General features: G+C 40.6%; 1 protein-coding gene across 1 annotated transcript; it reads left to right on the top strand.

The window, feature by feature from the left end:
• The first annotated feature begins 2,618 nt into the window (after positions 1-2,618).
• LOC124277380 lies at positions 2,619-22,631 on the top strand. Its single transcript, XM_046713051.1, has 7 exons — positions 2,619-2,680; positions 14,761-14,838; positions 15,162-15,702; positions 18,860-18,943; positions 21,459-21,644; positions 22,314-22,445; positions 22,579-22,631. Exons 3-7 carry the CDS (start codon positions 15,195-15,197, stop codon positions 22,629-22,631), a joined length of 963 nt encoding a protein of 320 aa, XP_046569007.1. The 5' UTR covers positions 2,619-2,680; positions 14,761-14,838; positions 15,162-15,194.
• The last annotated feature ends 33,371 nt before the right edge of the window (positions 22,632-56,002 follow it).

Here is a 56,002-nt window from a genome sequence, read left to right on the forward strand (position 1 = left end):
AACGCTTTAACCATAGGGCTACCCCACCACCCCGAAACAAAAAATCGCGATGATTAAATTATGAAGACAGTTGCATGTTTGGGTATTACTTTTACAGAGCAACCAAGCCATTCTGGTGATAAAAAATATTACTTACATTGTTACAATTGTTTGTTTGCAATAAATAACTTGAGTTCTGAGATGGTTTACAACCGACTCTGGATTTATTTAGTAGCATTGAGCATTCGTGACCAACTCGTGTTATTCCGGGACAAGCCGAATAGCGGGTTACGGAAAGGGGCGAGTGGTGACGAATGTGGTATTGAGCAGTCCGTTGATTACCGGCATGAACTGAAGGAAGACAAAGCCATCAACATACCCCGAAAGTTATCTGATCTTGAAGGACATATATTATAATAATAATAAGACGGCTTGTCCGCCGACTGGAAGCATGCTCTGGCTCTAACGTACAGCACAACGGACATTATTTCCTCGGATAACCCGAGATGTGAGGCCCTACAAAGTTAACAGTCATATGACTTATCCCACCGGGTACCCAATAACTGCTGGTTGAACTGAGGCAATTTTGACAAACAGACGTGCCCAAGGTGAGGCAACACGTGTCATATGTGCTTCGTTGTGGGGCAGGGCTGAAGTCGTAGAAACTCCAGACACGGTCACCCATCCAAGGACTCTCCGTGAAAAAGGTTGCTTAACAATGTGACCTGGGTCCTATGCGCAATGCCACGCATCACCGCCTAGACATGTGCATGGAGGGTGGCCTTTCGTTTGTCAACCCGAGTTATGCTGGCTAGTCCTACTATTAGTTACACAGTGTTTTGAGAGGGTGTACGTATAGGTTAATCACCCTTACAAGGTAGTTATTTAAATAACTACCGTAGTGAGGGTGATTAAATGGCTTACGCCACGAGGGCATACTTATTTACTACGCGTGTAAAGTACTAGGCATGATGAAGATTATCAAAATAAGTACAATTTTATGTGTGTTTTTAAATAGAAATAATTGCCCTAGGTCAGTTAATCAGTTATGCTAATAAAACACTTCAAAGAACAATAGACATTACTTTCCCTGGTGGTTTAAGGGACTGTAAGACCCTTGTAAATTCCATATTTCCTGAGGCGCACCCGATCCCGTTGTATTAATCGCCTCTTACGACAAGCATGGAGCGAAGACCAATCCTAACCCAGATCATTACGGGTTCGGCTGGAGGTGGTCGAAGGAGCATTGACTTGGTTGGCACATGTCGTCGGATCCCTAATGCGTAGATGTTCATACTGTTGATCACTGGATTGTGTGGTCCAGACTCGATTATTTCCAGACCGCCGCCATAGAACTGGAAAATTGCTGAGTGCGGCGTTAAACTATACCAATACATTCAGCTATCGAATGCTTTCCATAAGCCTAGCGGGAACGAATAGTGGGCAAGCCCACATGAATGTCATCTATTTCAAATTGTGCTATTAATCACTGGATCGTCTGGTCCAGACTCGATTATTTACAGGCTGCCGCCCATAGCTGGAATACTGGCTCTGAACAGGATAATCTACAACATATATAGTCTCCTGCTCTAAACAGGGATAATCTACAACATATATAGTCTCAAACAGGGATAATCTACAACATATATAGTCTCAAACAGGGATAATCTACAACATATATAGTCTCCTGCTCTAAACAGGATAATCTACAACATATATAGTCTCCTGTTCTAAAACAGGGATAATCTACAACATATAGTCTCCCTGCTCTAAACAGGATAATCTACAACATATATATAGTCTCCCCTGCTCTAAACAGGGATAATCTACAACATATATAGTCTCCTGCTCTCTAAACATGGATAATCTACAACATATATATAGTCTCCTGCTCTAAACAGGGATAATCTACAACATATATAGTCTCCCTGCTATAAACAATAAACAATATAACCTCAGCATGAAACACGCACCGATGTAGGTTTTAAGAAATGGCGCGTTATTATATAAAAATCGATTTTCGTCCAATAATCATGTTACTTTGTTTTTCGACATGCCAGGAAAGTCCTTTTGAAGTATTGGCTTGTCTCTGCGCAATATAAGGTCTGGTCCAAGGTGACGACAAAACCAGCAAAATACAATGACGTTCAAGAAGATATACGCTATTCCATTTTATTCGGCTTTTCGGAATAACACTATACCACGAGTTGGTCACGAATGGAACCGGAATAACACGAGTTGGTCACGAATGATGGCCATTCGTAACTACTCGCCTCTTTCCGTGACCTACCTGCCGGAATGACCCGAGTAGTTACGAATGGAATGATGACGTGTTAAAATAACCAATGGAATTCATTATTTACATACACTGCGGGACGTGGCTATAAATAGCTCTGGTATTTCCATTTTCAAGGTTTCTGTAAATAGTTGTAGATTATCCCTGGTAATAAGCGAGCCTGTAAATCAATATTGAATATGGCGATAAAAACTCGAGGCATCCATGTGATGGGATTAGACTTGAGACGGGAAGTAAACTCGTTTTTTGCGTTAGATCTTCCAGACATTGAAATCGAAAGTGAAAGTAGGATGGCAGACGACCTTTGGGCCGGGAGTGTCGCTGTCAACCGCCCTTAGCAACAGACGACAACAGCACTTCGACACATCCTGAAGATTTTCAACGTATTTCGTGAAGTCTTGTACCGTGAGTAGGTTCACTAACGTGTGTAATCAACTGGTAATGTTTACAATGGATTTGGAATCTGTATGGCGAAGATTATTGGCTAGTGACCGAGCTGAGACTGAGAAGTGGCAGACAGAAAACTTTGAAATGTTCTGTAATGTCGGTTGAAGACAACCCCGCCCAGGGTCGCCTCCCAACGAACGAACAACATTTGAATCCCATTTCTGGTGTCCTTTTCAGGAAATGAAACTCGGCATACAGATTCTAGTTTCTATATTTGCAATAATGAAATATTACCGATCTAATTTCCACCGACCTCCTTTCTCAGGACATGAAACTGAACACGGAAACTAAATATGAGCAGCCATATTGAAAAATCTGTTGTAGTCATAACTAGGCCACTTTTGTTTAAACTGAAATAACATTTGGTATTTGTGTAGTTGCCAAAGGTACTTATTCAAGTTTTAAGTTCTGTTTTTGTTTTGGGTTGTTGTTTGTTTTGTTGTTTTGTGTGTTTTTTGCCCGTTTTTTGGGGGTTGTTGTTTGTTTGTTTTTGTTTTTTTTGGGGGTGTTCCGGCTAGAATGTATTATACCGGATACCTAGCAGGGTTAGGGTTAGGGTGACAGTCCTTGAGGCCTAAAATTCACACCTAATAAATCCCACAAGGCCTAATTACAGTTTGCCCACATGACATAATTAATAAGGTATTTGGGGGCGTGAGACAAGAGTTGGAGAGGCTGATCAGTGGACGGGGTCACTATGTTAGGTTAGTTTATTTAGTAATGAGACTTGTCTACTGTGAAAACATTAAGGTTTGATAGATGAAAGCACTTACCTACTGTTAATCTTAATAAGATTAGATCTATTATTGCTGGAGGAGTATTTACATGAAGTGGATATTAATCAGTTTCCTTCTCCAACCAACATGAGAAGGCTGAAACTTGCTATAGATTAGACATATTTGACTTTATGAAGCTCAGATCAAGCGTGAGCAGTCCAGGACCGAAGTGAGACTGACAAAAGAGAGGTCATACACATGAACCAGCAAGGAGACGCCGCTATGTAGCAAGTTGACCAGGGCTTGCTGTGAGCCAAGACCAGGCTAAACACTGGCACCATCATTGTCCTGTACTACACAGACTCAGTATCCCACTTTACTTGGTGTTTGGGAACAGTGAATAACAATAAACATAAACATATCACTTTGTCACCTGTGATAATATGCTAAATAATACAGATTTTGTGGTGATAACATAATACCTAATAATATGTTGTTATGATTCCTGTGGTCAGTCCACCTTATCCAATAAAACCAGTAATACAGAAATGATAAATCACTGTTAAAATAAACATTTCACAATCATATTTGATTTTGTTGTTTCTTATGATTCACCCTTCTGTGGTCAATAATGGACCAGTCCAGCAATAATCCATCGTAATCCCATAAAACCAGTGAGGCATGAAGTCCCACATAGCCTAATGAACTGTACCTACCTAATTGAATAATTTTAGGCCCTCGTGGGACAACACCGGGTTAAGTTAGGGTTAGGGTTATTTTCGTCTCAGTTATTTTATTTTTTTCACCTTTCCGCGCTCGCATCACGTGACCTAATTAACTATGGCAGGCAGGTATCTGGTATAATGCATGTGTACCTTTTTTTCTTATCTAAAGTAACAAATATCGATCATGATCATTGACCTTCATTGTTTTACTATAATGTCCATGCCCGTTCCAAATGCATTTTTGTCTCAGTAAACAGTATCTCTTCCAAAAATGTTTGAAGAAAATGAACGTTGACACACAGGGGGCTTGCTACATAAATAAAACTGGCACCAAGGCAGTGTTCATGAATGGTGTTTCAAAGTAACATAACATTGGGTCCTGTGAGTTTCAGATGTCTGTCTGACCCACTGAAAATTCACAGGACCCATAGAATAAAATTAAAACACATTTCAGATTTAACATTTCTTATAACTGGCATTGAAATTATTAAAAAAGCGAAAATTTATAAACAGCAAACAAGTGTGACGTGCTACATATGACAACTTCAATCAAGGTCATTGTGAAATATACAGTCGGGTTGTAGACTTCCACGGACCGTCGGGCTAATCTGACGGATTTGTTTGAGACGCTTATTCGCGTGAAAACTGCAATGTATACATGGTATATATTGTCACTTAGAACTATATCATCCTTTTATATAGAGCTTAAACCCTGTCAGTGAAAATATATACCCTGATGACAGTGTTTTGCGTTTCAAGCCCCAGTTGCAGGGCATTGGCAAGTATGTTTCACATTTCACAAAGAGACACAGGAACTACCTTGAAAAAATCAGTACAATCACAAGACAATGAAGTTGAAGCGTTAACTGAATGCTGATAACCATGTGAAAATTCAGAGCATCTCAAGGGAATTCAACAATGGCATACATACCATAACATTACCATTAAAAGGTTTCAATGTTTTTAAATCAACATTTGACGTCTTTATCCGACAAGTCTTTTTCTCTTGTCCGTTCACACAAAACGATACATTGTCGGGTTTTTTACCACCAGAAAAATTAGTTTGATGAATTTGTAAACTTTAGATAACTTAAGCCGACTCCTTTCACGGACAACTTTTTTTATCCTCAAAATTTGGTTCATCTCGGCGTACGTAAACTATATATGGGTCCAGGACAAATGAAACTGAACAGACTTGATGGTCATAACAAAATCTAAGAGACAACACTGACTGACTGAGTTTGGTTTTACATCACTTTTAGCAATATTCCAGCAATATCACAGCGGGGGACACAAGAATTGAGCTTCACACATTGTACCCATGTGGAGAATCGAACCCGGTCTTCAGCATGACGAAAGCAAATGCTGTAACCCCTAGGCTACCCCACCGCCCCTCCCTCGACCGTGACGTACATGGGGACTGGGTAACGGTCCACATTGGCACAGTTTCTTCAACCTAAACAGTGTGACATTACGAAGGGTGGCTTCACATCAGATGCCGTTATTTGAAAATGCCCCCAGCAGTTATTATCTGATTGTAGTAAAGTATCCCAGCTGGGTAGACTTTTTCGGATTTTCTTATACATGGATGTATCCGCTTTAGAAGTTTCACCGTTGACGTTTCAGGTTGTCTACTGATATGTTGTTTTAGGTGTTGGTTGTTGTTGGCGTTGAAGCCGTTATTTGAACTTACCCCTGGTATTATTTGTAGTGGTGACTATTGAGGGGGGAAACAACTACTTCGATAGCAATAGTCTATTGAGACCAACTTTTGCATTGCAATATGGTTTTTTTCTCCTTAAATTGTCTCATTTGAAGTCATTTCCCAAATGAATGTATAGTTTGTATAAAATAAATACAAGTTGAAGTAGTTTCAGTCTCTTTTAACTGACAAGACACCCAGATCAAGTAAACAGTTAAAACTTAAACCTATTGTTATTCACAATTTCAAACACAAGCGCTGTTTGCTGCCATGTTAGTTTAAGAAGTAACAGGGGCAGATAACTGTGAACGAATCTGGTACTTCTTGTATTTTGCTCTGCGAGTTTATCAGCGGAAGTCAATTACTAAAGTATCGATAGTCACACATATTATCGATGCATCGATAGTTTTTCGTTTCAACCATCGTAATTGCTATCAGAGACTCAAGTTTAACAATTGCAATCTATCGATAGTTTGATGTATCATTCCAGCACTAATTATTGTGAGATTGTAATAAAGTATTCCAGCAGTGTATGCTTTTCTGTTTTGATTTTCTGGATGGTATGATGACTGATCCTATTTGATCCTGTTTTTGTGTTTTCACCTCAATATATAATCATGTCATATAACAATCTTGAATGTGATGTCTATTGACCTATGATATTAAAAACACATTTGATTTATTTGAATCTGTCAACTAAATCAAACCTCACTTTGCCATTGCTGGAAAATTCTGAAAATTTACTTAGGTAAATACCAGTATACAGTTTTTAACTTTTTAGTGTACAGCAAATGCTTATATGTATTTCTTATGCAACAATGAAGTTCTGTTCGTATCCTTAAAACAGCGTTGACCCATTAGTTTTTTAGGAAATTAAATTTGCATGCAGTACAGCAACTAATACTCCCTTGCTGTAGCCAATGTTTCATGACATAAACCTACACGTTATATGTCATCATTCACTGGGTGGTCAGTTAATGATTTTATAACAAGTATAATTAGTGGTAGTCTGGTAGCACCACTCAGACTACCCAACAAAGGTTTCCATGTAGCATTTCTCATGTCTGGAGTATATACTCAACATGATAAATAAAGGTCTGATGTGGCAAATGTATTACATGTTATGTAATATGTGCATGGAAATGCAGCAAGAGTAATTATCAGCTGAGTTAAAAAAACAAGTATCGTTCAAAGGATTGACTGATAACATGCTGATTGATTAATAACATTTAACTTGCACAGCAGATTTGTCAAAAGGTAACTTACACTGAATACTGTCGTAAAGTGCCTGTGTAAAAAAACAATGTCCTTCCATCAAAGGATTAACCACCAATATGTTGATTGATTGCTCTTTGTTGTCTACCATATATGACCGTCTATAAGACGACCCCCAAACTTGACCCTTAAAATCAGTGTCAAAATGTTATGTTTCGTGCATAAGTCGATCCCCCGCGATGGGTCCTAATCGCGGCAAACACAGACCACAGACAACTGGCAGTTACCAATAATTATAACTTTGGTCCACATTACTCAAAGAATTCATTGTCATATATATTGTGTCTACTTACGGATCGAAACGAAGTATATTTTACATAAAAACTGTAAATAAAATTACACAATGCTAGGATATATTTCTTTGGGTTAAATAATAGTATTCTGTATTATATTTTACTGACGACTGCGTCAGAATTCATCCCGTTATATTATTGTGCATGTTTGAACTTGTTCGCCGGGAAACGTGCACAGCTGATTGCTATTTCCAGCTCAAATACACACGGTAATCTTAATTAATTTATAGAGCAAAAACTGTAACTAAAATTACACAATGCTAGGGTATATTTCTTTGGGTTAAATAATGGTGTTCTGTATTATATTTTACTGATGACTGCGTCAGAATTCGTCCCGTTATATTATTGTGCATGTTTGAACTTGTTCGCCGGGAAACGTGTGCACAGCTGATTGCTATTTCCGGCTTTGTGTACGAGACAAATACGCACGGTAATCTTAATCCCTGCAAATAATACAATGCCCAGCAAAAACAACTTATACTAGTAACTTAAAAGGTAAATAATCTTGTCTAGTGATGTTTAATAGCAAATTTGACGTCTCTACTGACAAAGTCGTCTTCTGTTGTTTGTTCACGCGAAGTGATACGATGTTGTTTTCTTACCCCTTGAAAAAAGTTTGACGAAAGCGTAACTCATGGATAAGACGACCCCCTTATACAGACTGCTTTTTTTGGTCCTCAAAATTCGGCTTATGGACGGTCATATACGTTACTTGCACTCATCATGTATCAACTACCAGTACAACAACCATAATCACCTGTCAGTAAATAAAGAGATGTTTAGAGTTCAGTTGAAAGTAACTAAATCAATGGTGGACATTGATAAAATAAGATTTAGCTGTCATATGTGCTATCTTGGGTGACCAATGAAGCTATACACCAATGGGGAAAACCTGAAACAGTCACATGACCAATTGAGAAACTGTCTCTAGTTAAAGTGGAATCTGTCTATTACGGACTGGCCTGGAACTGCCTCATTTGTCCGGATTGTAAAGTAGTTCGGATTAGACAACTTTCATCAGCTACCGTAGGCACTGCCACGATGAGTTACCTCCCTTCATTGTTAAGGACATGCAACAACTTGAATAGTTCTTTTTGTTTTTTATTTATACTTAGTAAATATGTTATTTTTCCTTATCCTGACTCATGATCTATGCTTGTCTCCCTTTCCTATGCGAATGGTAGTGGAACACTTGAATCCTTTGTAGTTCCCTAAAACAGACGTAAGAGTACACTCACCCACGAGTTACCACCCTTTTGCCCTTTTCCGCGCAGTCATGTGACCAGCCTCACTTGTCACTCTCTCCCTTTTTGCCCAAGCGAATGGTTGGGCGAGCACTGGAGTCCCGTATACGGCATTATATCCTTTTTATTTAGATCCTATTTATTAAAATTACGCTCGGTATGGTATTTGGCTATATTTAACTTGTATTATATGTAAACAAATTGAAGAAATTAATTGTATTTGTGACATATTTTCATTGTGATGTAACTTGTTTACATTTCATGAAATGTTGCAGTGTTTGCAGGCACAGGCTAGCCGTGGCTGATCCTTCCCATGCCCTTTGTGCATTAAGCGATGTTCTTCCACCTTGCGTTGTACATATTGCATTGGTTTATCAAATTTACAATTTAATCAATATTTGTCTTATATCTATAGACGTGCCATGGATCGGGTGAGGAAGTCATCACAAGTCACGGCTGATAAATCTGGAGATCAGCCTGCTAACCGTATGTTGCTTGCTACAGCAGAAATTCATAATACTAGTGCTATGTCGAGTACGTTGCAGGGGCAGTCGTCTGTTACAGGGTTGAAGAAGAGATCTGCTACGACGGAGTTGACACCAGTTCAAAGTAAGAAGAAGACTTTGTCTTCATCTACATCGCAGAGAACATCTGTAGCTAGATCGGAGTCTAAATCTACACGACCCAGTATGTCAACACGCCACACGTCTCCTGCAACTCATCAGCGTTCACTTAATGCTTCATCAACACTGCATCAGCTTCAGTCAGCACAGAACTTCAATCCAGGTGAATTCATGAGACAATTCACTAACCAAATGATGGCCATGTTGGAGCGTAGGTTCAAGGAAGAAGGCTCGACGACAGAACCTCTCATCTGCTGACAATGTTCGCAAACCCTCTGACCTGCGTGGAACCTGCTACACCTCTCAGATCTACATCGGAAGATTACGTTGGCGAATGTCTACATTCGCGAAGGTCATCTCAGTCTGATGACTCTGTCATCATGGAAGAAGATGGAAGGCTGGCGAAGGCTACCAACACTTCGAGATCTCCGCCTACGAACCCACAATGCTCGAGAACACCTAAGGATCAATCTCCAAGACCAAGCCACTCTAGATCGAGATCACACATCTCCCATGGGCGTTCGCGAGGACCAAGTTTTCAAAGGCAGTATTCGCGAGAGGAGTACTTCGTAGGGATGGATCCGCGAGACAGATGTTCGCTAAAAGATGCATCCGCGAGACAGGTTCGCGAAGAGATGATTCACCAGACAGAGGCTCATGAAGAGATGTATCATGACACAGAGGTTAGCAAAGGGATGAATCACATGACAGGCGTTAAGCAAAGGGAATTTAGAAATAGAAGTTCGCGAAAGGATGATTCTAGAGATGGAGGTTCGAAGGGATGACTCAAAGGATAGAGGTTCTTGAAAGCAAGGTTCGCAGAAGGGCGATTACGTGGAGGCATAGTTCTCACGGACCGAGATTTATCTGATGAACAAGGTGACTTCGTCTTCCCAGACTCAGAGGTTACAGCTTGGATAGCCAATGGATTGAAATTAGAGTCTCCTTTTAAGGATGTGGATGAAGTCTACACATATAAGATGTGCAACAACGACTTTGACTCGGTGACTATTCCTCGATTGAACCTATATCCAAGGTACCTTCTAACCTATGTACGGTTTTTTAGAAAACGACCAAGTTCAAGAATCAGCATCTGCCATCCTTTAATGTGAGGAAATTCCCATTACATCACATGGATTATAAAAGCCCCAAATCTAGATACTAACATGAAGTTAGTCAACAACTCTCGGAACAAGATATCCAAAGTGGATGATAAGAAGTTGGCCCAACTTGATACTGTGACAAGAAGATCGGCTTCTTCCGGCTTAGCCAGATCCAGAGCAATCAATGAGGCATTGATTAACAAGTTCCAGAACCCCCACTGGGAGGAGGATAGGATGATACTATCAGCTCTGCTCACTCAGAAGAAGGACCAGTACTTTATATCGGACCATCTGGCCTCTCGTCGGTAGAGTCTCACATTATTTACGGAGACAAGGTCTACTGGCATCTTGTTCGTGGTATGACAGATTTACCCAACTGCTGCTTAGAGCTCCGTGGGAGGCGCCTACTATCTTCGGAGGCGAGATAGATGATGCAGCTAAGGAAGCTACTCACAATACAAGGGAAGTCATGATGATTAAGTCTATAGATACTCTAGCCAACGTCATTCATCATACTTCATAGAAGTACAACAGCAAGTCGAAATATTCCGGCATCCAGAAGGCTAAGGAGAAGAAGTACTCCAGCTTCACAGGCGGGAAAAGTTCCTTTCTTCGCCCATCCGGAAACTACAGAGGGAACACAGGGAGAGGACGTACTCCCAGAGGATCCAGAGGAGCTCTACGTTGATATTGGGGTTCGGAATGACTGGAGTCTTCCACCCCCAGCTGTTCCTTTTAAAACCATCGACAGTGGACGTCTACAAAGGTACTGGGAAAATTGGGGAATAGTAGAGGATGAGTACTGCAAGAAGGATACAGATTGCAGCTCAAGGCCACACCGCCGTTAACTCTCAGACCGATGGTCTTCGATTACGCAGATTAGCAGGCAGACAAGTTGCAAGAAGCCATCAACTCACTTCTAATCAAGAATGCGGTGGAGAGAAAAGATCAACATCATCTCACGCCAGTCTTCTACTCCCCAATTTTCGTAGTACCCAAGAAGAATTCCAAAGAGAAATTCAGTTTGATTTACAACATGCACAAATTCAACAAGGACTATCTACTGAAACCAGACAGGTTCAGAATGATCCACCTATTCAACTACTCGTCCGTCCAGCAGATTACATGGCCAGCATAGACCTTCAGGATGCAAATCTGCACATCCCCATACATCCGGAATCAAGGAAATATCTACGATTCCTATTCAGAGGTCAGCACTTCCAATGGAACATTCTACCGTTTGGAATATCTTCGGCTCCGTGGCTATTCACGCGAATAACCAAGCCTATAGTCCTCGCAGTGCCTTTTACCTGGATGACGGCATACAGGTTCATCAAAGTGCCAGTCAACTCAGACTACAGCTGATGGCTGGTGAACCGAATGAAGTCAAGAGTTGGAACCAAAACAAGATCTTCAATTTCTGGGGATAAGATATATCACAACGCAGAATCATATTGTCGTCTCAGAAGATCGTTGGGTCAAGATACAAGCCATGATTTCCTCAAGCAGTCATGTCTCCATTAACACTACGAACATGGCAATGTCTACTCGGTCTACTAACCTCAGTACAGGACTTGACTCGCACAGGAATATTGCAACTACGTCCGCTGCAACATTTCCTGGCAAAACATCTGGACAGCGTCGACCCTATCTCACTACCAGACAACCTCAAGAGATACCTGCTTTGGTGGACCCACATGTCGAATGTCTGCGGAGGGACCTATTTACAAGAGCCGGCCTTCGACACACATCTCTACGTAGACTCATCGATACAAGCTGGGGTGCACATCTCATCAATCAAGTTGCATCAGGAAAGTGGTCCAAAACAGAGCATGGTCAAGCTCGCTGATCAACAGAATGCTGATGGTCCATACGGACAACTCTACAGTGGCATTCTCCATAAATCGGCAAGGATCTACAAGATCGCCAAGCCTACTTCAGCTCACTTCCAGTTGTTTGACATCACAGAGGAGGCAAACATCTGGATAAAGGCGTGTCATATACCAGGAGCCAAGAACGTACTAGCAGACGCTCTTTCCAGACCACTGCACCCATCACCTACGGAATGGATGCTGCATCCAGAAGCATTCCAGCTCATCATAAAGGAAATTGGATCCCCATGTATATACCTGTTTGCCAGGAGGTTCAACGAACAGCTACAGACATTTGTCTCACCAGTTCCAGATCCTCAAGCCTGGGCAACAGATGCACTGAGCATATCTTGGGAAGGACTAAACGCTTACGCGTTTCCACCCCCGATATTACTACCGAAAGTACTGTTGAAGATTAAACGGACGCAGACTCTACAACTGTCTTTGGTCGCACCTTACTGGCCAGCGAGAGCATGGTTCCTAGACCTAATAGAAGATCTCGTAAGTCCAACCCTCAAGTTACCAGAATGGCCGAACCTACTTAGAAATCCACACACCAAGCAAGTCCACAGGAACCGTATACTGTTCCAGGTACACATGTGGACCGTATCAAAACCTGTCTGAAGGAAAGAGGATACTCCACCAGAGCAGCAAAGGCAGTAACCTTAGCATTGCACAGATCCACTCGTAACTTGTATGACGACAAGTGGCAGAAGTTTGAGACATATGCAAGGCAGAAAGGCTTCACAGCTATTAAAGCTACTCATCCTCAAGTGGCGGAATATCTATGTCATCTTAGATATACTAGACATCTGAAAGGTTCGACATTATCCACATATCTGGCAGCCATCAGTACAGTTATCACTATGAAGTCAGGCATCAAGTCGACGAAAGTACCAGAATTACTTGTTCTGCTGCGATCTTTTAAACTGGAAGACCAGCAAGAGACATTCAGAGCACCGCCTGGGATCTGAATGTAATTCTGCATCATCTCATGAAGCTTATGCCTACAAACCTCTAGAACAGACTACCTTCAAGTTGCTTACACAGAAGACTCTGTTCCTGCTTGCCTTAGCCACGGCATTTCGAATGTCTCTGATACATGCACTGGACTTTGGACGAACTAGATTCGACACGGGGCACCATGCTGCAGTACATCTAGAACTCAGATGGGATTTATTGCCCAGAATCAGTTCCATCGCACCAGCGCTATCTCACGATCCTCGGACCAGAGGATGCGCAGGACTTATCCTTGTGTCCTGTCAGAGCCCTGAAGATATATCTTCAAAAGACTAAAACAAGGAGAAGAAAATTCAAAAGCCTATTCATCCCAAGTATCTACAGAGACATCAGTAGAAGTCTTAAGAACGACAATATCATTCTGGATGAGAGCCGTTACATTGAGAACCTACAAAGCAGCAGGACTAGAACCTCCAAGAGCTTCCAACCCACACGAAGTCAGACCACTGGCGTCAACACTAGCTCTGCATGGAAATTGCTCTATATCATCAATTATGGAGGGCTGCTTTTGGAAGTCGGATATGGTGTTTGCCAACCACTACCTCTGAGACATAGCCACCGAAGACATCTCCGGCATTCACCAGTTTGGGCCTTTCGTTGTAGCACAGCAACTAACGGTTCCACAAAGGCGTTGAGTTGGAAATTTCACCCTTTATCACGTGGACTTGTTGATAACTTTTACTAAGGAAAAGTATTAGTTTGAAAGTCCAGGAGCACAGTCTAGGCCAGACTAGCATGAGTGATTAAGACTGTACGGGTAAAGATCTTACCTGTACATTAAGGGGTCGCAACTCAATTATGATAAAGATCTTAACATAATCTATGGGTTGTTATAGATAACTAGTAAGAAAAAGATACTAGAATATCTGAAGCCATATGAATCTACAAGATTCAACTTGTCTGAGATGGAAGTAAGACAAGAAAGTGGTCCCCCGAGTTATAATGGAAGTTGGAAGAATACAGGATCTAGGAAATGCCGTTACGCAGTTCCCATGGGAGGGATACAGAACGTATCTAAGGACAGCTGATGAATCCAGGAAGTGGCTTGACCAACCACCAATCCGAAGGATTCTATAAGCAGAGATCATGAGTCAGGATAAGGAAAAATATGTAATTTTTCAAGTAAAATTGATATTTTATACTTATCCTGACTCATGAGGACAAGCCCTCCCAACCTCCCCGTTGGAAACACTTTGGATTTCACAGTAGGTCCAGGTTCATGGGCAGGAAATCAGGAGAGAGTGACAAGTAAGGCTGGTCACATGACTGTTTACGCGGGAAAAGGGAGGTAACTCGTGCGTGAGTGTACTTTTATGTCCGCTTTAGGGAACTACAAAGGATTCAAGTCTTCCACTACCATTCGCATAGAAGAGGGAGATAAGCAAAGATCATGAGTCAGGATAAGTATAAAATATCAATTTTACTTTAAAAATTACGTTATTTTTGTTTTTATTCATTTGTTGCAGCATTCAGCAGAATCATTCCACGTCATTTCATTTCGCCATGAAGTTCTTCGATGAGACAACAATATACACATAAGGCATGTGTGTGCATATGAATCACGTTGGTAATCTATAAAATGTCTAGACATTACAGTCATGTTATAAATTCACTGAAGCAGATCCTGTACTTTTTATAAAGTTCCAAAATGCGTAAAATATAATGATGAATTCATTCGGATTATAAGACAAAAATATAAAGATGTATTTGACTTCAGGGTTCTTTTCAGTCGTAACATTTTGTATCACTGGCAGATAAGGTTTAACTTCATATTGTGTTCATTTGTTATCATAATAATGAAAATGGAAATATTAATGAGTGACAAGTCTGTTTTATAGCATAATTAGATACTCCATTATTTTCACAGATAGTGCTTGTTGACAAAAGAAGCTAAGTTGTGATGGCCAGCCACGATAAGGACAGTGGACATCTGGTCTTGGCCACTTCCAGACGAAAGTCTGAAGACAACATGGCCACTTCCAGTGGGCAACCTGGAGGTCTGGTGGCCCCATCCAGTGAACAGCCTGAAGGTTGGTTGGCCCCATCCAGTAAGCAGCCTGAAGGTCGGGTGGCCCTTTCCAGTGGGCAGCCTGAAGTTCGGGTGGCCCCTTCTAGTGGGCGGCCTGAAGGTCGGGTGGCCCCATCCAGTGGGCGGCCTGAAGGTCGGGTGGCCCCATCCAGTGGGCAGCCTGAAGGTCACAAGGGCACATCAAGATTGAGAGGTGACTTGCCTGTTTCTGAAGTTGACATATCCAGTTCAGATGAGGAATACCTTACTGCAGAGGATGACTCTGGTAGCAGCAGAGTCAGTTCAGACGAGGAACATGAAGGTCGCTTGGTACTCGCAGGTTCAGCTGAGCATGAGGAGGTTCTTGAGCTGGAGAACCAAGCAATCACTCTGAGTACAGGTGGGTGTCATTGTTGGTTTGATGAACATTCTCGAAGTTGGGGAGTAAAATATTTTAACACAACTGTAAGGATGACAACTTCTTGTTTATTGCATAGAGGCTAGAGCAATGTTGCAATGTTGATTCATACACTGTAGCTAAAAGTGACTACAAACAGCCAAGACAGACAGCAAATCAGCCATCACAGATCACCAACAAAATTTCCTTATCCAGTTTAACTAAGTCGAAATCCTGTCTCCTATCCACTGAGAAATCAGGAATCCACGAAAAAAAAACTTTGAATGCTATTGAACTTTGCCATCACAAACCCTTGATTTACAGATACCCAGGATACTCATATATATATAAAGTTTGGTTTGAAGATCTGATTTATAAACTAGAAAAAATAGGGGTTTCAGGCTCTTTACTGAAATGGTTATTTGCAAGACAGAAAACAACAAGTTGTTATAAATGGATTTCAATCTCATTTCCTCAGTGTTAATGCAGGAATACCTCAAGGTTCCGTTTTAGGCCCATTATTATTCCTGATATAACGATTTAGTTGTTAACATTGATTTATTCGCTGATGACACATCCCTTTTTATTATTGTGTAATATAGATGTGGAAAATGAAATCCATTTTTTACTTGTATGTCCTTTGTATAAAGATTTGTGTACGAAATATATGGCTGAATATTATCTATGTAAGCCACCTACATTAGCATTTAAACTACTTTCATCAACTGACCAGCATGTAATAATAAAGCTGTCATACTATATCAATTATGCTCTTATTAAACGTAACAATCTGATAAAAAGTTTTGTAGGTCCATCGTATTTCACTACTTGTACATAATTTACTGCCTGTATCATGATTTGCTGTTTGAATCACTACCGTATATGACCGTCTATAAGCCGAACTTTGAGGACCAAAAAAAGCAGTCTGTAATTACTACTTATTGCACCATATGTATAATGTATATGTATAACTCCAATGTATATGGGCCGGAGGCCTTTTGTACAATAAACATCTTTGACTTTGATAACCCTGATGTTACTGCTACTTACCTCAATCATGACTTAGAACAAATTGTTAATTGGGCTAGAGATTGGAATGTCGTTTTCAATCCTAACAAAACCGAAAGCATATTATTTTCACACAAACAACCACCCAGTAGACTTCCTGATCTTCACATGAATAATATCAACATTAAAGTAGTTTCCCATCATAAACATCTTGGTTTAACATTGCAAAGCAACTGTAATTGGTACCAATCCATTCTATTACTTTATTGGGAATTGATTTGTAGATAGCTTCCGCAAATATGTACGTGTTCGGGAGAGGCATTTATATAAGCCCACTGAGCTTGTTTGCCATTCACCTTTCTTTCTCTTGAAATAAAATATGTTTAAAACATTACGAGACTCTATCATAGCACACTATCACCCTGTTTTAAGTACTTAATCCATCCTGTTTACTGGCTTCATTACTTTTTCTGTTTGTTGTCATTAATACCCACCTGGTCTCATCTAATTATGTCTGGTGTCCTCCGCCGTGATGTTGCTGGAATATTGCTAAAAGCGGTGTAAAACCAACTCAGTCAGTCAGTCATCTAATTATGTGCCACTTGTGATTAAATTACATGCTGTTGTTAATGTTAATCTGCCGTTTGTCAGAACATACTATGTATATATGTATACTTATGATCACTTGTTTGTAGTCACTTTCTGCCTAATAACAGTGTAACAATCGACATAGAAACACCACTGTAAGCAAACACAAGAAGTTGTCATCTATAAAGTTTTATGCTTCATTCTTGGTGTCACGTTGTACTGGGCCTCCATTTTGTCACCCTGATTTTGTTTATTTCAAATAAAATACTCCTAGGGGCATTATTCAAAATGTAATGCATAAACAAAAACTGAATTGTTTGAGGTATCTTATTTGTGTAATTACACGGAATTTTGGATCAAGCACCGATTCAAACAGTAATTTGAATTTCATTCAGATTGACATTTTTGTCATGGGAACTTAATCTTGATGTCTTTCTACCCTGTTTTTATTTACTTTACTTGTTCAAAGCTGTCAATATTGTGTTCCAATTTCAAATGGAAACATTTCTATTTTCACCAATTAATATTGATTGCCACAACGGCTTGTTTAAGTGAGAAATACAGGCTTTAATATCAAACTCTTCTTCACCGAAACTGACATATTGTTCAAATATTTGATGTTCTTAGCCTCTTTTTTACAAAGGAGTAATGATTTGATTTTAAAAATCTCAAAATGGTTGCAATATTGTCCGAAGTTCAATATATGAAATCACTTAAATATCCAAATGTCTACCACATGCCAAGTTTAACAGGATTTTCTTTCTCGAAAACATCCTCTTGTATATCTAAAGGCGGCTATTTAATCCCATTGTATCCATTCTGTTACAAATGTTATAAATACTGGACCCATTTGCAAACAAGGCTTTGTTTCTGATATGACATCACAGTTTCTTGCAGTACAAACTTCACACAAAATGCATCTTGGTAATGAGAAATTACAGAAAAAACTGCCCCATGTAAACTTAGGAGATCGTGATACCAGTGATTCAGATTTGGTTCCTATCATACTTACCAGTGATTCAGATTTGGTTTGTTTCATGCTCTGATATTTAATATATATCATTGTTTACCAGTGATTCAGATTTGGTTCCTAACTTCCTATTGTCCTTTCAGTTTGTACATGCTCTTATATTTAATACACATCATTGTTTAGATTGGTATATGCCTCCTTAAGGAAGGGCATTGAAATGACAAGGTTCTGGGCTGCCTTGTTTTCAGCTAATGCCAATCAAGCAGATGATTGTTGAGCAGCTCAACAACTTTCTCGCATACAAGTAGCTAGACCCTTTGATTTCACAGAGTGTAGTAGAATGTCTCTACTTCTTGAACTAAATGTGAAGAATCTTACCCTGATTCATGATGAACAAGTTTTGATCATCAACTATTGTTATCAGTTGGTAAGTTTTATAATCAAGAGAAGACCAGATCGATTGAGCTGGATCTTTAGAATGATGTTCATCAAACTCTTAAGCTCTGCAACAGTATTAAATAGTTTATTCAGTGTGGAAAGAAAACTCCATGGTTACCATGGTTACTGATGATTCCTCCTGTTTGGTGTTGACAGGTGAAAAGCGTTCAGGGAATGCCCAAGTTGCCAACACTCTCAACATCATCACTGGAGGGGCAGGACAAGGAACACTGGGGAGAGGTGAGTGTTGATGGAGGAAGGGTCAGGATCTTGTTCAAAACTATTTGGCGTTTACACACCTGTGACCCGAGAGAAAAGTTCACATACTGTGGAATTCTTTTGTGCAAATCGATCATGTGAAATTTTGCCATTTTCCTCACAAGCTAGGAGGTTTTCATTGCTTTCAAATCATTCACACTATGATGAACCCATCCAAATTGACATTCAGTTCTTAATGAATAATGTTGTGTATGGTTACCTAGGAACAAGTCTGAATGAAGACAGTTGTCACTCAAGCTGTTTATTTTCCTATACCGTAAATGACCGTCTATAAGACGACACCATGGATAAGACAACCCCCAAACTTGACCCTTAAAATCAGTGTCAAAATGGTATGTTTCGTGCATAAGTCGATCCCCCGCGATGGGGTCCTAATCGCGGCAAACACAGACCACAGACAACTGGCAGTTACCAATAATTATAACTTTGGTCCACATTATTCAAAGAATTCACAGTCTTATATATTGTGTCTACTCACGGATCGAAACGAAGTGTAGTTGACAGAAAATGCATAATATATTTTGCTTCTCTAAATATCATATTTATTGTAGCAACAAACTGGCTTGCTTATTTTACCCCATTCAACAATCACGACCTGATTACCGCCTCGTTTTCCATTGACTGCTAGTTTACAGTAACATCGGTAAAAATGTGTGAATTTAAATGGCTTCCGTATTTTACCCCATTCCATGTGCGTACAACTTTTGCTTACCACGTTCATGCGGGTCCTTATAACCTTAGTGATGATTTTATGTACAGTGAGACCTCGGATATCCGGACACATTCATTTTTACGTAAATCGTCCGGATAATTGAATATCCGGATATCTGGATTTTTGGATTTCATACACCTCAAGGAAAATCCAAAATGTTTATGATCATCAAGCGTTTATTGTACATGTATGGACATTCAAAAACAGCATCACAACAAAACAATTATACCTTTACAATTATTCAGTTTTGAAAAAGTCTTTCATTGAGGACTGCTTACACTGGGTGCCCCTCCTTTGCAACACGACGGACAACATTTTGTCCAGGTTTTCACGGTCGCCATTGTTCTCAAAGTAGCTGAGTAGGCCTTCGTACTATTATTAAAGCTTACTTTGGGATTTTGTTCTTCGTAAAGACATATCTCTTTCTTTTCCTTGGCTGTCACTGCGTAGCGCTTGCGTTTAGTAGGTTGACTAGCCATTTGTGATCAATTGAAAGACCGACTGACTTGAATATTGACGCACTGCACTTTTATTGCTTTGACTGAATAAACAACTTAACAGTTAGAACTCAATGGTTAACTCAGTGTCAGCTAGGCCTTCTAATCACCACCAATACCTTGATTATCATTAATCCGGATTAGCCGACCATGTCTCGTGTCAAAACACGTGGGACTCTCGCACTTCCCTTCACACGGTTAGCGGTAGATCAAAGCTTCGGTGCGGATAGGTGAGTCAATTTGGTGTTGATTTAGCCGGTTTGTTTGTAAAATGTACCGTCCGGAAACGGAAACCGAATATCCGTTATAGACAGTCACTTTTATAACGTAAGAGATTGGTTTTTACTAAAAATTGACCGGAAGGCGAGGTTTCCGGATATCTGGGGTCCGGGTATCCGAGGTCTCACTGTATTTTACATAAAAACTCTAATTAAAATTACATAATGCTAGGATATATTTCTTTGGGTTAAATAATAGTATTCTGTATTATATTTTACTGATGACTGCGTCAGAATTCATCCTGTTGTATTATTGTGCATGTTTGAACTTGTTCGCCGGGAAACGTGTGCACAGCTGATTGCTATTTCCGGCTCAAATACACACGGTAATCTTAATCCCTGCAAATAATACAATGCCCAGCAAAAACAACTTATAACTTAAAAGGTAAATAATCTTGTCTAGTGATGTTTAATTGCAAAATTTGACGTCTCTACTGACAAAGTCGTCTTCTGTTGTTTGTTCACGCGAAGTGATACGATGTTGTTTTCTTACCCCTTTAAAAAAGTTTGACAAAAGCGTAACCCATGGATAAGACGACCCCCTTCTATAGACTGCTTTTTTGGTCCTCAAAATTCGGCTTATAGACGGTCATATACGGTATTAAAAAAAAAATAGGTTCAAATGTTCCATTGATACTTAAATGTCATTTCCAATATTACGATGTTTCTTTTGTCGTTCAGTATATTAGTTATTTGATTTCCTTGAACAATTCATTTAGACATAAACAAACATTTTTGTACAATATATACGTTTCTTGCACTCATCATGTATTAACTACCAGTACAACAACCATAATCACCTGTCAGTAAATAAAGAGATGTTTAGTGTTCAGTTGAAAGTACTGTGGCAGCGTTCTAGATGATGTTGTTATCTCTCAAACCTAAAGACTAAAAGGTTCCAACCACAATGAAATAGGTAATTATTTTGTCAATTAATGTTAACATCCTAGTATTTCCTGGTGTGGTAAACAGTTTTTGTATTCCTTCAGATACCCTTGATTTGCGCACAGATGAAGCAAGGAAGATTTTTGCTCCAACTGAAGCCTACAGAAAAGTGAAACAGAAGTTGAAGGAATTTGGTCATGTGACTATCTGTGGTGCTTCAGGAGAAGGCAAGACAACAATGGCTCTGATGCTGGGTTCACAGTATAGACAAAGGAGTCACGAGAAGTTGTGTTTGTGGACAGCCTTAAGAAGTTTGACTTTGACCGCGATGTCTTAGTACTTACTCAAGAGTATTTCTGATTGTGGATGATTTGTTTGGTACAGTTGGAGTATCTGCTAATACTTCACAGGTTAAAACTTTCTGAACAATCTTCTCCCCATTTAGAACAAAAGCAGAGAACAGAGAGAAAAGGTCAGAATTGAGTGAAAACAGTGATGCTGGTGAAAATCCAGAAAGAAAATGCAAAATTTAAAAGAATCTCAAACAAAGGATATTCATGTTGTCTTCACATCAAAATCATACAATTTCCATGATGGACTTGCAAAACTGCAGTATGAGGGTTTCAAATTGTTCAAGGGTCAAACAGTAGTGGACTTAACTACACACAAGAAATATTGGCTTTCTGACAAAGAGAAAAAGTCAATATTTGAACGACATAAACATGCTTGTGGTGACTGCTCTGTGCAACATATTCCAGATTACAGTGAGCTAGAAAGCTGTTCCAATATCTTTGGATTCCCTCTTATTTGTAAACTTTGTTTTGAATTTTCATCCTTTTTTAAAAATGCAAAGTCATTATTCAAGGAACCGCTGTTTTATCTTAGGTTAGAACTAAAGCAGTTACTTGAAGACAGAAATGATAGATCGGCCATTTTGGTTCTGATGCTGCTGTGTGAAGACAAATTGAACCTGACCACGTTAGACAGTGGAGATGAAGACAAGGAAATGGACAGGATGGTCAAAACTGTTCAAGACCTGATGCCAAATGCTACACGTTCAGGCATGTACAAAGCCGCTAAAAGTTTGAGAGGTACATTCTTCACAAGAGGAGACACTGTTGGCTTTGCCCATTCTTCAATTATTGATGCTTGTGCCTGTGCTATGTTCAATATCAGTCCAGTCTTTGTTTTGAAGAACTGTAGTGATGACTTTCTGTTTGAAAGAGTACAAGGTGAAAAAGTTGAAGAAACAACAGTTGATGACCATCTCCATCTGATATATGTCTCAGATAATTATGATGACCTACTTACCACAAGGTTTGCACATTCTATTAAACAAGGAAAGTTTTCTCAATCAGTCACACATCCTGTTCTCAAACGAGACACAACAGCGTTCAAACTGCTGAACAAACTTCAGTGTGATGGGACAAAGCACCACCATCATCATAATCAAACTGATTCTAAAGATGAACTTTGGTTTCACAGAAGAGAGAAAGGAAAATGTTTTCTGTACTGGGCTGTTCTTGGACATAATGCATGTCTAGTTACAGATGTAGAACACACAACTGGAGAAGAGTTCTCTCAAGAGGAGATCAGTCAAGGTATGGAAGGCTGTGCACATAGCAACAATGTGACAGTATTGAAATGGCTCTTCACTCGTTGTGAAAAACATGATCATCAACAGACACTAAACACACTTTTGTTGCAGGCTGCTGAAAATGGCGGTTCTGATATTCTCATGTATCTGCTCCAGGAAGGTGCTGATGTTAACACTAGAGACAAGAAGTTACAAAACATCTTCCATCTGGTCTGTAAGACAGGAATGGAAAAATCCTTGAAAATCCTGTTAAATAAGAAACCTGGAGATAATGTCATAAACTCTGCTGATGTGAATGGCCGAACCCCTGTCATGGTTGCAGCACATGCAGCATCAGAAAGATGTTTTGAGTTACTACGGAAAATATCAGACTTGAATGTGAAAGATAAATATTGCTATGGAATTATTCATCTTGCCTGTCAGGGTGGGAACAAGGCTATCGTGAATCATCTTCTGTCTCCTTCTAACATCAACAGTAGAGGGATGCATGGCTGGACGCCAGCGATGATGGCAGCTGCCAGTGGACATCAAAGTGTGTTTGACCTCCTTGTGTCCAAGCACGCTGACGTGACACTGGTGGATACACCTGGTGATAGTTTACTTCATCTTGCCAGTCGTGGTGGGAACACTGCTATAGTACAACGCCTCCTGTCTCGCTCTAACATCAACAGTAGAGGAGAACATGGCTGGACTCCGGCAATTGAGGCAGCTGTCGAAGGACATCAAAGTGTGTTTGACCTCCTTGTGTCCAACCAAGCTGACCTGACACTGGTGTCTACATCTGGTGATAGTTTACTTCATTTTGCCTGTCATGGTGGGAACACTGCTATAGTACAACACCTCCTGCCTCCCTCTAACATCAACAGGAGAGGGAGACATGGATGGACGGCAGCAATGGTGGCAGCTGTCAGTGGACATCAAAGTGTGTTTGACCTCCTTGTGTCAAACCAAGCTGACCTGACACTGGTGGATACATCTGGTGATAGTTTACTTCATCTTGCCTGTCAGGGTGGGAACACTGCTATAGTACAACACCTCCTGTCTCCCTCTAACATCAACAGTAGAGGTATGCATGGATTGACAGCAGTCATGAAGGCAGCTTTCAGTGGACATCAAAGTGTGTTTGACCTCCTTGTGTCCAACCAAGCTGACCTGACACTAGTGTCTACACTTGGTCATAGTTTACTTCATCTTGCCTGTCAGGGTGGGAACACTGCTATAGTACAACACCTCCTGTCTCCCTCTAACATCAACAGCAGAGGGATGGATGGAAAGACACCAGCAATGAATGCAGCTTTCAGTGGACATCAAAGTGTGTTTGACCTCCTTGTGTCCAAGCACGCTGACCTGACACTGGTGGATACATCTGGTGATAGTTTACTTCATTTTGCGTGTCAGGGTGGGAACACTGCTATAGTACAACACCTCCTGTCTCCCTCTAACATCAACAGTAGAGGGAGACATGGATGGACTCCAACAATGAAGACAGCTGTCAGTGGACATCAAAGTGTGTTTGACCTCCTTGTGTCCAACCAAGCTGACCTGACACTGGTGTCTACATCTGGTGATAGTTTACTTCATCTTGCCTGTCAGGGTGGGAACACTGCTATAGTACAACACCTCCTGTCTCCTTCTAACATCAACAGTAGAGGGAGACATGAATTGACGCCAGCAATGATGGCAGCTCTCAATGGACATCAAAGTGTGTTTTACCTTCTTGTGTTCAACCAAGCTGACCTGACACTGGTGGATACATTTGGTGATAGTTTACTTCATTTTGCCTGTGGTGGTGGGAACACTGCTATAGTACAACACCTCCTGTCTCCCTCTAACATCAACAGTAGAGGGATGGATGGAAGGACACCAGCAATGAACGCAGCTGTCAAAGGACATCAAAGTGTGTTTGACCTCCTTGTGTCCAAGCACGCTGACCTGACACTGGTGGACACATCTGGTGATAGTTTACTTCATTATTCCTGTCAGGGTGGGAACACTGCTATAGTACAACACCTCCTGTCTCCCTCTAACATCAACAGTAGAGGGAGACATGGCTCAACATCAGCAATGAAGGCAGCTGTCAGTGGACATCAAAGTGTGTTTGACCTCCTTGTGTCCAACCAAGCTGACCTGACACTGGTATCTACATCTGGTGATAGTTTACTTCATCTTGCCTGTGGTGGTGGGAACACTGCTATAGTACAACACCTCCTGTCTCCTTCTAACATCAACAGTAGAGGGAGACATGGTTGGACACCAGCAATGCATTCAGCTGTCAAAGGACATCAAAGTGTGTTTGACCTCCTTGTGTCCAACCAAGCTGACCTGACACTGCTGGATACATCTGGTGATAGTTTACTTCATCTTGCCTGTGGGGGTGGGAACACTGCTATAGTACAACACCTCCTGTCTCCTTCTAACATCAACAGTAGAGGCAGACATGGCTGGACACCAGCAATGAAGGCAGCTGTCAGTGGACATCAAAGTGTGTTTGACCTCCTTGTGTCCATCCAAGCTGACCTGACACTGGTGGCTACATCTGGTGATAGTTTACTTCATCTTGCCTGTCGTGGTGGGAACACTGCTATAGTACAACACCTCCTGTCTCCCTCTAACATCAACAGTAGAGGTGAGTATGGCTGGACACCAGCAATGCATTCAGCTGTCAGTGGACATCAAAGTGTGTTTGACCTCCTTGTGTCCAAGCACGCTGACCTGACACTGTTGGATACATCTGGTGATAGTTTACTTCATCTTGCCTGTTGTGGTGGGAACACTGCTATAGTACAACACCTCCTGTCTCGCTCTAACATCAACAGTAGAGGTGAGTATAGCTGGACACCAGCAATGGTAGCAGCTGTCAAAGGACATCAAAGTGTGTTTGACCTCCTTGTGTCCAACCAAGCTGACCTGACACTGGTGGATACATTTGGTGATAGTTTACTTCATCTTGCCAGTCAGGGTGGGAACACTGCTATAGTACAACACCTCCTGTCTCCTTCTAACATCAACAGTAGAGGGAGATATGGTTGTTACGGCAGTCATGAAGGCAGCTGTCAAAGGACATCAAAGTGTGTTTGACCTCCTTGTGTCTAACCAAGCTGACCTGACACTGCTGGATACACCTGGTGATAGTTTACTTCATCTTGCATGCAGTGGTGGGAACACTGCTATAGTACAACACCTCCTGTCTCCTTCTAACATCAACAGTAGAGGTCAGCTTGGATGGACTCCTGCCATGGTGGCAGCTGTCAATGGACATCAAAGTGTGTTTGACCTCCTTGTGTCAAACCAAGCTGATCCGACACTAGTGTCTACATCTGGTGATAGTTTACTTCATCTTGCAGTCCGTGGTGGGAACACTGCTATAGTACAACACCTCCTGTCTCCTTCTAACATCAACAGTAGAGGTCAGTTTGGATGGACGCTTGCCATGGTGGCAGCTGTCAGTGGACATCAAAGTGTGTTTGACCTCCTTGTGTCTAACCAAGCTGACCTGACACTGGTGTCTACATCTGGTGAAAGTTTACTTCATCTTGCCTGCCATGGTGGGAACACTGCTATAGTGCAACACCTCCTGTCTCCTTCTAACATCAACAGTAGAGGTGTGATTGGATACACGCCTGTATTGACGGCTGCCTTCTATGGACATAAAGATGTGGTTGACCTCCTTATACAAAACAAAGCTGACCTGACACTCCTAACAGACTGGAAAATGGATATCAGAGAAGTAGCTATGATGGGAGGGCATCCTTCATTGACCAGTTATCTACAAAGTGTTTACCTGCCACACTGATTTCACACATCTCCTATCAAACAGCAGCACAGGACTGTTCTACCATATGCTTCTGCTTGTACCGAGGGTTTGGGGAAAAGGAAAGGTACAAAAATGCAATCAGTGTACACAATAAATATTTTAAAGTCAACCAATCATTTGGATATCATTATAAAAATATAAGAAGAGGTAGATTTGCTGTAACATGTTAATTATCAGGCGATGTTGACTTCTGATGTTGACTCTTTGTGTTTCTGAAATCATTTATAACCAGGGTATTTAGAGTTGAAAACATTATATACATTTTATAAATATTTAAGGAAAAATTGAAGTCAAGTTCAGAAGGGTGAATGTACTGGGAAAGTGCGCTGACCAAGCTAACTGAACTGTTATTGATTTACTTTTCTTGGGGAATAACAAATTCTCTGAATTGACATCAATGAGGGTGAAACGTTCAAACTGGTGTTTCTACACAAATTGGGTGGATGGACATTTGGGATACAGATGGTCAGTTTGGTCAGTTTGTCAATAAAGGGGCATGCATAGGATCTGAAATGATTTTGATTAAGTATCTAGTAAGCGTCTACCAGTCTGAGATATTAGTTAGATATGTCAGCGTTGGGTTGATGTATGGCTTAAGGATAACTAGCAATGTCATTTTATCACTGGAAGAAATTGATGGTACCAAATAAAGTCTCGAAAGGGACTAATGAAAGTAACTAATTATCAAGATTGGATATGAGTCATTTCTGGAGGTAGGACATCATTTCGGGGGAGGAGCCAGAAATTGTGAAGAGAACTAAAAACTAGTTGACTGAGAGAGGCGGGAGAGACTGAGCCCTGCTGTTGACTTGAGAGGTTCTCTCTGCATATTGAGAGATTGGCTCAGATGAAATTGTAACTTGAGGAATTGGGAAAGAAACCAACAAGTTCTTCCAGGAGATGTGTGAATCTGTGTTACATGTAAACCAGGACATCTAGGAAATATTTGAGGACCTTTGTGAAAGAATTCATGTTAAAATAAACCGGACTTGAACACCATACTGGACTTATCCTTGATTATCCATCTAGCTACATCATCCCCAGAACCAGAGTGGCTAGAGACAGATTGCCTAGGTAATAAGGGTACAACACCCGAAAACCTAAGGTAATAAATGGTGGAGATTGCTTTAAGTTCTCTGTACCGTGCTCAAGCTTTTTTTTCCTGTGTGTGAAAAGTTATGATTGTGTTGGACTTGCAATTCATGTGAAAAGATGCGTGAACTGTTTCCATCTCCTGCTATGGGTATGTGCTATGTGGACCTGGAAGAGACTGTTGCCATTCATGGTAGGTTATGTCCTGATTTACTGAAAAGGGTGCATTTTGCCTTTCAACCGTGTGAGGACCTCTCCACGCCTGACAGTGAACATTAAATCTGTGGGCCCCGGGACTTATTGATTTTCTGGACAGTGTGGTCACTACCACTACAGTGTTATTGATTTCCTGGTGTTGGACAGTTTCAGTGGGACAGACCCCCAGCAGCCTACTTGTGTGATTAGTAACTTTCTTCAGTGTGCATTGACTGTTTAGCTTGTGTACTGTGATACTCTGATTTTTATCTATCTTGTGACTATTGTTTGTACTCATTATGTGTTATATCGCGTCATGTCATCTGATGATGAGGGTACAGTAGTAGGTTTTCTACTCCCATTAACCATGCTAATGCCTCTCTTGATTTGCCAGCATTCTCACCAACATTTGCTACTGTAACTAATCCAGTTGTTAGATCTCCTATTAGAGACAGAGGTGCATCCTTCATTTCACCAACTTCTCAGAAAGAGTTACATCGTTTTGCTGAGTCTACTGTAGATACAACTGTTACTATCAAAATGCCGTATGACAGAGAAGAGAGGGTGCGACAGCACTACAGTTAAGAAAGAGGGTCAGTCTAGTTTCTTTTCACAGTATTGTGGGATAACCCAGACAGACTAGACAGAAGTGTTTGTACATTGGCTAATACTTTGGCCCTTGGTCACATCAATCTTGAGAAATTTGATGGTAGTGAATCAGCTAAGGCCAGTGCTTGGTTGAAGCGTTATGAAAAGTTTACCTCTCTGAACAATTATTCTGATGAGGGCAAGAAAGAAGCTTTCAGTTTGTGGTTAGATGGCAAAGCTTTTAAATGGTTTGAGGCAAAAGATTTTGAGGATGATTCTTGGGAGGAAGTAAAAGCTGCTTTTCTTGCTAGGTACAAGCAAAATTCTGTGAAAATTTATGATAGGTTAGATAAGTTGTACAGTAGGAAGCAGAAAGACTCTGAGAACTTTGAGGACTTCCTACAAGACCTTGAACATGAGGCAAGGAGTCTTGATCGTTTTAACGACAACTTTGTTAAGGATGCTGTAATCAGGAATTCCAAGCCTCAGATAAAGCAGTTTATCCTAACTAGGCCTCACGATACAAAGGACCAGGTACTTCAGAGTGCAAGGATGGCGGATGCTGCATTTGGTAGCATGTCGCTCTCCTCAGACAATCTTGTGGCTGTTATAGAGGATCTTAAGGGACACATACTATCCTTGACATCAAGGGAGGATGCACAGGACTATAGAGACAATTCATATGGAAGACGGCAAAGTGCTTCTCCTTGCCGAGTGACATTCCAGAGTGACATTCGGGACAATTCAGGATTTCAGCCTCAAGAGCCTAGTTGGACACAGAACTTTTATAGCTCTCAGGGACAGAAACCAGGATCTCTGTATCAGAATTCTAAGTCCATAGACAGACCTGGGTACTATGGACCCTATGAACTATATGGATGGTACACAGATGCCACATCCTAGGAGGATATGCAGAGGTTGCGGTAGGACACATTTTAGTATGTCTGAGTTTGATAGAATATTACAATGTTATTGATGTGGTAGGATTGCCACATTAGCTGATTCTGTTTTTCTGAGCCAAACTTTTGCCAAAGTCACAGTGTGATGCTAAATGAGGGTGTGAACCTGGTGATGAATTAGCACACGTTCATGATAATGCTATTAAGAGCGGTAGGCACACATTTACAATTGAAGATGATCAAGAGCCAAATCACAGTAAGAATATTGATTTGAGTGATGTTGTTATTTTGACATGTAGTGTGGGACTATCCCATAGCAGTGTTAGGGTTAAGATTCAGGGAAATCATACAATGTGCTATGTGACTCAGGTGCCAGTTTGAGCTGCATGAAATCAGATATTTTCTCATTTAACAAGAATGAGAGCTATTTTCCTATTACAAAACAAGGTGCAAGGGCATTGGTTGGAGCAGATTGGAATCAGTTAAATGTTTTAGGTATATCTCAAGCATTGATCAAGTATTTCATGTACATTCAACATATCTGTTGATGCATTGTTAGGTTTACATTTTTTGTTACAGAGACAGTAAATTACCATTGATTTAAGTCGCAATGGATTGACTCAGTAACTTAGACTTAAGGACTTGCAGAGACAAAGTTATTGCTTATTTTGCTAATTCCAGTGTCCAGTATAGAGACACTATTACATGTTAAGTGAATAACCCAGACACTGAATTAGGAGTCATTGAACCAATTGAGTTTTTCATAAAATCTTTATATGTGTTAGGTACTAGAGGTATCACTTCACCTATAATCAAATAGCATCATTTAGATTGATAAACACTACCAGTTGAGAAATTAAAATATCTGCTTTGGTAGGAATATGGGTAATAGAGAAAGTTGTCTTTGAGAATATGTATAGTGAGACCAATACTGGAAACAACACACACATTATACAAGTCGACACAGGTGACAGTTTTTACCAAGTTGACTCTGACAGTAGGACTCAGATGTTAGGTGACAGTTTTTGACTGATAGTGTTGAAGACTATATGACAAATCCTGATATGGTTTTGGCCATGCACTCAGGTACACATGGTAACTTGCCTCCATGTCGGATAAACAAAGTGACCTGTCATTACAGGTTGGCTCACCTATTGATGGCCCATCTATCTGTGTACCCTGTCAATGGTGCAGGTGACAACGTCAGATTGTTTAATGATGTACACATACACACTGTACCTGTTGGTGATGACACAGGTAGGTCATCGGGTGTCACTGATATGACTACAGGTGAGTTATTGGGGTGACACTGGCATGACTATAGGTGAGTGTTCAGGTATGTCCACAGGTACACCATCAGGTGTTCCAGGTGTATCAATATGTGATATAATTAGAGCAGGAAATCACAGGTGGTACCACAGGTGTAGTTACCCAAACCCAGGTATGTTTCCAGATACCTTACCTCAATCTGATGTTGACAATTTAATGTCAGCTATCACTGATGTGACAGACAAACAAAAATAGTTGTTTTAGGTTAAGTAGGAAATACAATAAATCTTAGCAAGGACCATTCTTTGGAACCAGTCCTGCAACAGAGGACAGACCAATTGAAGAAATAGAGAATGTATGTTGGATTACAGGGGTAAATTGTACAAGGTCAGGTATGTAGGTGTCACAGAAAGTGAATAGGTCCTATGGGAATTTCTCCCAGCAGAAATAGTGGAAGACTTCCACATCAGAAAAACAATGAAAGGAAAAGCGAAACGGAAGCAAAATACCGAAGGATAAGACTCCTGATCTAAATGTTCCTGACTCTCTGAGTATAAGATAGTAAGACATATTTCTAAGTCCCACTTTATCATGACACGTGTCAACTTATATGGGTACCCAAAAGTTATGAGAATTTTTATGGAAAAGTCGCGGAGGACATGCCCGCGCCTATGAGAATTGATGTATATGAAGCGGAGAGACCGCATTTGTGAGAATTGATGAATATGAAGCAGAGGGACATGCCTGCACTATGAGAATTGATGTATATAAAGCGGAGATATAAGCTGCCTATGGCCATAGAGCATTTTAGCGGAGAGAGACCGCACCAGTGAGACTTGATGAATTTGTAGCGGAGAGAGACCGCCTTTGTTATGAAGCAGAAGGACTGCATTCGTGAACGGAAAAGCTCAATAGAGTCTAGAGATGACTGACACTCTCTAGTGTGGGGTAGATAGGTATCTACCTCAGGTTGCTGAAATATGAGGACAGTCGAAAGACTAATGATGAATTCATTCGGGACGAAGGACGGAGTGTCGATCTGTCTCGTAGCCTGGGTGAAGACCTATAAATCGGTCGTGGAATGTAAGCGGAGGCCAATTACATCAATGGGAGACAAATTTTTTTTCCTGGTCAGAGGCGTTTTATGAGTACAAGACGTACAATCTATTTGGATAGACCAAAGTAAGAGATTAACATAGGAATGACTACCTATGACTGGGACAGAACTGACTTAAGTGATTAAACAGTTTAACAAGGCCTTCTAGAGGGAATATTTGACTGATCCACGAGTACTGCGTATTATTTTCTCATGAACTAAGGCTGTATGAACAGTGTAACTGTTCTTCAGTTAATTGAATGTTACAAACATTATCTATGAGATATTGATACGTTGTAGGGTACATTGGTGCACCAATTGGGATTGTTAAATATTCCTATATTTGAGAGAGATATTGACTTGATGATTAGGAGAGGAACAGAGTATTTGAAAACAGGAACTTATTCGGATGTTTGTGTTCTACAGGACCCTTCGGCTTCACAATTAAAGTGATGATGACACTTCTGACGATGTGGAACTCAATACCACTGACGATATGTGTTTTAGATATCTATGGGTTTCTTTGGGGTACTACCTTTAGTCATTATAAGGGAGAAATCTTGACGTATGAACAGACACAGAATCATACATTGGTAATAAAATAGACTTCCAAAGGATAGAAATACTCAAATACTACACAGCTTCTAAGGTACAGACATTACACTACTACTATGTTTCTATGATGTTACCAGTAAAGTCCAATGACAGAAAAACTCAACTTTATCAAGAAAAGTCATTCGAAAGAGTGTCTTCAAGAGCCATAAAGTTAGCAAAAGAGAATAAGATAATTTACATATACCCAACTGACTCTATCTTAATGAATAGATGGTCTATGATTGGGAACATGCAATGGATATCAAGACCATATCTCATATATGGGTGCTTATTTGTACTCATAATTTTATTCATTTCTGTTTCCACTGGTACATGGAAGTGAACAATATCCAATACTTATTCATGAGTTAGGTAGTCTTTCTGCTCCACCACCTTGCTCAACAGTAACACAAACAAGATATAAAGTTAATTTCACCTTCAGTTCCTTCAAGACAGGAGAACTTTGTGATGACTTTCAAGTTTCATTTTAAAAGCTGATGTGACTTTGAATTATCTAATTCATTTTACAAACTTACGTGAACTCAGACGTACTAGTGTCCTCATGTATAAATGATTCCATATTGTATTCTGATGTTGCATGCTTTGTACATTTATAATCTGGATGTATAATATGGTGTTGTAAAACTATCATGATTTGTAAAGAAAAAAACAGAAGAAAATGTTCAAGAATCCAAACTTTTGATATTTGATTTGATTTGTAATACCTATAATGTTTGCATTTATTATGCTCAATCAGCAATTGCTACTTTAAAATTGTATTTTATCTAACATGTCTTCTACACTTCTCAGATAGGTACAACCTAAGACAGATCCTATCTGAGACACTTACCTGTACTTGAATTTTGCTTTTTCTGGTCCTCAAATATGTAGTTACTTATTTGATATTTCTCATTAATATTACATTCTTGACTTATTGATATGTAAACAATTGTTATGTATTTGATATATGTGTATGTATGTTAGAACTTAAGCCATTTATCAGTCGCATGGGACATGCTCTACAACGGGAGGGGCATGTATAACCAGGGTATTTAGAGTTGAAAACATTATATACATTTTATAAATATTTAAGGAAAATTTGAAGTCAAGTTCAGAAGGGTGAATGTACTGGGAAAGTGCGCTGACCAAGCTAACTGAACTGTTATTGATTTACTTTTCTTGGGGAATAACAAATTCTCTGAATTGACATCAATGAGGGTGAAACGTTCAAACTGGTGTTTCTACACAAATTGGGTGGATGGACATTTGGGATACAGATGGTCAGTTTGGTCAGTTTGTCAATAAAGGGGCATGCATAGGATCTGAAATGATTTTGATTAAGTATGTTTTGGCGTCTACCAGTCTGAGATATTAGTCGGATATGTCAACGTTGGGTTGATGTATGGCTTAAAGATAACTAGCAATGTCATTTTATCACTGGAAGAAATTGATGGTACCAAATAAAGTCTCCGAAAGGGACTAATGAAAGTAACTAATTATTAAGATTGGATATGAGGAGGTAGGACATCATTTCGGGGGGAGGAGCCCAGAAATTGTGAAGAGAACTAAAAACGAGTTGACTGAGAGAGAGCGGGAGAGACTGAGCCCTGCTGTTGACTTGAGAGGTTCTCTCTGCATATTGAGAGATTGGCTCAGATGAAATTGTAACTTGAGGAATTGGGAAAGAAACCAACAAGTTCTTCCAGGAGATGTGTGAATCTGTGTTATATGTAAACCAGGACATCTAGGAAATATTTGAGGACCTTTGTGAAAGAATTCATGTTAAAATAAACCGGACTTGAACACCATACTGGACTTATCCTTGATTATCCATCTAGCTACATCATCCCCAGAACCAGAGTGGCTAGACAGATTGCCTAGGTAATAAGGGTACAACACCCCGAAAACCTAAGGTAATAAATTCTAAATGTAAACAGACAGTTCTGAATGGAAGCCAACAATGGCCCTGGGGATGTTTTATTACCAGTTATTTCCGACATGTTTCTCATTGTAAAATAGTGGTGTATCTGTATTACATCGTTTCTGTTAATATTCAATCAGGGCAGTGCTTGTATGTTATGATATCGTATTTCTACTGCCAGTATATTTTATTCTCCCATTATATTTGTACAGCCAATATGTCTTATTCTAACATTGTAATTCCTTTGCACTGATTATTGATTTGCACACTTAGATCATTTCAGAATACATTTGTAAGTTATAGCACATGTCTTTGTTGTTTGTTGGTTTCAAGTCAAGTTCTTTAATATACAGGGGTGGTAGGGTAGCCAAGTGGTAAAAGCGTTCGCTTGTCACACCTAAGACCGGTGTCCAATTCCCTGCATGGGTATAATGAGTTCAGCCCATCAGCTGTGATATTGCTGATTAGACCATATTAAAACATTTACTCACTTTACATACTACTGTCGACCGCCTCCGTGGTGTAGTGGTTAGAGCGTCCGCCCGGAGAGCGGAAGGTCGCGGGTTCGATCCCCGACCGCGTCATACCAAAAGACATTAAAATATTGTACTTGTTGGTCCCTGCCTGACGCTCGGCATTAATGGGTACAACAAGGACTGGTCGGCTCGGAGTCAGTATAATGTGTCTGAGTGGGGTATTCATGCTTCACTGTGGTATGGTATCTCAGTGGGCTAGCACTATAAAACCAGCTTCAGTCTGGGCTAGTACAAGCCCCGCACATACACATACACACGCATGCACGTCGTCATATGAGTGAAATTTTCTAAAGCACGACGTAAAACCCAATTTCACCTCACCTCACATACTGTTGTCCCGGTGCTCGATTTTAGGACATGAAACCTACTTCCACCCACTGCAACCTTAAGTAATAACCTTGTTGCTCCTGACAAAAACAGGTTGCACATGCTGCTCAATTATACACTTCACATAATGCTTGAGTTTTGGTACTGATGGTTTTGAGTAAAATATTTTTTCTGAATAAAATATTTTTGGCGTTTCCATCGCAACAAGTTTGACTTAGACTGAAATTGGTGGTTGTGCTCTTTTCCAGAGCAGAACTCTAAAATGGTTCACTATTTCTTCACCAAACTTGGCACATAGATAGATCTATGGGTTACTGGTGCCTTTTGGTAGTTTTGGAATTCTGAATAAAATATTTTTGGCGTTTCCATGGCAACAAGTTTGACTTAGCCTGAAATTGTGATAGTGCTCTTTTCCGGAGCTGAACTTAAAAAAAACTTTCAATACTCTCCTTCCACTTTTCTATATACACACCTAAATATTTGACATAATCATAACTCGTAGACATAATCATGAAGAGTATTTTGCCATTGCGGGGGATATTGATGACTTTGTCTTCTTGTATTTCTTGTTTTTATGGATCCGCCTGCCACATTTTTTCAAGAACTGAAAAAAAAAATATAATAATTTTTCCCCCTCAAAAAATAAAATCCTAATCATTTTATTGGCCAAAAATATAAATATACAAGAAATTTTGTTTTTAGATTGTTTTTTGCCTCATATACACTTCATAAATTGCCAAAAGTAATATACTTTGAGTATTTAGAAGGAATATTACTTTGACTGGTGATTCTATTTTTATTTTTTTCCCTCCTTCCTTAAGGTTTTCTGAAGACAAAACTCCATAAAACAAGAAATAAAATTGGTCTGGCCATACTTTATAAACTTTTATGACATGAACAGTAACAGTCGCTCATTCAATCACTGTCCTGTTCAATTAATGAAGTGTAACTGCAGGCTCAAGGTTTCTAAGCACCAACAACGTACATATATGATTTTATTTGTCGTTTTGTGTATCCAGTTCTTGTGTATTTTGTTTAACTGGTATATGTACTGGTGAGGTATGGATATGAGCAAAGTTCTGCTTGTTTACCAAACCAGATTCTTCAGGAATAAAAATATGTTTAAACCAAACAATTTCTAAGTAAACTCACTCACCTATCATAGTCACATGCTTACCAGAGTGAACAGAGTTCATGAAACCTTAACAATTCCAGATAACAGTTCACATTTTAACACTTCCCAATCAGTTAATCCCTTACAAAAACAACAGACGACATCAAAGGTACACCGTCTGTCCACGTCCTGTGAATGCAAACTTTCAGGTTGTCCACGTCCTGAGAATGAACCATCTCTGAGCCAGCACTATAAAACCAGCTTAAGACTGGGCTAGTACAAGCAGCCACACACACACACGCACATTGTCATGTGAAACGAAATATTCTTAAGTACGATGTTAAACCCCATTTCACCTCACTTCACCATCTTTCACATGTGAGATAACTGACATCAAACACATGTGATCAAATTCCATGTAATTGGTGCAAAGCGCGGTACTGCATGGCGTTGACCTAGGTCAGATTACAAATGACAACTTTCCTGATTGAAATCACTCGTCTCTGCCGAAACTTCATGGTTATAGAATGTTATTATATGTTATAGTTTAGTTTCATTATTGTTACCTAGATAACACCACAGGTTTGACAGAAAGGTCTTTATGGAGGCTCGCACTAGGCAGGCAGTGGGCTGGATGATGTCACAAATGGCCATTATGGCATGTAATACAGACAAAATATATGGAGATTCAATGCTAAAATGGTGCAATTATTGGGAGTGTAAGAATCAGATTACTGTTCTTGACTCATTTATCTTACAACTTGTTTCAAAACAGCTCTAACTTGCTTCCTAGCACCATATCCCTGGTTTATACCATATCCTTGGTTTTCACTGTATGCCTGGATTTCTCTGTATCCCTGGTATTCAGTGTCCCCATATTTCTCCGTATCCCTGGTATTCAGTGTCCCCATATTTCTCCGTAACCCTGGTATTCAGTGTCCCCGTATTTCCCCGTATCCCCATATTTCTCCGTATCCCTGGTATTCAGTGTCCCCGTATTTCTCCGTATCCCTGGTATTCAGTGTCCCCGTATTTCTCCGTATTTCCCCGTATTTCTCCGTATCCCCGTATTTCTGGATTTCTCCGTATCCCTGGTTTTCTCCGTATCCCTGGATTTCTCTGTATCCCTGGTTTTCTCCATAGTGTCAAAGACATGCATCTCTTTGCACCTTCGCTCACATCAATATGACATACTTTGACATGTAAATACTGATAAAAATCCAGATTTGACCAACTGATAAGTATCCATAATAGAGATACAGAATCCTTCCTAGACTTTGGACAGTTTCCATAGATGCATTGAAATGATGACACATTTGTCATCAATGTATATTACGGTAAGCACTTAACCATTTGTCTGAATCCAAAATGCATTTCAATGAAGAGACATCCTTCAGCTCTTCATAAGAAACATTTCTGTTTTTAAAAGATAAAAAATCAATAATGATTTGTTAAAAACAATTACAACTAGCTGCTGACCTTTTATAAATGTATATTCCTAAATACAGTATAAGAAACGTAAAACGTTTCAGCTGTGCCAAAACACATATACCAGAATAACTTTAAAATATATTGCAAACTGAAGAATTTGTGGCGAGAGTCCTATCATGATATAGTGTACGCAGTGTTTACCAGTTGTCTGAACTTGACTGTAACCTTGCTGTCATACCCCTGGTGGAATTTAAAATGGATATGCAGAATAAATATGAAGGACATCAGATACCGGGTATGCCCAGTGACGAGAGTGAGTGAGTGAGTTTAGTTTTAGTGTTTGTTGTTTAACACCGCACTAAGAAAGATTCCCACTACATGGCGGCAGTCCCAGTGAAGTGAAATGTAAGCACAATGTTAAAGATTAAAGTTGATTACAGTGCACTCTGTCTAATTCGGACCAGCTTGGGACAGACTAAAAAGTCCGAATTATACAGTAGTCCGAAGTACACAGATTTTTTATGGAGACATAATTCTAGGAACTTACCTGACTTACGATTCATATATTAAATCTATCACATTTCACAATGTCTGAAAACAGTTATTAAATTTCAATTTATCATATATTATCAGCAGAATTAAAATTATAGTTCAAAATATAGAATGAACCTTGAAACTATATATGATATTATGATCATATCACCTCTTAATACTGATCAAAACTAACGGGATCGGGTGGGCAGACTTGCTGACTTGGTTAACGTCACCGTATCCCAATTGCGTACATCGAAGCTCATGATGTTAATCACTGGATTGTCTGGTCCAGACTCGATTATTTATATACCGCCGCCATATAGCTGGAATATTGCTGAGTGTGACATTAAACAACCAACCAACCAACTTATCAAAATGGGTATAAAAATGACACAAACTTGGAAATCCAAATAGGTTGTCAGACCGGGTGAGACATACACATCAGGTCGGAAAACACAAGCAGGATCGTCAGTGAAAACAGATGACAAATGTTAGATGGGTTAGAATTGGTCTTCAGCAACCCACGTAGACACGACTAATGGGATCGGATGGTCAGGCTCGCTGACTTGGTTGACACATATCAGTGTATCCCAACTGCATTGACTGATGCTCATGATGTTGATCACTGGATTGTCAGGTCCAGTCTCAATTATTTTCAGACTGCCGACATATAGCTGGGATATTGCTGAGTGCGGCTTTAAACAACAAACAAACTAATCACTACAGTTGACTATTTCCTATTGAGGCCTGGTAAATGAAAGTGGGAATGGGGTTTGAACAATTCTTACATATTCTAAACACATGGAAGAACCCAACATACATTCAGCAGAAACAGATCCGGGAGAGGAAGAAGAGGAGAGAAAGGGAGGGAGAAGAAAGGGAGAAAGAAGAGGAAGAGGAGAAAGGGTAAAGAAGAAGATGGGAAGAGGAGAGAGGAGAGAAAGGGAGGGAGAAAAGGAGAGGAAGAAGAGGAGACAAAGGGTAGCAGAAGAAGAAAGGGTGAAAGAGAGGAGAAAAGGGGTAGGGAGAAGAGGAGAGATGGGAGGGAGAAGAAAAGACAATGGATTGGGAGGAGAGGAGAGAGAGGGAAAGATTGGGTAAGGCCAAGTTTTCAGATTTCAGTTTCAACACAGTCACTTGGAGTTAAAGAATAACCTCAAAGCTAAGAGGCATTACAGATCACCTGTCTTGTTCCAGTCTAACATCACTAGTAATTCAAACCTGCAAGTGGGATATTCTTTATATTACTAATAGTTTGGTTTTCTACGTCTTATTCATAAAAATCATTTTTGAAAGATTGAATGATGATCTTGACCTTTGTCAAAGCCTAAACTAAATAGCCTTTAAAAATTCAGACTATTGTTATGATATCTATCATCTATGTGCTACTAGAACATTGAGATTATCAAATCAATAACGTGCAAAATCTTTGCCAATCATAAGTATGTCATCACTTGATTCTGGCACTTCCTTGAAGTTTGTAAAACCTATTCTGTAAATCTTGTATTTTCTCCTGCAGTCCAAACGTGTTCAAAGATAAGAAATACATATGAAATTTGTTTAATCATATATTCATGTACATATATTCCAATCAATTACCATAGATATATGTATCAATCCATAGTTATAGTCATAATATTCCTTTTTATGACACTGGCTTATGGATGTTCCAATGTCACCATGGTGAATACATCAAGAAAATAAGGACAGTTCTTGAAGTCGGTCATAACTAGTTCATAGTTAAACAACTACACAGTTTCCAAACATAACAGTATTGACAAGCAACAGTATTTATAAACAACAGACCCCATTAGTGAAAAAGCAAGCAAAAAATACAGTCCAAAACACAAACATTTCAACAGTTGCTTGTAACCTCTGCATGCCACAACTCTGTGGCTCACATGGTAAGGTGTTCACCTGTTTAAATTGACCCAGTTGCCTTGAACAAAACAATTAACCAATATAAAACAGGTAACTACATCATCCACAATGTTTCTAATTATTAAAAAATGAATGTAAAAAAGTTTGACGAAAGTGTAACCCGTAGATAAGCCGACCCTATCTACAGACTGCAATATTTGGTCCTCAAAATTCAGCTTATCTGTGGTATTATACAGTACAAAATTTAGATCATTGTTGCCATACACAACAATTGAATTTCAAAGTTTCAACTCTGAATCTTATATACCTTCTGACAAGATATTTTTCCTGATTTGATTCACAAACAAAAACAATAAAAACTGAAAAATAAACATAAAACCTTTACAAAAAACAACAATGAAAAAACGCCCACTGATTTAAAGAAACTATGTAATCAAAAGCAGAATCATTCATTCTACTTTCCTAGTCAGACAACTTAAGGGACCGTTCATAATTTATGCTTGGTGGGGTAATGATGATGTTAAGGAGGGGCACCCATTTTGTCCTGGGGAGTGGGGTGGGGGTCATCAATTTTGTACACATGTACTAGGGAGTCATCAATTTTGTACATAAATATATTTTTCAAATATGCTTAAAAATATGGGGAGGGAGGTCATTGTTTTTGTACATAATATAGCGGGGGTCACTTACTTTGTACATAGATTTTAGGGGGGTCAGTGACATTGCACATGCTTCTCCATCAAAATCATCATCATCTCTCTCTCACACACACACGCATGCACGCACACACACACACACACGCATGCACGCACACACACACACACACACCAGCCATAAAATTATGAACGGTCCCTAAGAGATGTTTCAAGGCAAAATGTGTATGAGAGAATTAAGATCACTACAGTACATTTTCACTGGATTAATGACTGACTGAGTTTGGTTTTACGCCGCTTTTAGCAATATTCCAGCAATATCACGGCGGGGGACACCAGAAATGGGCTTAACACATTGTGCCCATGTGGGGAATCGAACCCGGGTCTTCGGCGTGACGAGCCAACGCTTTAACCACTAGGCTACCCCACCGCCCCCACTGGATTAATGAAAAAAGGTTTCAAATACAGCAACCATAGTGACTATCAGTGTATAAAATATAGCCCCTCCCAATGTCCTTGAGTGAGTGAGTGAGTGAGTATGGTTTTACGCCGCTTTTAGCAATATTCCAGCAATATCACGGCGGGGGACACCAGAAATGGGCTTAACACATTGTACCCATGTGGGGAATCGAACCCAGGTCTTCGGCGTGACGAGCCAATGTTTTAACCACTACTAGACGTGCCATGGATCGGGTGAGGAAGTCATCACAAGTCACGGCTGATAAATCTGGAGATCAGCCTGCTAACCGTATGCTGCTTGCTATAGCAGAAATTCATAATACTAGTGCTATGTCGAGTACGTTGCAGGGGCAGTCGTCTGTTACAGGGTTGAAGAAGAGATCTGCTACGACGGAGTTGACACCAGTTCAAAGTAAGAAGAAGACTTTGTCTTCATCTACGTCGCAGAGAACATCTGTAGCTAGATCGGAGTCTAAATCTACACGACCCAGTATGTCAACACGTCACACGTCTCCTGCCACTCATCAGCGTTCACGAATGCTTCATCAACACTGCATCAGCTTCAGTCAGCGCAGAACTTCGATCCAGGTGAATTCATGAGGCAATTCACTAACCAAATGATGGCCATGTTGGAACGTAGGTTCAAGGAAGAGGCGAAGGCTCGACGGAACCTCTCATCTGCTGACAATGTTCGCAAACCCTCTGACCTGCGTGAACCTGCTACACCTCTCAGATCTACATCGGAAGAATACGTTGGCGAATGTCTATATTCGCGAAGGTCATCTCAGTCTGATGACTCTGTCATCATGGAAGAAGATGGAAGGCTGGCGAAGGCTACCAACACTTCGAGATCTCCGTCTGCGAACCCACAATGTTCGAGAACACCTAAGGATCAATCTCCAAGACCAAGCCACTCTAGATCGAGATCACACATCTCCCATGGACGTTCGCGAGGACCAAGTTTGCAAAGGCAGTATTCGCGAGAGAGGAGTACTCGTAGGGATGGATCACGAAACAGATGTCACCTAAATGATGCATCACGAGACAGGTTCACGAAGAGATGATTCACCAGACAGAGGCTTGCGAAGGGATGTATCATGAGACAGAGGTTCGCAAAGGGATGAATCACAAGACAGAGGTTCGCAAAGGGAATCTAGAAATAGAAGTTCGCGAAAGGATGATTCTAGAGATGGAGGTTCGAGAAGGGATGACTCAAAGGATAGAGGTTCTTGAAAGCAAGGTTCGCAGAAGGACGATTCGTGGAGGCATAGTTCTACGGACCGAGATTTATCTGATGAACAAGGTGACTTCGTCTTCCCAGACTCAGAGGTTACAGCTTGGATAGCCAATGGATTGAAATTAGAGTCTCCTTTTAAGGATGTGGATGAAGTCTACACATATAAGATGTGCAACAACGACTTTGACTCGGTGACTATTCCTCCGATTGAACCTATATCCAAGGTACCTTCTAACCTATGTACGGCTTTTTAGAAAGCGACCAAGTTCAAGAATCAGCAACTGCCATCCTTTAATGTGAGGAAATTCCCATTATATCACATGGATTATAAAAGCCCCGAATCTAGATACTAACATGAAGTTAGTTAACAACTCTCGGAACAAGATATCCAAAGTGGAGGATAAGAAGTTGGCCCAACTTGATACTGTGACAAGAAGATCCTTCTTCGGCTTAGCCAGACCCAGAGCAATCAATGAGGCATTGATTAACAAGTTCCAGAACCCCACTTCGGAGGAGGATAGGATGATACTATCAGCTCTGCTCACTCAGAAGAAGGACCAGTACTTTATATCGGACCATCTGGCCTCTACGTCGGTAGGTCTCACATTGTTACGGAGACAAGGTCTACTGGCATCTTGTTCGTGGTAGGACAGATTTACCCAACTGCTGCTTAGAGCTCCGTGGGAGGCGCCTACCATCTTCGGATGCGAGATAGATGATGCAGCTAAGGAAGCTACTCACGATACAAGGGAAGTCATGATGATTAAGTCTATAGATACTCTAGCCAACGTCATTCATCATACTTCATAGAAGTACAACAGCAAGTCGAAATATTCCGGCATCCAGAAGGCTAAGGAGAAGAAGTACTCCAGCTTCACAGGCGGGAAAAGTTCCTTTCGTCGCCCATCCGGAAACTACAGAGGGAACACAGGGAGAGGACGTACTCCCAGAGGATCCAGAGGAGCTCTACGTTGATATTGGGGTTAGGAATGACTGGAGTCTTCCACCCCCAGCTGTTCCTTTTAAAACCATCGACAGTGGACGTCTACAAAGGTACTGGGAAAATTGGGGAATAGTAGAGGATGACTACATCTCACAAGTACTGCAAGAAGGATACAGGCCACACCGCCGTTAACTCTCAGACCAATTGTCTTCGATTACGCAGACGAGCAGGCAGACAAGTTGCAAGAAGCCATCAACTCACTTCTAATCAAGAATGCGGGAGAGAGAATAGATCAACATCATCTCACGCCAGGCTTCTACTCCCCAATTTTCGTAGTACCCAAGAAGAATTTCCAAAGAGAAATTCAGTTTGATTTACAACATGCACAAATTTAACCAGGACTATCTACTGAAACCAGAGAGGTTCAGAATGATCCACCTATTCAACTCAGACTACTCGTCCGTCCAGCAGATTACATGGCCAGCATAGACCTTCAGGATGCAAATCTGCACATCCCCATACACATCAGAATCAAGGAAGTATATCTACGGTTCCCTATTCAGAGGTCAGCAGGTTCAATGGAACATTCTACCGCTTTGGAATATCTTCGGCTCCGTGGCTATTCACCTGCGAATAACCAAGCCCATAGTCACGCAGTGCTTTTACCTGGATGACAGCAAACAGGTTCATCAAAGTGCCAGTCAGCTCTCAGACTAGAGCTGTTGATGGCTGGTGAAACCTAATGAAGTCAGAGTTGGAACCAAAACAAGATCTTCAATTTCTGGGATGGAGATATATCACAACGCAGAATCGTATTGTCGTCCCAGAAGATCGTTAAGGTCAAGATACAAAGCCATGATTCCTCAAACAGTCATCTCTCCATTAACATTACGCAACATGGCAATGTCTCGGTCTACTAACCTCAGCACAGGACTCTGGACTCGCACAGGAATATTGCAACTACGGCCGGTGCCACATTTCTGGTAAACATCTGGACAGCGTCGGTTCCTATCTCACTACCAGACAACCTCAAGAGATACCTGTTTTGGTGGACCACATGTCGAATGTCTGGTGCAGAGGGACCTATTTACAGGAGGCCAGCCTTGATTACACACATCTCTACAATAGGACTCATCGATGATACAAGGCTGGGGTGCACATCTCATCAATCATGTTGCATCAGGAAAGTGGTCCAAAACAGAGCAGCATCTTCACATCAATCTGCTGGAGATGAAAGCAGTGATCAGCACGCTTTACAACTCTGGTCGAGCTCGGCTGATCAACAGATTGCTGATGATCCACACGAACAACTCTACAGTGGCATTCTCCATAAATCTGGCAAGGATTCTACAAGATCGCTAAACCTACTTCAGCTCACGTTCCAGTTGTTTGAAATCACAGAGAGGCAAACATCTGGATAAAGGCGTGTCATATACCAGGAGCCTATGAACGTACTACTAGTCCTTTCCAGACCACTGCACCCATTACTTCACATGGAATGGATGTTGCATCCAAGCATTCGGCTCATCATGTTGAAATTGGATCCCCATGCATATACCTGTTTGCCAGGAGGTTCAACGAACAGCTACAGACATCATTCTCACCAGTTCCAGATCCTCAAGCCTGGGTAACAGATGCACTGAGCATACTCTATGGGAAGGACTGAACGCTTACGAGTTTCCACCCCCGATATTACTACCGAAAGTACTGTTGAAGATCAAACGGACGCAGACTCTACAACTGACTTTGGTCGCACCTTACTGGCCAGCGAGAGCATGGTTCCTAGACCTAATAGAAGATCTCGGAAGTCCAACCCTCAAGTTACCAGAATGGCCGAACCTACTCTCAGACATCTACACACCAAGCAAGTCAACAGGAACCCAACACTGTTCCAGCTACATGGACCGTATGGACCAAAACCTGTCTGAAGGAAAGAGGATACTCCACCAGGGCAGCAAAGGCGAAACCTTAGCGTTGCGCAGATCCACTCGTAACTTGTATGACAGCAAGTGGCAGAAGTTTGAGACATATGCAACGCAGAAAGGCTTCCCACAGCTATTTAAAGCCACTCATCCTCGAGGCTGGCGGAATATCTATGTCATCTTTAGATATACTAGACATCTATGAAAGGTTCATTATCCACATATCTGGCAGCCATCAATTTACAGTTATCACTATGAAGTCCAGGCATCCAAGTCGACAGAAAGTACCAGAATTGCTTGTTCTGCTGCGATCTTTTAAACTGGAGGACCAGCAAGAGACATTCAGAGCACCGGCCTGGGATCTGAACAGATTCTGCATCATCTCATGGGCGTGCCTACCAACCTCTGAACAGACGCACCTTTAAGTGTCTTACACAGAAGACTCTGTTCCTCTTGCCACGGCATTTCGAATGTCTCTGATACATGTGCTGGACTTTGGACGAACTAGATTTGACACGGGGCACCATGCTGCACTACATCTAGGACTCAGATGGGATTTATTGCCAAGAATCAGTTCCACTTACCAGCGCTATCTACGATCCTCGAACCAGAGGATACGCAGGACTTATCCTTGTGTCCTGTCAGAGCCCTGAAGATATATCTTCAAAAGACTAAAACAAGGAGAAGAAAATTCAAACGCCTATTCATCCCGTTATCTACAGAGACATCAGTAGAAGTCTTAAGAACGACAATATCGTTCTGGATGAGAGCCGCTATATTGAGAACCTACAAAGCAGCAGGACTAGAACCTCCAAGAGCTTCCAACCCACACGAAGTCAGACCACTGGCGTCAACACTAGCTCTGCATGGAAATTGCTCTATATCATCAATTATGGAGGGCTGCTTTTGGAAGTCGGATATGGTGTTTGCCAACCACTACCTCTGAGACATAGCCACCGAAGTCATCTCCGGCATTCACCAGTTTGGGCCTCTTGTTGTAGCACAGCAACTAACGGTTCCACAAAGGCGCTGAGGTGGAAATTTCACCCTTTATTACGTTGACTTGTTGATAACTTTTACTAAGGAAAAGTATTAGTTTGAAAGTCCAGGCGCACAGTCTAGGCCAGAATAGCATGAGTGATTACGACTATGTATGGGTAAAGATCTTACCTGTACATTAAGGGGTCGCAACTCATTTATGATAAAGATCTTATCATAATCTATGGGTTGTTATAGATTACTAGTAAGAAAAAGATACTAGAATATCTCAAGCCACACGAATCTACAAGATTCAACTTGTCTGAGATGGAAGTAAGACAAGAAAGTGGTCCCCCGAGTTATAATGGAAGTTAGAAGAATAAAGGATCTAGGAAATGCCGTTCGCAGTTCCCATGGGAGGGATACAGAACGTATCTAAGGACAGCTGATGAATCCAGGAAGTGGCTTGACCAACCACCAATCCGAAGGATTCTATAAGCAGAGATCATGAGTCAGGATGAGGAAAAATATGTAATTTTTCAAGTAAAATTGATAGTTTATACTTATCCTGACTCATGAGGAAAAGCCCTCCCAGCCTCCCCGTTAGAAACACTTTGGACTTCACAGTAGGTCCAGGTTCATGGGCAGGAAATCAGGAGAGAGTGACAAGTAAGGCTGGTCACATGACTGTTTACGCGGGAAAAGGGAGGTAACTCGTGCGTTAGTGTACTTTTACGTCCGCTTTAGGGAACTACAAAGGATTCAAGTCTTCCATTACCATTCGCATAGAAGAGGGAGATAAGCAAAGATCATGAGTCAGGATAAGTATAAAATATCAATTTTACTTTAAAAATTACATTATTTTTGTTTTTATTCATTTGTTGTAGCATTCAACAGAATCATTCCACGTCATTTCATTTCGCCATGAAGTTCTTCGATGAGACGACAATATACACATAAGGCATGTGTGTGCATATGAATCACGTTGGTAATCTATAAAATGTCTAGACATTACAGTCGTGTTATAAATACACTGAAGCAGATCCTGTACTTTTTATAAAGTTCCAAAATGCTTAAAAATATAATGATTAATTCATTAGGATTATAAGACAAAAATATAAAGATGTACATTGACTTCAGGGTTCTTTTCAGTCCTTATATTTTGTATCACTGGCAGATAAGGTTTAACTTCATATTGTGTTCATTTGTTATCATTATAATGAAAATGGAAATATTAATGAGTGAAAGAGATTTCATCAAGCTGGCAGACCAGTCTGTTTTATAGCATAATTAGATTCTCCATTATTTCACAGATAGTGCTTGGTGACAAAAGAAGCTAAGTTGTGATGGCCAGCCACGATAAGGACAGTGGACATCTGGCCACTTCCAGACGAAAGTCTGAAGACAACTTGGCCCCTTCTAGTGGGCAGCCTGGAGGTCTGGTGGCCCCATCCAGTGAACAGCCTGAAGGTTGGTTGGCCCCATCCAGTAAACAGCCTGAAGGTCGGGTGGCCCCTTCTCGTGGGCAACCTGGGGGTCTGGTGGCCCCATCCAGTAGGCAACCTGGAGGTCTGGTGGCCCCTTCTCGTGGGCAACCTGGGGGTCTGGTGGCCCCTTCCAGTGGGCAACCTGGAGGTCTGGTGGCCTCATCCATTGAACAGCCTGAAGGTTGGTTGGCCCCATCCTGTAAGCAGCCTGAAGGTCTGGTGGCCCCCTTCCAGTGGGCAACCTGGGGTTCTGGTGGCCCCATCCAGTCGACAACTTGGAGGTCTGGTGGCCCTTTCCAGTGGGCAACCTGGAGGTCTGGTGGCCCCTTCAGTAGTGGGCAACCTGGGGGTCTGGTGGCCCCATCCAGTGGGCAATCTGGAGGTCTGGTGGCCCCTTCCAGTGGGCAACCTGAAGGTTGGTTGGCCCCATCCAGTAAGCAGCCTAAGGTAGGGTGGCCCCTTCCAGTGGGCAGCCTGAAGGTCACATGGCCCCTTCCAGTGGGCAGCCTGAAGGTCACAAGGGCACATCAAGATTGAGATGTGACTTGCCTGTTTCTAAAGTTGACATATCCAGTTCAGAGGATGACACTGGTAGCAGCGGAGTCAGTTCAGATGAGGAACATGAAGGTCACTTGGTACCCGCAGGTTCAGATGAGCACGAGGAACATGAAGGTCTCTTGGTACCAGCAAGTTCAGCTGAGCACGAGGAGGTTCTTGAGCTAGAGAACCAAGCAACCACTCTGAGTACAGGTGGGTGTCATTGTTGGTTTGATGAACATTCTCGAAGTTGGGGAGTAAAAAATTATGCGCACAACTTTAAGGATGACAACTTCTTGTTTATTGCATAGAGGCTAGAGCAATGTTTCAATGCAGATGCATACACTGTTATTGAGCTAAAAAGTGACTACAAACAGCCAAGACAGACAGCAAATCAGCCATCACAGATCACCAACAAAAATTCCCTTATCCAGTTTAACTAAGTCGAAATCCTGTCTCCTATCCACTGAGAAATCAGGAATCCACGAAAAGAAAACTTTGAATGCTATTGAACTTTGCCCTATCACAAACCCTTGATTTACAGAGACCCAGGATACTCATATATATATAAAGTTTGGTATGAAGGTCTGATTTAAAAACTAGAAAAAATAGGGGTTTCAGGCTCTTTACTGAAATGGTCCAGGGGTTCAATTTTTTTTACAAAAGCCACTTGCCACTGGGCAAGTGACTTTAAGAAAGTAACTTGTCCTGACTAATTTTCCACTTGCCCTGATTTTATAAAAATATATGATGATGTAATTATGAAAGAAGAAATCAACATGGTATTTGATGTCAATGTGTTTACTGGACTATTTATTGAAAAGTGATGAATAGCAAAGAAAGATTACTCTACTTAATTATCATTGCGAAATTTAATAGCTACATTTTGAGCAGATATGAAATTAAAACAAAGATTATTTGCAGTTTGAAACAATAAGTGGAAATTATCTAATAGCCAACGGACAAGTAAGATACCATTATTTGATTGCCCGAAATGAAAACTGACTTGTCCCGGGCGTCGGGCGATGGGATTTTTGAACCCCTGAATGGTTATTTGCAAGATAGAAAACAACAAGTTGTTATAAATGGATTTCAATCTCATTTCCTCAGTGTTAATGCAGGAGTACCACAAGGTTCCGTTTTAGGCTCATTATTATTCCTGATATACATTAACAATTTGGTTGTTAACATTGATTTCTTCGCTGATGACACATCCCTTTTTATTATTGTGTAATATAGATGTGGAAAATGAAATCCATTTTTTACTTGTATGTCCTTTGTATAAAGATTTGTGTACGAAATATATAGCTGAATATTATCTATGTAAGCCACCTACATTAGCATTTAAACTACTTCTTTCATCAAATGACCAGCATGTAATAATAAAGCTGTCGTACTATATCAATTATGCTCTTATTAAACGTAACAATCTGATAAAAAGTTTTGTAGGTCCATCGTATTTCACTACTTGTACATAATTTACTGCCTGTATCATGATTTGCTGTTTGGATCACTACCGTATATGACCGTCTATAAGCCGAATTTTGAGGACCCAAAAAAGCAGTCTGTAATTACTACTTATTGCACCATATGTATAATGTGTATGTATAACTCCAATGTATATGGGCCAGCATTCTCTTCCCACAGAGGTTACTCCTGTCATATCTTCCTACGTAACCTCTGTTCTAATACGACCCTTTCATGGTGTGAGCGTTCAAGACTCGTGATTGGAGGTAATCAGATTTAGTTGTGCAATCAGCGACGTTGTTTCAAAAGTGATCATTCGCAAGGCCTCGGTAATTTCCGTATACTTCGAGAAAACTAAACCTCTTCCCCTGCGCGATGCGCAAACGTTTCTTGTAGACAGAACTCAGTCATGTTATGGTGGATCAGTGGTGTCTCCATCGCCCTCGTTGAAAACGAACAAGCTAGCCATTAAATGTCTTGTGTGTAACATCAACACACGTCCCCGGTAGATGGAGGATATTTGTGGCCTCACATTTGCTTGTGTTAGTCAAGTTGAATCTAAGTCGATGTAACACGTGTTCTGATTGGATAGAAAGAAGGGAGATAATTCGTGTTGCGATCTTTTGCCGCTAGGGGATTTTACGAGAACCGGGAAATATGGCCGTATTAGAACAGAGGTTACGTAGGAAGATATGACAAGTAACCTCTGTGGGAAGAGAATGATGGGCCAGAGGCCTTTTGTACAATAAACATCTTTGACTTTGATAACCCTGATGTTACTGCTACTTACCTCAATCGTGACTTAGAAAAAATTGTTAATTGGGCTAGAGATTGGAATGTCGTTTTCAATCCTAACAAAACCAAAAGCATATCATTTTCACACAAACAACCACCCAGTAGAATTCGTGATCTTCACATGAATAATATCAACATTAAAGTAGTTTCTCATCATAAACATCTTGGTTTAACATTGCAAAGCTACTGTAATTGATACCAATGCATTCTATTACTTTATTGGGAATTGATTTGTAGATAGCTTCCGCAAATATGTACATGTAAACTTAGGACATCATGATACCAGTGATTCTCAGATTTGGTTCCTATCATACTTACAGATTGTGCATGCTCTGATATTTAATACATATCATTGTTTACAAGTGATTCAGATTTGGTTCCTAACTTCCAATTGTCCTTTCAGTTTGTACATGCTCTTATATTTAATGCACATCATTGTTTAAATTGGTATATGCCTTCCTCAAGGAAGGGTATTGAAATGACAAGGTTCGGGCAGCCATGTTTTCAACTATAGCCAATCAAAGCAAGTGATAGTTGAGCAGCTGAATTTGTGGTACAGCTTTCTCGTTCAAGTAGCTAGACCCTATGATTTCACAGAGTGTAGTAGAATGTCTCTACTTCTTGAACTAAATGTGAAGAATCTTACCCTGATTCATAATGAACAAGTTTTGATCATCAACTATTGTTATCAGTTGGTAAGTTTTATGATCAAGAGAAGACCAGATCGATTGAGCTGGATCTTTGGAATGATGTTCATCAAACTCTTAAGCTCTGCAACAGTATTAAATATTTTATTCAGTGTGGAAAGAAAACTCCATGGTTACCATGGTTACTGATGATTCCTCCTGGTTGGTGTTGACAGGTGAACAGTGTTCAGGGAATGCCCAAGCTACCAACATTCTCAACATCGTCACTGGAGGGGCAGGACAAGGAACACTGGGGAGAGGTGAGTGTTGATGGCGGAAGGGTCAGTAAGTGACCAGATCTTGTTCAAAACTATTTGGCGTTTACACACTTGTGACCCGAAAGAAAAGTTCACATACTATGGAATTCTTTTGTGCAAATTGATCATGTGAAATTTTGCCATTTTCCTCACAAGCTAGGAGGTTCAAGCTAAGAGGTTTTCAGTGCTTTCAAATCATTCACACTATGATGAACCCATCCAAATTGACATTCTAGTCCAGGAGGAGAATCTCAAAAGGGGCCTAGAAATGGGATTTCGTAGCCTCCCCAGTACTGATTTCGTTTGACACTATTTTCAGTTAGTATGATGTATTCGGCTGTAATACTCTCAGATTGTGGTATCAGGGGTTTTTTACAGGCCATTATATGTGGTGGGGGTCTGCGAGCATTTTTGTCACATTTGGTTTGCTGCCCGACAACACCTCAAAGTTAATCATTAATAGTTTTACTACTATCAATCTGATCACTTTCATTTTGACTTCTGTGTACTGCTAAAGGATATAGAAATTATTTGACATAATTTTGTTTTGTTTTGTCGTGTTTTGCCTTCTCAGCACTTAAATCTACATAAAAATGAACACCGAATGTTTCCTTTTACATCCAAAGTTGATACTTTCGACGTGTTTTGATACTTATTTCTCCTAGAGTGATGGCTTGGGCACACAACAAGTCATTTGGTTGGTCATATCGTGGTAATTTAATGTTTTACAGCTTATTCTTTTGAGACAAGGGTATTTTAGCGATTCTCCGACTTTTCATGGAAAATGTGTGAGTGATTTATTTAATAGGCTAAGATAATATTATTTTGTCACAAAACAAGTTGTTTTGTTTTCTTTACTCTGAGTGACGGCATTATTAAGGATCTTTTATATATCACCCAGAATTCAAATTGTAGTTTAACTACATATACTTATTTGAGGCTAAATTAGTACTGAAATAAAATCCAAACAAATCATTTTGTGTCTAATGTTTAATACAGTATAGGAATAGAGCTAAATTTCAATGATAGGGTCAATCAAAGCTTCACACTCCTAGAATATTTGATGAAATAACATTATCCAAAAGTGTTTGAAAACTATGCTTCATGGCCGATAACTACGTTTCAGCTTTGGTTGTAGGCATTCAAATTGTTCTATCAGATAACTCTTAATCACTTTTGATACATCCATAAGCTTGCAATTAACCCTCGTTTTCACTTTCTTTCATTTCATATGTTACATCATGTCACAATCGGACCTGTAGAGATCCAGGTTAGAATTGATCTTCATTAACCCATGCTTGTCGTAAGAGGCGACTAACGGGATCTGGTTGTCAGGCTCGCTGACTGGGTTGACACATGTCATCGTATCCCAATTGCGCAGATTGATGTTCATGCTGTTGATCCCTGGATTGTCTGGTCCAGACACGATTATATACAGACTGCCGCCATATAGCTTGGAATATTGCTACGAGTGTGGTGTAAAAACTAAACTCACTTAACTCACCATGTCAGAATCGGAGTCATCTACTTCGGCAACAAGTCAAAGGTGTTCAGACAACAATCATCTGCCATACAAAAAGACATGCCTGTGCACACTATATCATTCTTTCTGCTGGCTTGCTGACTCTTTTTACATTTCATACGATGTCAGTTCAACCATTCCATGGGGAGCAGGATCTCTCGACATCAGAATAGGGATAAGCTGACCATCACAAATGCTCCAACTTATGGTCAACTGGTGAAAGAATGTTCATGATTGGTTGCAGAGACTGTTTCCAAACATGGACTGGTAGTTTACTCGTTCAATGCGATGTTTTATTCTGTTGGATGTTGATTGTGAGGTTTTCATTCAATATCTTGTGTCATCTACAGATATCACTGGATTATTTGGTACATGCATAGAACTCACAAACTGGCCACAAGATGTAATGATGGTTTCTTGAACATCCAAATCGTCACCCAATTGTGTCAATGTTTGTTGGAGTTTTCAGAGGACTTCTGTAAGTCAATTCCCATGTCCCCACGTCAAACGTTCTACACGTTCTTAAAATTTAGGGCCTATTCCACAGAAGTTTGAAAGCATCATTTTCCATGACGCCCTGGACATTTTCAGGGTCGTACCATGGATGGACCTCGGAGTCAAAGCCACAGGCATGTCGGAGACGGTAGTAAAAGCAACGAGCCATGCCATCATGTCGTTTAAGATATGCTGTTTGTGCCAAGGAAGGGCATCCACTGACAAGGTGTTGGACAGTCTCTGTAAATTCATTGCAAAGTCGACATTTCATGTTAATATTCTCTTTAAGAATCACATTTAGGCGATTACGAGTGGGAAGTGACTGGTCCTGAGCAGCAAAAAAGGAAGCCCTCAGTTTCACATTTAAGACCAGCCGACTTCATCCAGGCGAAGGAGTCGGTGGGATTGCTATTCTGTTCAACACACTGCATGTACACACGATGCGATGGCTTCGCAAAGCTTCTCCACAAAAAGACCGACTCTGGGCAGACTTGGTAAAGGACTTCACCTGGATTTTACTCCTATCGCTGTACCGTCCAGCAGTACATTGCCATCAGCAAAAGTCAACCCTCAAATTTCAGATTCTGTCCAACAACCTTGGCACGCTTAAAATAGCTGTGAAATTCCTTTGCTTTCATGATGAGTCTCACATGCATCACCAGAGGATCATCCGATAAATAAATATGTGCAAAAGTACACAATAAAAATTCTGTCATGAAGAGCCTCCACATTAATCAAACCCCGACCTCCAGAATTGATTGGCATGTATAAACGGTTAAGAGAGGAAAGAGGGTGGTGGGCTCTGTTATCAGACATGATCCTTCTGGTCAGACGGTCATGACTGGATGTCTTGTCTCGTCCAATCAACTAATCCAAAGGAATAGGAGAGGACTAGGGCACAGCAAAGTATTGGTGACTTTGACCTTGTTACGAGCATTTAGCTCTGAGCTCCAGATTTTCTTTAAACGAGATTTATTACTCGGCCCCAAAGTTTTTCTTGAATCTGGAGCATTCTGGAGCTTGTCTCGAACTCTGCATTCCAAGGTAGGTGTAGGCCTGATCTTCCACAAGATGCTCAATAACTCCTCCCCTTGTTACTTGACCGATCCATCATTAGTTAATTTTGCCACGTTTCAAATGAAGAGTAGGTTACTTTTGTCGAGTCCAAATTTCAATATGCCAATATCATTAGAAAAGGACTCCGACAAGGAGAACCTGCTCTTTTCAATTGGAATCTCCTTTGGCAAGGAGTTCGATGTCATCCATGTAAAGGAGATGAGTAAGAGGTGTTGGGGATCTGTGCTGAGGAGGTCCAGGATGGTAACCCTTCCTCTTTATTGAGCAGAAAGCTCAAAGGATTTAGAGAAAAGACAAAAAAAGCAAAGGACTAAAGGAATCCCCTGAAATATTCCCCTTCTGATTGAATAGATTCCGAAGTCTGCACCTTGCCTTTGTTGAGTAAGATCTCAAGTTGAGTCGACCAGCAATCTCATTACAGACTTGAGTAAATCAAGTAGTCGCTCAGGGAGGTCAATACAATGAAGAGACTTCAGAATCCATTCGTGAGGAACAGAGTCGTATGCTTTTTGTAGTCAATCCAGCACATGGAGAGGTTGCGGTGATATATTTTAGCCTTCTTCCAAAATCATTTTCTTGGACAAGAAGTGGATCCTTGCAACCCAAACATCCCTTTCTTGCTTCCTTCTGCTCTCTGTTAACGATTGGATCATTGGAGGAGCAGTAAGATGACAAGAGGTTTGTCAAACACCCTGTGAATATTTTGTATTGTGTATTCAAACATGTGATAGGGCGGAAGTTTTGGGATCAGTCAAGTCTCCTTCTTGGGAGAAGTATTGTGCGACCTTTGCAGAACCATGGAGGTACATCACCCGTGTCCACGAGTATTGAAACAGTGTAGTAATGGTGTTTGGACACAGGGGAACAGTTTCCAATACCGGTTTCGGAATGCCATCAGGCCCTGAGCTGTATTAGATTTGACTTTTATAACACTTTTCAGGCAATCTGGTGAGATGTAACAGACAAACGAGACCTAGTTACCTTTCCTCATGCATTGCATGGTCATAATCACGGACCCATGGTGCCTTCAAGGTTACAGTTGCCGGGTACAGACCACAACTGTTTCCAGAACCTTTCATTGGCATCCGTGGGGAGGCCGTTTGTCATGTTCACCCATCATCACCTTTGTTTTCAGTTGCCTGTAAAAAGTGTTTTCATTGGTTCTAAAAAGTTTATTTTGTTTGATAAATTTATTTTTCTTTTCCCATTTTTTCTTCTTTCAGTCCAAACCTTTATTTTGGCCTT

The sequence above is a fragment of the Haliotis rubra genome, unplaced genomic scaffold (genome assembly GCF_003918875.1).
Source record: "Haliotis rubra isolate DU_JTF1 unplaced genomic scaffold, ASM391887v1 Scf2202, whole genome shotgun sequence".
In the NCBI taxonomy this organism is placed as follows: domain Eukaryota; kingdom Metazoa; phylum Mollusca; class Gastropoda; order Lepetellida; family Haliotidae; genus Haliotis; species Haliotis rubra.

Coding starts and splice junctions, on each gene's coding strand:
- LOC124277380 (XM_046713051.1), top strand. CDS start 15,195: ATGGCCAGCCACGATAAGGACAGTGGACATCTGGTCTTGGCCACTTCC. Junction 18,944..21,458: donor ACAAGGAACACTGGGGAGAG/GTGAGTGTTGAT, acceptor GTATTCCTTCAG/ATACCCTTGATTTGCGCACA. Junction 22,446..22,578: donor AGCCGCTAAAAGTTTGAGAG/GTACATTCTTCA, acceptor TCTGTTTGAAAG/AGTACAAGGTGAAAAAGTTG.